Source organism: Pezoporus wallicus, unplaced genomic scaffold (genome assembly GCF_028554395.1).
Source record: "Pezoporus wallicus isolate ANWC-B61680 ecotype Strahan unplaced genomic scaffold, APGP_CSIRO_Pwel_v1 contig_161, whole genome shotgun sequence".
Classification (NCBI taxonomy): domain Eukaryota; kingdom Metazoa; phylum Chordata; class Aves; order Psittaciformes; family Psittacidae; genus Pezoporus; species Pezoporus wallicus.
In genome coordinates, this window is record NW_026642654.1 from 869,202 (window position 1) to 941,290 (window position 72,089).

Below are 72,089 nucleotides of genomic sequence, written 5' to 3' on the forward strand. Positions count from 1 at the left end.
TAACTCTTCCATTCTATCCTCCTTTTAATTCTCTCAGTTTTGTTAATTGAGCACTACCCATTCCCAACATTTATATTCATAATTTCTGTCTGAAAGTGGTGGTTTTTTTTTTTTTTGAAATCTATGTAAAAAATGTTCCAGCAATTCTTGAGAATATCAAAACTCAAATCAATGCCACAAACCCATAAAAAGAATAACTAAAAAAGTCTGTCTTTTATGAACAGCTCTCATTAAAACAGCTTGAAGAGGAGGAGGAAGAGCCAAATACTTTTTTTGGTATAAATGGGGAAATATCAATAGGAAAAATGGGAATTGTGGTCATTTTCAGGTGCAGGAAATTTGGCACATAACTTGTACCAGAAAGAGCGTCTTTTGAGAGGAAGTGCTTTGGTAAATATTGGCTGCGTTTTGACCAGAAAGTGAATCTTTGACAAGTTAGCTCTGTTTGCATGGAGTAGATTTCCTTTATGTAGCTATGAGATGTCACTCAGTGAACTGTGTAGAGAGTAAGAAACATTTTGGAAACTTGTGGATGTTAAACTAAAGTTTTGCTTTCACAAAGCTCATAAAGTAAGCAAGGCTTTGATACCCAGAACATCCAACATTACTAAAATGCACCTCTGAAAAGAATGAATGGCTCTCAGTGGGTCACATTTTAGACTTTCTTTCAGAGTTAAATTACTGTACAGATTTTGCACATACTCGAAACTAAGAACAGAAATTTAGCTTAAATCTTAATTTAATGTTTTTCGTTTATACTAATAGATATAAATTACCATAACTTTAGCTTGGAACCTACCTTAACCCCAAACAGTACTTCTGAGGCAAGATCCCTGTGAAATCTCAGCTTTCTTTTGCCTGATGTTTCATTATGCAAGGTCATAGTCTATTTTGCTCACCACCACTAGTAGGCTTTTCTACTTCTGCTACCTTTTTCTGCTTTACATTTTGGCATTTATTGACATCTGGGTTCAATTTGACTGAATACGTAATTGTAAATACAGTGGAAATAATCAGGTCCTCTTTTTGAAAGAAATGTAAGCAAGCAAGCCAAGTGGTTTGATTTTTGCCCTAGATACATTCTCACTTACTTTAGAAGAGCTGTTCCTGTCTTCGTGCTTCTATCATTGGGAAAATTGTACGGGTTGTCTGTAGAAGGAAAGGGGCGGAGTTAATTCTGAAAGTAGACTGTAGGCTTTACTAGTCACCTGTCAGCTAAGGACTAGCACAGTAAAGAAGATTTGGAAAAGAAGCTGAGCAGTGCCTCTAAGAAACCTGTTGTGCTATGAATTCTGAACATTATTGACAGTGAAATACTTTACAACTTTAACCCTTCAAAAGCTAGGCGCACGTCTTTTAAGCTAGTTACAGAGATGCAATCTGTAGGCAATGGAGAAATAAGTACCAGTCCTTTTGGATGGTGATGCATCCTAGCTTTTAGGGGATTGTGGTGATGGTGGCGATATAGGACAAACTGTCCTCTGAAGATGCTTTTGTCATTCCATGGGATTTGGAGAGATCTTCATGCATTGTTGCAGGCACCTAACTCTTAAACTCTTAAAGTCAGGATAGAGAAATCCAAGAGCAATTAATCTATGTCAGCAATAGTCAGTTGTAACATATTGCTTGAATTAAGCATTTTATTAAATGATCCTTTTTCAGTGACAATAATAGTAGAACTTGGCTATGCCACTTAACAGAATGTTCCTGGGATGGGAGAGGTGAGGAGTGAGGAAGCTGTATGTGCTTCACATACCTAGAGGAGATTTCTGTGAATACTGAGTCTCAGAGAAATTTTCTTCTTGTTTCTGTCTCATACCAGGTGGAAACTGATGGGGTCTGGATTGTCTTGTTAGTGCAATTCATTGTATACCTAAAAGGATCTTATTTGGCAAAGTCTTATGTTGTGATATTCTTGGGTGTGGGTGGTAAACACCACTTAAAACTGTCCTGGGTTCAGCAGTAGCAGTCATTTTTCCCCTTCTTGGTAGCTGGTGCAGTGCAGTGTTTTGACTTTCAGCTCGGGAACAGAGCTGATAACAATGATGTTTTGGTTTGGCCAAGGGCTTTGTGAGCCTCATGCTCTGCCAGGGGGGAGGGGAAGCCAGGAGGAAGCAGAGACACGACACCTGACCCAAACTGACCAAAGAGGTGTTCCATACCACAGCACGTCATGCTGAGGAGGTAACTGGGAGTTAGCCGGAAGGGCTGGGAGACTGCAGGGTTGGAGGAGGTATCGGTCGGTGCTTGGTCGGGCTGAGGGAGGGCAAGTTATCGGTCGGCTGGTGCTGAGGTGTTGTATTCTCTTCCCTTGTTATTTCCTTTATCATTATTATCATTGGTGGTAGCAGTAGTGATTCGTATTATACCTTAGTTACTAAACTGTTCTTATCTCAACCCGTGGGAGTTGCATTCTTTTCGATTCTCCTCTCTGTCCCTCCGAGAGCAGGGGGAGGGCAAGAAAGGGGGGGAAGTGAACGAACGAGTTACCTGACTGGGTTTAAACCACAACAGTTCTTTTTTGGCGCCCAACGTGGGCCTCGAAGGGTTGAGATAACGACAGATCTGACTGGATTGATAGTCACTTGTCACAATGCTGATTTATTGGCTCTCAAGGTTGTTCCTCTTGATCTCACAGTTTCAGTATATCGTATCTTACGTCCATCCGGTATTTGCTGTATTAGTGTTTTTCAAGTGTGGGGCTTGGGCTAAGGTTTTTATCCCATTGTACTTTATGGTAATGACTTGTAATACAATAGAATCATTGATCATGAAACTGATCTGGCTTATGTTCCCAGTGTGGTCACCACCTTTATACTTTGGGAGGTATATGATGGAGGTGCTTAGCAATTACACATCTTTTTTCTCCTCCTCAGGTGCTCAACCTGTGAAGGAGACATCCTTTTACCCTCCTAGTCGTCCCCCCAGACCATTTACATTTGAGAGTTTTGAATTTTTTGAATGGCCTTTTAATGCTGTTGAGACTTGTTTGCTGATGGTGATGGGAATCACCATGCTAACACGCATACAGAGTGTGTTTTGCCCACTACTGATTTCAAGAGTTAAGCAGATTCAGGTTTGGGTCTTGTCTGGGGTTAGACGACGATTCAGGGGGACCAAGAGGTTTTCCCCAAGGCTGGACAGTATTGAGTGGCAGGGTGTGTGGGACAGTATGGGCAAGTATCTAGTCCACTGGGCCCCTCCAGTGCTTTGGAAGCATTGGAGATGGAAGGCAGCTGTATGGAGTCCCCAGCAGCAAGCTGCAGAAACTGCTGAAGGGGACAGTGAATTATTTTAAGCCTGGTGGGCCCATGGCACTTCAGGCCATCAGAGCAGAGATGCAACACAGAGATGGACTCATGATCGAGGGGTGGACTTAGCAATGGACACTATTGCCCAGGTTATTCACAAGTGTGAACACTGCACACAGTCTCTCCTGCTCTGGAAGACTGTTACAAGAGATGGAGCCTGACATCATGGACCAGATGGACACAGCAGCTTTATAGGGACTGGTCCGTGCACTAAGATAAGAGTGCACCGAGATAAGAGTGATGGTATATTGAAAATGTGGGATCTGAGCATGACGTGAATGGTATGGAATAAGGGGTGGATTATGTCCTGGGTTCAGCAGTAGCAGTCATTTTTCCCCTTCTTGGTAGCTGGTGCAGTGCAGTGTTTTGACTTTCAGCTCGGGAACAGAGCTGATAGCGATGTTTTGGTTTGGCCAAGGACTTTGTGAGCCTCATGCTCTGCCAGGGGGGAGGGGAAGCCAGGAGGAAGCAGAGACACGACACCTGACCCAAACTGACCAAAGAGGTATTCCATATCACAGCACGTCATGCCCAGGATGTAACTGGGAGTTAGCCGGAAGGGCTGGGAGACTGCAGGGTTGGAGGAGGTATCGGTCGGTGCTTGGTCGGGCTGAGGGAGGGCAAGTTATCGGTCGGCTGGTGCTGAGGTGTTGTATTCTCTTCCCTTGTTATTTCCTTTATCATTATTATCATTGGTGGTAGCAGTAGTGATTTGTGTTATACCTTAGTTACTAAACTGTTCTTATCTCAACCCGTGGGAGTTGCATTCTTTTCGATTCTCCTCTCTGTCCCTCCGAGAGCAGGGGGAGGGCAAGAAAGGGGGGGAAGTGAACGAACGAGTTACCTGACTGGGTTTAAACCACGACAAAAACCACCTGTAATTTCGTCATAGCTATAAACCAGAGGTCACTTCATGGTGTATTATAAATCAGAGAATATTATATTTAAAAATCTGTTAGCTTTTATCTTTGTTCTTACATTCACTCACTTAACCAGTGCTGTATCAGTTGAGAACTATATTTTTGTTTCTAACCCCAGAAATAATATTTTCACCTGGCGTAAATATGTTTAATTCGGCACAAGGTTTTTCCTTGCATAGATTTTTTTGTAACTAATATTCACTTTCTTTTGTACACCAATGTACACCATGCTGTGTATGAAAGCAGAAAGCATTCTGAACTGGTAAGCACACACGTAAAAGAAAGGTGTGAAAAAGGAACCATTTCATGGCTCTGAAACCAGTGATCACAGTGTGTTGCATGAGACCACCCCACAAGAAGAAATTAGAAATGTTGAGAGCTGTTGAAGACCAAATTTTCAAAGCAGATTGGCACAAAGTTGTTTAGCACAGATGTTTCTGTAATTGTGATACACTGGGAAAATTCTCAGTGTTCCAACTTCAATGGCTCCCAGACTCACACTTCCACCTGTGTGTTGTGGTGGTCTACTCTTAACACACTGGACTGTAATGTGAACCATGTGGTAATGTGTCTGGCTCAAAAACCTGTTAAACCCTCTCCCTTCCACCAGTGTTCTCGTCACATCTTTAGGCTTGTTTCCTCATTTCTATTTTTATGTTTAAAGGATTTACAAAATGGAGACAATAAAGACATCAGGAAGCTCATGGGACTAGAGGTGCAGGAGGGAGCTAATTCAGGTACTTCCAATTTGGTGGAGATAAAAGTTGTTAGCTCCTCTGTGCAGTGCATGTAAGGGCCTTTGAAAAAACTGTGGTGGTGGTGCTTGTCGCAGCTGTCTGACCTACTGGTAGGGGAAAAAACATTATTTGATGAATTGTTTCTTCAGGTTAAGAAACTACTTTAAAAACAGTTTGTAATGCAAACACATTTTAACCCATCTATTTGTCTTGTGAGCTATTTACTCAGACCAACATTATCATGATACCTTCTAGCCCTCACTTACCACTTTGCATAAGTAGATCTCAGTGTGTTTTCCAAAGGGTGCTCATTATATACTTGCTGTCAGAGATTTGCTACTGAACTCATGATTGTGCATGTGTGTGTGTCTGTGAGAATAGATGACTCTCAACGTCATAAGAGCGGAAATGTGACAAATATTTTGCTAACATTTTTACATTTGCTAACATTTACGTTGCTAACATTTTGCTAACATGCAGTAGCCTGGGTGTTCCAGAAACGTGTCAAGAATTTTTATTAAAAAAAAAAAGTATGAAAAACATTGGTAGGTAACAGCATAATACACGTGAATTCAGCAAATACTGTATTGGAAAAACGGGCAAAAATGCTAAGTTTCCCTCAAAGTCCTGGTTAAAGCAAGACAAGTAAGTTGTATATTACTTAGGTTTATATTTATAATCTTACCTACTGCTTGCTATTCTGTTTAGGTACCTCAAAACTGATGATATCCACAGCTAGAGCTTTCTGAGATTTTTCTCACAGAATATTTTTGCATTGGGAAATTGCCTTGGATTTGGATTCACTAAAATCAATTTGTTTTACAGAAGGAAGCAATTTTTAGTGACATAATAAAATACAGAAATATTTTGATAAGCTCAAACCTATTCATTTTATTTTCCAAGTGAGTAATTTTATTTTATTAAATGTTCCTTAAATTTTAATTTATTTTGAATATTAAAGTTGTGTTAAAATTATTCTTTGGAAGACACACCTCAGTACTCTAGAAAATAATTTCCAAGGGAACTTAATTTCATAGGAAGCTAATTTTAAGGATCTTTCTTTCTGTCTCTCTAGAAGAAAGTAAATCTTGTTTCTGACTACCTTTGGTTACAATATTCATGCTATTGATATTTGATAAGTGATGGAGTTAGATAGGGACTTGGAGCTATTCAAGCATTTGGGGTTTTTAATGCTATCCCCCAAAAGACAAAACTGCCCATTACTAAAATAATTTTACCATGGAAAAGTTCTTATACTGATAATAAATGTTTCAGTACAAGTGTTTTCCTATAGGTTAAACAAAATCTACTATCTCATCAGGTTCCTATAAGCCATTTAGAATTTGGGACTGTTGTTTCTATGGATATGAAAACAGAGCTGAATTAAACATTGAAGTGAAGCTCCCAAAGACTGAAGCAACCCACTTTTCCTAGCTGTCAGTAATATTAAAATAAGACTGAGGCAGAGACGGAAACCATACTGTTTCTGTTCCGGAGAAGCACGACTGCCTCTCTGGATGCTTCACATATCCCACAGAAAATGGTTGAGCCTTTGTCAGCCCTCCTGGTCCTCAATGACCTTGGGCTAACGCTTCGCCGTGAGGTCACCAAACAATAGATTGATCATCCTGAAAGGGTGAGTTTCTCAAGGGTTACACAAACAATCTGCAATCATTAAAACTAACTATAGAAAAAGTCTAATCCTTCCTTTTTTAAAGTAGTTGAGTCTGAGTTTGGGATTGGAAAAATGGACAAATTTACTGAATAAACTCCTCAATAAATGTTGGGTTTTTTGTTTGTTTTTTTTTTTACTTCTAGTTAGCAGACTTTGCAGATGACAACAAAAGTAGAGATGGTTGTGAATACCTTCTGTTTGTAGCTATTGAAGTTATGTTTTACTTCACATTCAAATTAGAACTGCTTCAAATTAACACTGCAGAATAAAGAAAAAGTGAGTGCTTCTACAAATACTATACTAAAATTGTTTTAGTCTAATCTTATTGCATCTGAGTCATAGCTGAAGGAATGTCCTCACCTGCACCATGAAACAGAATGAAATGTTTTCTAGTCAGGAAGGTGAAGATTAAATGCAACTGAAACAGTACTGATTTAAATGACATTTTTCTAAAAGAAATCCCTTTCCACTGAAGTTCAGTTTTTAATTGTCCGGAATGTGAGAGCTTTGACTAGCTTTGCAAGTGTTCAGACAGAAACTGGTATCACATTTATAGAGACACAGAATTTCTATTAAAAAAGAAGCTTCTAGAAATAATGGTCTGAATTGTTTTAATTTAGAAAAAAAAAGTACTTATATTTTACTTGGAAATTTTCTACTTGGACAAAAAAATAAAAATAAACAGATTAAAACTTAAACATGCTGGCAAGAATAATACTCTACATTTTTAAAGAGAACTGAGAGTGCACCTAAAATCATAATACTACAGTAGAAATTACTCCTTTTTTTTTCTTTTTGAAAGCATTGCATTAAAAATATCTCCCAAAAAACTAATATAGCTTTTACCTTTATTTGTTTTTTATTTTAATTTATTTTCATAATTCCAAATCTAAGGTAGGTGTGAAGAACTTTCAGAAGATTGTTCTTGTGTAGTGGACATACCCAGTGTAATAAACTGCAGCTGAGTTTCCAGGATACTAGTCTTTTGCATTGTATTAAGTAGTCAGATGCAAATCCTGGGTAATGCTAGACAATTATGGGGGACCATGTGGCTTAAAAGGCTTCTGGAACAGCCAGCTATCTATAAAAAAACCACTATAACAGTATATAAAATACTACCTTTTTGTAGCTGGTAATTCTGATCTGCTGAAAATTTTAATTAATGCAATTAAACAAGTTTCGTAGTGTCTATCTCAAGTGCTCCAGCTCCTTATAATCGAAGATACAACTCATAACTTTAGAGAGGCTTGTGTTTATGCCAAGGATTGAAAAGGTTCAGTGTCAAAATTATGAGGGGAAAATAAAAAGATGCCTCGTTTTCTGTAGTGTTGCACTCCAAGATGTGTCATATTTTCTTGGGGTTACTTATTCTCTTTTATTAGGAAAAGAAGATGAATTTAGATTAAGTTACAATTACAGACAAACACTGTTTTGTTACTTTTTCGCTTGCAGTCCATCTTTCACTGCAGGTTATGAAGATACAATGTATGTAACAATGGATTAGCTCTTCACCATTCTGGACTTGATTCATTACTGCTTTGTGTCACACAGACTAAAGCTAATACAGAATTTAAGTTTCTGGCTGACTTTTAATATATGTTATATCCATTTAAAAGGCAAAATAAACTCTAAAATTTCTGTGAAATAGTATTTCTCCCAAGAGGCAATGGGCCTATTGCAGCACTTGAGTGCTTAGGTTAGAATTTATATAGAATCATAGAATAGTTAGGGTTGGAAAGGACCTTAAGACCATCTCGTTCCAAACCCCCTGACATGGGCAGGGACACCTCACACTAAACCATGCCACCCAAGGCTCTGTCCAACCTGGCCTTGAACACCGCCAGGGATGGAGCATTCACAACTTCCTTGGGCAACCCATTCCAGTGCCTCACCACCCTTACAGTAAAGAACTTCTTCCTTATACCCAATCTAAACTTCCTCTGTTTAAGTTTTAACCCATTACCCCTTTGTCCTATCACTACAATCTCTAGTGAAGAGTCCCTCTCCAGCATCCTTACAGGCCCCCTTCAGATCCTGGAAGGCTACTATGAGGTCTCCACACAGCCTTGTCATGTCTTGAAAAAGACTCTTGGGAACTTGAATAAACAGTTTTGAAGAAAATACTCTGCTTTAATGATGTTTGTGTTTTCTTTGTAAACTGCAGTGGAACCTGGTAACCTGTGGAAGACATTTGGAACTCCACTGTTATCATCTATAGCTGAGAGGTAGTAGGTTACCACTGAACTCAACATTCAGCTTGGGACTGATGCTTTCATATGCAATTTGAAACTCATAAAAAGCATAAAAGTTCCTTCCTTCCTTCATCCTAAATTACAACCGGTCTGATGGTGGAAACTGTTTGCTAAAGGAGTATTTAAAGAGAAACACAAACATTTTTTGGCCAACTTTTTCAGCAAAACTTTGTTGGAGAAGAGCTGAGCTATCCTGTCCTCTCAGATCTTGAGGAAAACAATTAGAAACTTGATACATTAGGACTGAGGGGAAATAACATCAAAACTTTGTTTCTGAGAAGAACTTTTATATCAATTTGTGTGTAGCTGAATAAAAATATGGCAAGCAGAGCTGGTAGACAGCTGGGTTAATGGTAGGTAAGCACTTGCAGCCTGGTGACGTTTGTGAAAATAACAATCTTTTTCATTTTTAGACTACCCATTTAGGCAGCCAAGTTTTTCAAGCAAGTGATATCCCTGCAGAGTGAGATCCTTTCATATGGTAAACTAATATGTCTTCCTAGCATAAGCCTTTTTCCTTGTTCGTGTATGTCACTTTCTTGCTGCCTTATTTACTTCTTTTGCTTTTTCTTCTGAGCTATTTTTCCTAATGGTGACTGACAGATGTTGTGGAATGAATGTGGATGACACCAGTTATGGAGCCAAGTCAAGAAAAATGCAGTCCCATTTTTAATGCAAGTTTATAAGCCAATTCTACAGAGAAAAAAAGGGGAAAAAAAAAGACTGGGCCCAAAACCCTTGGCTTTATGCTTTCTCCAGCTCCTGCAGTTTAACTTATTTTCACTCTCTGTCTCTTTCAATCCTTATAAAAGGATACTCACCTCAGACCTGACCTGCAGCAGCTCTTCCTGCTGCCAGCTTGCAGTAAAATTTATTGCCTTGTTTTATCAGATGACATGAAACAATGCCAACAATTTCTCCAGTGCTATCTATATGTGATCAAACAGCACCAAGCAAAGATATGGTGTTTTCTCTTGAATATTTTTAAGCTGTAAAGTCTACTGGAAGCATACTTGTTTGACAAGAAGTAAATAACAGATCTTTAAGCCGGAAACTTGTCAAAAAGAATACTTGACAAGCCAACATTGAAAAAAGCTGGAAGAAGGAATCTTATTTTATACTGCAGAACTTTGCAGTATCATCTGATTTAGAGGTCAGCCCCCTAAAGTTATTTATTGTTCAAAAGGTGGTTTTAATAATTTTGAAAAAGTGTGGCTTCTTTCCAACTATGCCTTCCTTCTCCATAAGCACCAGTAATCAGGATTAAAGAACTTTAAATAACAACAAACCAAGCTTTGTATTTGTGTCTAGAGTCAACTTGCACTGCTGCAGGAAAAAGTTGATTTTTCTTTTGTTACAGTGCATTTAAAAATAGTTTTAAAAATCATCTTACAGTATTTACAAATGCCCCAAATGATTTTCCAAGCTCTCTCTTTCACAGTGCTTTACACCTAAAATCTCTGATCACTCATTCCTTAAACCTGAGGGCATGCCAACATTTGCAGTGGAGTGAAGCAAATACGCCTATGCTTATGGAAATGGAAGTCAGTAAAGTCTCTCTGCGGATCAGCATCCTGCTGATACATTGACAGGAAACCAAAAACAGGACAGACATTTTCATGCCTTGCTGTGACCAAGTCTCTTTGAAGTTGTTTGAGACCTTTTTCTTTCAGTGCAGCTCTGCATAAATGCTGTGTTATGCACTGCAAACCAGCATCTCCACCAGTATGTGTGAAAGTCTTTTGCCTCTACAAAAGTGATCATCTATTTCACTTTTACAGTCTTTATTATTGTGGCTTTTGAAAAACTCACACATTTTGCCGCATTTACATCAACACAACTTCCCTTTCAGTCAGATAATGCTATTAGTCAATTTTACAAATGAGGAACTGAGGCATAGAAAGTACCTTTCTTTATACCTCTGGTCACAGAGAAAGTCCAAGGCAGGTGTAGTCACCTTATGTAACTTGAAACATTTAACTCAAACCATTGCAGTTACCCATTTCCTTCCACTGATGTAGTGAATGGTAATGCTAAATGATTTCAGTAATATCCCAAGCTAAGTTAAATGCTTTAAACACCTTGCTCCATCTTCAGATTAGCATGTCTTTTCTTTGCTTCTGCTGGGTTATAAAGATGTGTCAGCATACAGATCAAATCCCATACTTGTTCGAAACTTGAGTAAACCTTGAGTTGCCCTATTGCAGTGCTTAGCTGGAGGTTGTGTAAACTCAGTGTGTACTTGTCAAACATTGAAAGAATCTTCGTGTCTTGTGTACTGTTTTGCTGTACATTAGTCGTTATACACGATATAATCTAGGTTTTTGATGATGACAAATATTATAAATGAAAAAAATGAAAGATAAGAGGGATTACAGGCTAGCTTTTGCACTCCAGGTTAATGGGAGCTTGCATGTATAGAGAAAACTTTGGCACTGCTACAGCCAATGGGAATTTTGCTGTTGGCTTCACTGGGTCCAGATTTTCACCCACAGACTTTCTATGCAGTATATTCTCATTTTTCAGAAGTCTACATTGCCTATTTTTAATTTGGTGGTAGAATGTATGCTCAGAAAATAAGTGCAAATCACAGTGTAGTCATCTAGAAGTATTATTCTTCATTTTCATAACTTCATCTGTCATGTTTATTTTTAACTAAGTTCTTTTTCGTTTCTTATTTTTTTTTATTTTCTATAGTGGCTTCAGTAACTTCTGCAGTTTTATAAACTTACCTTCTTTCAGTAAACTATTTGGAAGCAACCATATTTTTATAATCAAAATTTTACTTGCTCCTTCCCACAAACATGCTGGCAGCTAAGTAGAAGCTAAACTATCAAGCAATATTTATTTAATTGTGATTTTCTGCAGTTATTTAAAGTGGTTATTAGGTTATTTAAACCTAATGATACTGAACAGAGTATGCACTGTACAAATTACATCGAAGTTGAATGACTACTATATCAGTATTTTTGTTCTGTTTCAATGTTTGGTGATTTTTTTATGGGGAAGATATAGATATTTGCATGGAAGAAGCCCAACATCGTAATTATAGTCTACCTGGAAATGTCTGTCTTAATAAAATAACTGAATGGAATACGACTTTAGACATTATGCCTTTAATATTGCTATGAACATCATTCTTACCTGTTCAGTCCTTTTACATTCAAAAATATGCTGTGGGCAAGAATGTCTTTATAAGCTCAAAAAGTGGGTCTGGAATTCATTTCATACCCAACTAATGCAGAAAGTGCTTGGAAAGTGTGTCTTGCAAGGAGAGTTAATGTCTATTCTGTGCTGACTGTGTGGGGAGAGCACCCTCTGTAGTGTTAATCCTCATCCATGTAAGCGGGACTGCTCTAAACTTTGGATCTGATCCCCATGCTGCACCAGCCAACAGAACTGAGCTGGCACATGGGAGTGGAAATAACTGGGGCCAGGTACAGAACTCTAGGCCATTGGTGCAGGAGGAGCAGTGACTGCATCACAGCTGAGTCATGGTCTAGTGAGCTGCCTCTGATTTGCCTGCTGCAATCATGCCCTGTTCCTATGGTAAAGCCATGGCTGGTTTCTAAATTAGTTGGTGATGTTCACTGTAGTTTTCCAGGGCATGCCACATGGCCCTCATGAAAAGGAAAAACAGGAAACTTGCTATTAACAGATTAGTTAGCTGAACCTCTTTAGTATTAGCTGCAGTGAAAAAATGCTGGCTGTGGATGCAGAAACCACTGCTACTAGAATATGGAAATTGTTCTGGCTTAATGAAAACAGGTGATTTGACTTGCATTTGTAAAACTTTGTTGCAGAGCTCTTTTAAAGAAGGGGGGACTGGGGAGGCGAGAGGAATTTTAATTTTTTTTTTATCCTGGCTTTTTATAGGAACTGTGTTGTTAATGATTTTGTGAATGCTTGCCTCCATGTGAAGGAAGATGGATGTGTGAAGAGTCACCCAAGTTCCAGGGAGAAACTGAGCAAGACAGATTAGTCCCACCTCAGCCTGACACCTGGGGCACGTCCTTATCTAAGGGGGTAAATGGATCAGAATGTTTCTGCCTGTTTATTTATTCTCCTTCTGTTTGGAGACTTTCCCTGATTAATTACTTTCTAGTAATTGCTGCTGTTAACTAATGTCAAACCTAATTAACCTGGAGTCCCTTCATCCAGTACCTCCACCATCCTTTTATAAAGACGAGAAGGTCATCAGCAAGGAGGTACTGAGGATGACCACACTTTACCCATTCGTTTATTTGCTTTGGGCCTTGTTTGCTATTCCTGCTGCAATGCCTGGCGACAGCTTTCTAGAATTCCCATCAAGTCTAATTGGCCTGCTGAAGCAGCAGTGAACACAAGATTTAAGAAATGTTTTCTTTAAAAACTTCTGGTCCTACAGACACTTTGAGATCAAGTTTCACTCTGCTGAAATCAGACACACAATTCCCTGTGATTTTCATGAGAAATACTGCTAGAAAGTATTAAAAGAGAAACATGTCTCTGTTGTTTAGAGGGACTGATGGCCAGGGGTGTTGAAGAGTGGGTGGTGGTAACTTAGCAAGGCATCTACAGAATCTTTAAAGGATGCCAAAATTAACACATACAAGGTATTCAGTATCAAAGTTTTCAATATTTGGCTCCATAAACACAATACCGGTTGCAAAAACAAAGCTAAGGATTTCATGCTGATTACTTAAATAAAAACTGTTTAATTATGAACATTTGGGAAATGAAGTTATGAAGGACTGACCAATATTGCTATGGCTTCCTAGTGTTTATACCAGACTGTGAACACTGTGCCAGCACCTCACTGTGTAGTGCATTGTATATCCAGCTACAGTAAACAGTTATAAGGCTCAGCATGGATCAGTCACATAGCTCAATGCAGAAGGAGGTTTATCTCATCTCTGAGGCCTATTTTTTTTTTAGCTTCGTAAGGTGTGGACTTTCCAGTCCAATAAAAGCTACCAGCATTGTCTATGGAGGTGGCTGATCAAACAGGTCAAATTCCTGTCTTCTTTTCTTGATTTTATTTGCTTTTAGGCATTTTTATGCAACAACACTAGAAGATTTGTTTCAGAAATAGGAATAAGTCATTTAGGAAATACTGGATAACACTTCAGAGTTGGCCACAAAGATCAGATTTGTCTGCCTGTTTGTCTATGATTACTACTGTAAATATGCATCTTTTGGGAATTTCTTCCTGTGTCTCTGACTTTTCCTCCTCTTCTGTCCACCCTTCTGATTGGCTGCAACCAATTTTTCTGACTCAATTGCTTTATCTCACCATTTGAAGCTTTGGAAATATAAATGAAAGTTATAGAATGACTATAGGGATAGAATAATGAGTTGTATGTTCTCAGAAAGACGTTTTATGGTCACATGTTTGACACTATAATATGTAGTGGAGCACATACCCTGTCAATCACCACCTATCAGCTGGTGAGTTCTTGGTATGACTGCTGTGGTGATGTGCTCACTTTAGGCTCTCGTGCCCATCCACCCAGCTCCAGAACATATATATCTTACTCTCTGTATTCATCTGGCATCAATTCAACAGGTGTATACCACTTGTTGAGGCTTTTCATTCACAAATAGGGATAGTAGGAAACCTCCCATAACTTCTGCATTGAGCACTCTGTCCTGCCCTGTTGCATGGGAAGAAGAGCTGTTTGTGAAGTAAATCCTTCACTGCTCCAGTTTAGAGTCCAGTATTACAAGGTAAACCAGCTTAAATTTCAATTTTCCTTAGAAGTTTAGATTGCAGTTCAATTGTTTCACAAGAAACTTAATATTTGTACTGAGGAGCACACAAAGGTGAAGATAATAGGCATCTAGAATTTTAAGTCTTTTAGGCATCCCATATAGGTTATTCCCAACCAAGAATCCAAGTTGTAACTTTAATCATCTGATTAAATCAGTGGATTGTAGTGACTTTCTAGGCTGAAGGTGATGTGCTTCAGCATGATACTCCTTGTGTTACCAGTACTCACATCTCACATTTTTGAACTTTTCATTTTTTGACATTGTAACTCTTCTGTTATGAAAATTCTAAAACATGTCACTCTTACTGGCTATGTGTTTACTAGTAAAGTAAACAGCGCCAGATAGAGTTTCCAGCACAGAAATTAACTCATCTATCATCCTGGATTGCTAGTGTGGTGCCTGATGTATAACATCCCTGATATTTTGCCCTGGACAATTTTGCATTTCCCTAAACAGCTCCTCCACACTCTGGGAGTTTGCACATACCAGGTACTGCTCTCAGTAACTGGGTTGGGCACAGCCACCCCACTTTATAAGACAGGATTCCTCAGTAATACAGAAGGAGGTTTTCCTTTGTATTGAGAATCATGGCTAGAGAGTGTCTTGAGTTCACCACCTTTTTCTTCTCTCAGAAGTGTATTAGCAGTCATTAAAAGATAATGATGTTAACGTTGATTTTTAAACAGCTAGCATTTGTATTGTGCTCTGCTTCAATTCTCCTATGAAGACAGAGTTGTCAGAAGCTGCAAAACTGAAGAAAAAAGGTATTCCTAACATATCTATGTGATGCACATCGCCACCACTACCACCAACAGCAAACCTTCTCAGTATAATGACTGAACTTTCTAGATTTTCTGTGAACAGTAAAGGAGAGAAAATTGCTGCTACCATCTGAAGCAAGAAAGGAAGGTTTGTTCCTTATTCTGTTATTCTGTTATTATTAATTTCCCTCAATCATATGAAATTGTTTAATATTAACAAAAATGTAGGTGCAAATTTCCATGGTTTTCACTTATATGATCCTAAGGCCTTAAGAATATTTATTGTCTTGAGGAAGGACAGTGTCTTGTATAACATTGTTCTATTACTCTCTTACCTACCCTGTGCATGTGCTAACATGAACATGTGGAAAATTGCAGAATTCCTTCAACTTTGATGCCCACAGAAGAATGAAGTCAAAGTAAATAAATTTTAACTAAAAGATTCCTTTCCTCTCTTCTCTCTTCTCCCCTCCCTGTAGTACTAGAAAGGGAAATATGGGAGAAGGTTTAGTCAGGTACCGTCTGTCTAAGGATCTCAACTTCTGGAGCTCTGAAACTGCCTCTATGATGGCAAGTTAAAGAGTACCTGGAAACATTCCCAGATGCTGAAACTCAGCTGTGCACTGTTAAATTGTTAGCATTGCCCCTAGCATGGCTTTGACTCACTCCAGCTAACCCCCTTCCCAAGCATTCCTGGACAATATGCAGGAGTTAGTATGGGTGGGGTACCAATCCCAGGAGGCAGTCTGGGTGGTAGTTACAATTTAAGCTAGGAGACCTTAATTATACAGATGTAGCCAAATGATGCCACTTGGCTAGTAGAGAGTTCTTGGCACTGTTTAATTGACTAGTACAGGTGTTACCTGAAACTTCAAAGATCTGTTCACATGTAGAGTCAGTTGTGCCACAGACTAGACTCTGTTTTTCTGGAAAGATTTCTAGCTGGTCTATTGCAAGTGCATTTGAGATTGTTATTCTTAAAACATGTTAACCTATATTCTGTTGTATATGAGTGTTTCACAGATAACTCTAGCCTACCTGAATATACACGATGCATAAACAAGGCAGGCTGATGAACAGATCTGGAATGAGGCGACATCTCCAGGGCCACACACAAATACTCGCATGCACACACCCACACTTAAATCCCTTTTCATTTTGATTCTACCTATGTTTGTTTTTCTTGTTGCTGTTGTTTTTTCCCAACATAATGCAAGTGAGATCCAAGCCTGAATCCCTTGTACTCACATTGAGTGTACAATTTAAGAGGCCTAAAACATAATAAACAAAAGCAATGGTTAAGGGCATTTTCCAGCTCTATTTTACATCTTCAATAACAATGTGCAAATGAAATGGCTTGTTACTGGAATTCCCTCGTAAGTTTCCTCTTGCAAAAGCTGCAGCTTCTGTGAAAATATGACTCAACTACAGATATCAGTGCTAAGTTTAAGTGCTCAGATTTTACACTGATGTAGCTGAGAACTGAAATTCTGTAATTATTCACCCTTTTGCTTTTATGAATATCTTTTCTATGCTTAAAAGTGACAAGAGTCAGATACAGGTATATATATTTTTTTGTTTGTTTCCCAGCAGCAGTTATACTGACAAACCCCTCATTTTTCCTTAACAGCTTAATTTAAGATGAAAAAAAATGAAAAAAAAAATCTTTAAGGGGGCTTACTAGTATGTTTCTACCAATTACTCTATGTTAAGAAAACTCTTAATGTATAGGCAAGAGCTGATGTTTATGCATACTGAGTAAAGACAAAATCTCCTTGTTAAAGACCAGCAGCTTACTCGACTCAATCACAAAATGTGTGTGATGGGATTTGCCAGAATAGTTTAACATTAAAAATTCTGAACAATGTGTTTTGTTTTAATGAAGGCAGAATATAGGCAAAGCCTTTGTAAGAGTCTTTGTATTTCTTATGTGCCTTAGGCAGTTGCCTTATTGAAAACAAGTTACGTTTGGGTTATCAGTTGTAGACAAAAATGTCTACTTTTTTTTCCTATTTTTTTTCTTTCTTTCTAGAAGGTGTATGTTTTTCTACTTCACATGACAGATCCACCTCCACATCTTCTGGCAGTTTAGGTCTTCAGAAGAGTTTTCATCACCAAAGAGGAAGACGTGTTAATACTAGTATGTTTGGCACAGGATTTCTGTTTTAGGGTAGAAAAGCTCAACTGATTGCATTGATTTAGCTACTGTAGTTAGAAATACTACAGTATAATATTGGAATCACTGTATAATGCATGCTTTTGTCACTCCTAAGATGTGATTAACTTGCTTAGGATAAGCATAACTTACGAATTCGCTCCTAACACGTGAGACAAGCCTTCCCAGAGAGATGTAAATACACCAGATGAAGTCAGTTTTATAAAAGAAAGCAAAAAAGGAGATGGGAAAAGGGAGAATTAAAGCAACAGATTTATAATGAAGAGTAATCTATAAAAATCTTGGGAACTCACAGTTCAGCAGAATTGTGACTTGTATCCTTGGGTGTTCCTTTGACAGATGCACAGTTGAGCAGAAAAATGGGTAAAAAAGTGGGGATACATTGAGTGTCTAAATCTTGCATGTTGTTTTTTTCTTCTTTTATTGGATTTCTATTCAATAGGCTCCTAGCTCAAATGTAACATAAGGATGATGATGTGTAGGGTTTGTTTTTCAGCCCTAAAACCCCTAAGAAATAAGATTGGTCAGTGGCAACAGTTGGTCTGCAGTTATCTGGAGTTGATAACATGCTCTGTCTTACAGTACTATTTCACCAATGATTTCACTTCTAATCCTGTTCATAGAGAATTGTGCCTCAAATGTCATATAGCCAAATCAAGCTATAAATAAGATGCACATGACTTAACAGTGAGTTCAGTTAATAATTAAAAAAAAAAAAGGCAAATATCATCAATTCTCCATCACTGGGACTCTTTCCATCAGTACTGTGTGCCCACAAGATACAGGCTAACAAGTGGGAGGTGTCCCTGCCCATGGCAGGGGGGTTGGAACTAGATGATCTTAAAGTCCTTTCCAATCCTAGCTATTCTATGATTCTATGATTCTAACAGAAGCCATCAAAAGATAACATAGGGTGAAAACTCCATGCAACCTTAAGCATTCTAACTTTCCCATGGTATTTGTCAAGATGTGCTTCATCATAGAATCATAGAATAGTTAGGGTCGGAAAGGACCTTAATAGAACCTAGTTCCAAACCCACTGCCATGGGCAGGAACACCATGCACTAAACCATGTCACCCAAGGCTCTGTCCAACCTGGCCTCAAACACCACCAGGGATGGAGCACTCACAACTTCCTTGTGCAACTCAGTCCAGTACCTCACCACTCTCACAGTAAAGAACTTCTTCCTTATATCCAATCTAAACTTCCCCTGTTTAAGTTTTAACCCATTACCCCTTGTCCTACCACTACAGTACCTAATGAAGGGTCCCTCTCCAGCATCCCTATAGCTCCCCTTCATATACTGGAAGGCTGCTATGAGGTCTCCATGCAGCCTTCTCTTCTCCAGGCTGAAGAACCCCAGCTTTCTCAACCTGTCTTTGTATGGGAGGTGCTCGAGTCCCCTGATCGTTCTCGTGGCCCTCTTCTGGACTTGTTCCAACAGCTCCATGTCCTTCTTATGTTGAGGACACCAGAAGTGTACACAGTACTCCAAGTGAGGTCTCATGAGAGCACAGTAGAAGGACAGGATCACCTCCTTTGACCTCCTGGAAGTGTAATAGGGAAACAGAAATCATCAGCTTTATTTGACATTTACATTTACATGGATGAATTCATGTCTTATAGGGCTGGAGAACAGCATATATCGAGTGCATACTGAAATGATGCAGCTGAACTTTGTTGATCTCTGTCATCCAATATTATTAAATGCTCTACAGTTCTCAGGGTAAAGGAAACCAAGAAAGTCAGTAACATATTTATTAAAACACCAAACAAGGAATTCTTAAAATATTTGTCATCACATAACAACATATGTTATTAGCCCTTTGGCACTGTGTGACATGAACAGAATTTCCTCCTGTTTTGGACTGAATTTTACACTTGCTCATATTTCTAAAGTTGTCTTATCAATTGTTTAAAACAGAATTTGGATACTTCTGCTCTCAGAAAAGGGAACCTCAGTTGAATTCTCTTTCTTTTCTTTACATTTAATCTATTCTTTTGCCTTCCTCCATACTTATCTTTTACAGCTCTTTGAACAGTTCACAACAGGTTTATGATACTTGTACTGTTACTTCAGTGAGGAATTTCAACAGCTGCTTCAATATCTCTAAGGTGCTGGTTTTAGGACATGCAAGCAAGGATTTACTTTAATAGAATCCCTTGCATCATCATGATTTAACCCCACCTGGCAACTAAACACCACAAAGCTACTCACACACCAGTACAATCATGTAAAAGAAACAAAACTAAATGAAATTCTGGTCTTATTCTTGTCAGTAGTAATTTTGCCATTGCTTTCAAAAATTTATTCGTTATTTGATCTATAGTCCACCCAGTTTTAGGATGAGATACTGCCTGCATTTGTGTGAATCTGTGAATTTGACAGGCAGTCCATTTATAGGCAATTGTAAGCAATTGCTTAACACTTTCCCTGTATGTCCCATACAGGACATACAGGACATACAAGAAGCAAATATACCAAATCAGTTCTTCTTAACACATGCAGAATTGTTCTGTATGTCTCCTTGGTAGATTTTTCTCTGGGTTGTCAATTTCCTTCACTATCAATTTATTAGTAAAAGATAGGCATCTTTATCCAATGGTTCCAGCCAACTGCAAGTGAAGCCTGAAATATCTAAATAAAACATCACTCTTTTTTACTGGTATCTCAGCCAGCATCTCCTCTTGCTCAGCTTTCTCCTGCCAGTTACAAAAGACCAAAAAAAAAATCCATGTAAGACAAATTCCCACCCTATTCTTAGTATGAACTGGTATTTCTAGATCGTCTTAGATGTTACGTTCCCTGAACTATGCAATAATCTGTACAAATGCATCTCCCATGCAGTTTATTTCTTGGCTCCAATTTGTGTGTCAGTAGTAAAGGAAAGTTTCACTGTTAAATACACTTGCCATCTGCACTGTACTGTAAATCAGAGATCCCATTGTTAAAAATATCTCCTGCAAAGATCCCTTTAAATACACTTGATGTCATATTTTTAAACCCCTGACTTCTTTTCGATATGTCCAGATCCCTTCTCTGATGGCATTTCCAAATGTCCCCACTTATCTCTTTCTTATAGATCTAAGAAAGAAATAATGTTGGACATTAACTGGGCTCGAGAGGTGTTTTAAAATTTAGCATCTTTTCCCCTAAAAGACAATGTATGGTGATTCCAACTACTTCATCCATCTTTCTCTTCCCCCTGGGTGGCTGGGAAGGACCATCCCATCTTGGCTCTGACCCTCCACTCTGGCTACTGTTGATATTGCTGCTGACTCTCTGTTGTCATGATTGATGTCTTGCTGACAGGCACATAAATCATGTCTTTTCGTAATGGTTAATGCTGGTATTTGCATGTATTAGGCATGTTTTTGCTTTAAAACACTTAGAACCATGTGTGCTGCATTCATTCTGCTACCTCAGGGTTTTAGGGGGAGGGGGAGTTTGCTGTGTATAGATATTTTTGTTTAGACAGTGGGGAGAGCAGAGACAATTGTTAAAAACCCACCCAGATGAAAAGGGATGAACTTTGCAGCTGCAGCGCAGTTCAGACTACAAGACCCTACAGGGTATATTGCCTGGCCAGCAGCATATCAGTAGCTGCAAACAAAGATGTATCATCTGCTGTATCACTGAATTTTGAGCTGTGTGCTAGGTTTTGATTAAAAAAGAAAGATGTTCCTTAACTCCAAAGGCTTTTAATGTTTTACACAGCCTTTTGTGGGTGTCTGACCTTCTACAGATGATTTTTGAAGAAGGCACAATTCAGATTTCATCCATGTTACCAGTTTTATCTCTTTCCCCCCTACTGGCCTGAAACAAACAAGAAACTGTTCTTATTATTTCATAATATAATTTTCAATCATGGATCCCATGCTTCTGCCCTCTCCAAAAGTTCTCTGAAGGGAACAATTTGTCCCAGAATTTGGCAGCCTGGAGAGCCTGCAGTTTATACGAATCCTCCTGATGGGAATGAAGTTTTGGCAACTGATGGAATTACAGAAGTATGTTAAAGTCAAAACTGAAGAAAATCCAGGCTCAAACCTTCAAATCTGCAGAGAGATTGTCCCTTTGGGGATCTCCAGTTCTTGGATAGCCCAGGTCATGGAGGCAGGCAGCAGCCCTCCCTGCACAGTTATAGAAAAGAAAATTAATGACATGAATCATTTTCTCCTCTGTAGACAAGGCTGTTTTCTTTGAAAAATGATAACTGGAAAGCAGATTTCCTACCTAACATTATCCATTTGTGATGGTAATAATTACTTTTACTTTTTATTATTAAATTGTGAACACTGTCTCTGGCATAGTTTTGGCCCAGGCCAACTTGCACTGTTCCAAATGATATGCTGTATAGCTTGCAGCTTACCATAGGTCAGGTAGATATCATTTTTACATGATCGCTTTGCATAATGTAGTTTTTAAGTTCCCTTTAGACAACATTAAGGAATCTGTATATGCTTTTATGTTTCCAGCAACCACCTTAGTATTAAAAGGAAAAAGTATTGTAATGCAGTAAAACATTGCAAAATGGACCCAGCATGGTCTGTGAGCATCTTCCAAACAAACTTTACATCAGAAGGCATGACACAAGTCTAGAAGAGGCACATGCTTTTAAAAAAATGGAAAATAGTTTTGTGGACATTTAGATTCTATAGAGGGAATTTCATTTTTCTAAGCCATTTTGTAAACATACGCATCACTTTATGGTAATTTTCCATTAAGTAATGGGCCTTGCCTGAGCATACATATTGAAGCAAACCTGTCGTTTACTTCAGAGGGGATTTTGCTTGATCTAAGAGAAATGCTCAAGTATTATGTAGTTAAAAATAGCATTGAATTTAGAAAATGCTAGCTTTTGAAATAATATGAAGGGCCATCCTCTAAAGAAATCTTTTGCAAGCCAAAATGGCACATGAACCACATACTCCAAAGGCCAAGAGTATGTACTTGTGGTCAGGCTCATTTAGACTAAATTCATTGCTGTTTTCCAGAAGTTCTTCAGGTGTGAGACACCAACTCAAAGACTGAGGTCTGAGACCTTTGGTTTACAAGAGCAACATATTCAGCTGCAGAAAGGGATGTCTTCTTACCTTCTCCTGTCTGTTTTCAGGGGTCTTACAGACTACCAGGAGTGCTTTGCTAGGGAGCATGACAGTTTTCATATTATGGGACTACTAAGGAACAGGAGAGAATCTTGAGCAGCTGAGATGAAAAAGTGGGGAAAATTACAGTGTGAATTCTTTGGCAACAAAGAGATTATTGGAGGAAACCTGAAGGTTGTTTCAAAAAAAAAGGAATAGAGAAAGGGAGTTAGAAAATTAAGACATTACAAAATGCACGTAATCATATTTGTCTTACAAATTATGCAGTTGTTTTAGTTGCAATAGTAAAAGGTGAGCTAAGGAGATGACTGTCTTTTTTTTTTTTTTACTCTACAAATCCTGACTGTCTCTTTTCTTACAAGTTTAAAAAAAATCCCAAGAAGTAAAGTTTCTTTATGTACTCCTCTGACCAACTGTGACATGGTAAAGTTTAGACACTGGTCCTCCATCAGGATGAGAATTCCTGGCACTTTTTAAAAAAAATCTGGGGATTTGAAAAAAAACACACCTTATTATTTGTTAATATTTTAAATTGATATCTCCCTCCCTGAAAGCATTTGGATACTTGTCTTTAGATAAAACATTCCTTCAGAGGTGTGGAATATTTTAAGATACCTCAGAAACATTCTTCCCTGGATTCGCCAATAGCATAAGGATTCAGCAGATGGCAGGATGTGGCCACTTCAAGACAGCCAAGAATCTGGGCCTCCACCCTCCTTTCTGAGCATGTGTAACCAAGCTGTCTGTCTGTCAGGCAGTGGGAGAGAGCCCAGTGTGGGAACTGCATGTACTATTGGAAAGCTTTTTAATGAGTATCACAGTCATAATTAAGAAATTATCTTTATGTGTTCAAACAGAGGCCCCACTTATGCGCTGTATGAAACTCTTACTTGCATCTCTGGAAACCATAGAATATTTCTTTGGATTGGCTAGGAACCCACAATTTAGCACATGCATTATGTAAGTATGAAAGGGTACTTTTTATGATCCATTAAGAAGTACATGCACCCATCGCCAACAAGCACACCATCTAATCAATCTTGCATTCCATTATTCTGTTTCATACTATTTTTGATGGGAAAATTCCACTGGGTGGGCCATCGTCCCTTTTATAAATTAAGGAATAAAATAAACAAACAAATAAGCCACTCACAACCCATATTGCTTCTAAGGCTCAGAAGGTTCTCATATATTAAATGACTGCATCCCAGAGTAACATCTATTTTGTATTTGAGTTCAAGTGATTTCTGTGAAAATTAATGGCAGTTGTGCACATTTGGGAAAGGAAGGATAGATGCCGAAATACAGAACTATTGCCTGTTTGTAATGGATTTGGAAGGCTTGCAACCCAGCTTTCTATCAGGGGAGAAATCAGTGATACAGAACAACTTAGAATCATTTATTTATACTGTGCATAACAGTCACTGAATATAAGTGGTCATAGACTACATGCAGGCAAAACCTTTTTTAGAAGTCTTAACCCAAGACTCCCTTTCCACTTCTCAGGAAATAATTCTCATCAAGGATTGAATCTAATCAAAGAGCGTAAGATAGGCTGAATTCTCTGGTTGTTTGCAAAAGCTCCCCCATAAACCTGAATCACCAAAAACTAACAGTACAGCATTCCTTGAAAGTGCATGTATTCCTCATAGACTAAGAAAAGGAATGTGTAAGATTATATTTAACATGACCACCTGGTGACTCCTATCATAACAAAAGAAAGTATTTTAAAAAGTGCTCAAGAGTCTCTGACTTTAGTGAAAGTAAGTTTTATGTACCAGAAAGAATTAAAACCCCAAGTCCACACATAAATAGGATTCAAAAAGTGGCTAGCATACAGCCCCCAATGCTGTTGGCATGTATATTTTCTAGGAACCGAGGTGGGGTTCATCTGAACAAATCCAGTCATCTGCACTGCAGGCATCTGTATCTAAGCTCACTGCCAACTCTCCTTTTCTTCCGTGGAGAGAAAGAGTCACTTCTAAGGTGACAGTAATGTCACCCTGAAGTAGCTACCTGAAATAGGTCTGACAAGACTTTACTGACAATAACAAGATCTGGTGAAGGTGACTGGTTGAGGCACTGATTTCTACATTGCAGAGGTCTACATTTGTGTGAGATGAATCCTACTGCTTTTGTTTTGGTGGTTTTCATGTAGATAACTAGCCCAGTTCTGACAGTAATGAGTGGCTCATCACCTAGTTTGTGCTTGGACTCAAGTAAGCTCTAAAAGCAAGGTGTCTCTATTAAATCCTATAGGACATACAATACCGAAGGCCTCTCAGAGCACAAACATGCTCCAGCAAGTGAAGGATTTTGACAAAATGTTCCTATGCCTTTTTTCTTCCAAAACCCCAGGCAAGGGCTCCCACTGTGTATGCCACCATGACCTTGTTCTCTGGCAGAGGGAGGGTTTGGTTCCCCTTAACCCTGTGGGTTTCTGGAATGGCATCTCCCACCTTCTCCAGGAGCATCCTAACCCTGTTCACAGGAGAAAGGGGGAGAATTGGCTCTGTCTCTTTTGCTGGAGAGCTTCTATCAGGCCAAAAGAATAAAATATTTATTGAGCCAGGAAGAGAGAGCAGGTGGGACTTTGACATTTGACATAAGACATAAGGGTGTAGGATAAGGTGGAATTAAGTGAACCGAGTTGCAGGCAATTCTCTGAGAACCACTTGGCATGAGGTAAATCTTGGATAAAATGTATGAAATGAAAAAACAAGAGAAGATATCTCTCACAGGAGGAAAAGTATTTCACTTGAGTAAACGAAATCAGAGGTGATATTGTAGTTTACCAGCACATGTCATTTTTAATATAATCTGCATCTGACTTGCTTTTTGTGCAGCATAATGCTACAGAAAGCAGTTGACTCTGAAAGTGTAAAACTGGACTAAATCAAAAACAAATAAACCCCAAACAGTTTAGACATTTAATCAACACTACATTTATACAACAAAGATAAGATTGCTGCGAACACAGCCTACATAGTTTTGAATTCTTTGTATGTGTCCTTTGAATTCAAGAGCAGGAAGTAGGATTCAAGTTTATTAAAGTTGATAAGGGAGGTGGAAGATTTTTCAGGAGTGTGTTTGAGCTTACTGACCTCTCCCAAACTTCCTTCAGTTAACTTTCCTGTGTGTCTCCAAATCCCAGAGGCTTTGGAGCTCAATTCTTAGACTGAAGTATTTAAGCAAATGTTTTAATCATTTTTCAATGCTTGTTCAAATACATGTATTGGTCAGCAGCAGTTCAAGGTTTAATAAAAACATACAAACATAAATTACTGTAAGTTTATCCTTAACATGTAGAATGAAGACATTTTCAGTAACACTTTAGACATTCTGCAGTTCATCCAATGTAAAAGGAATAGTTTAGGTGACATATGAATTATGAAAAAATTGGATTTCTCTGCTGGTTTGCACTGGAGATCTTAGTTCACTTTCTGTCAGGAAGAACATCATTCTCAGAATTGTCCCTTCATGTTAGGACTTATATTACTCCACACCTGGAGACTGCACAGCTCTGATTTTCATGGCAAAGGAGACTTTTATGTTCTTCCTGGACATTTAGCTCTTTCTTTGGAAAAAAATAAAAGTCCTGTCCATCTCAAAATTGAGTATCCAGAAACATTAGCAATCCAATTTTATGGTAAATTCCTATTCCTATTACATTAGTAGTCACATCAGTAAAACCCTCGTGACTGTTACATCAGTTTCAGGAAGCACTGAAGTGATGCACAGCAGTTTCTGAAAGGAATTTAGAAAGTATGCTGTATATGAATACAACTGCTTGTCTAACAATGTTATGACCCAAGTTTGAATATTTTCTGGACAGAAGGATAATCATCACAAAGTACACTGTGGGGACTTTAATGACTATCTCCCATCTACCTTCATCATACTAGTCACTTCATTAAGATCCTACTGCACACAGTGAATTAAATGGAAGTGATCTAAAAATGTGGGAGAAGTAGGTGCACTTCAGAAGCATGAAGCCTTATGTGAATTATTTATATTCCTTTGCTCTCTACTGGGGGGGTTAGAATCTCATGAGAGCATTCTTATGAGATGTCAATTTGAATAGATGTGGCTACTTTTGTAATATCTCAGAAATTTTACTTTCAGCTTGTTTTCTCTTACTTCTGGAACTCCAGGAAATATTATGGTTTGAATTTAGGGCTCTAGATAGAAGTTCAGAATAGTTTTTTCATCCAATTTGGCTTGCTCACTCAGACCGTTGTTAAATGGGGGCTTATTCATTTTGTGTTGGCTGGTGGCATTGGTAGTAACTAAATATTCCATTCTCCAATGTATATATTCCCAAACTAAAAGGCAGATGTGATTTTGATGTATCTTAAATTTGTACAGCTCTCATTATGTTGTCTCAGTAGATTAAACCCAGAACACTAGATTAAAATAAACCTCAAGTTTATACATGTGTGCAGAAGTTCAGGCTCAGTTTTACTCACTGTTGTTGATTTCATTTTTAAGTTACAACTTTAAAAATCCAATTTTTTTTTTTATTTCATGTGAATAAAAGCTACTGTGTTATAAATGCTTAAGTACATGTCATACCTTATTCAGATGTATCCCCTAAGTTGTTTATATTTACTCTGTAAAGTTTATTCCATACAGGTTGTTTATATTCACCTCTGTTAATGACAGAAAGCTTACCAATAAACCAATGACCTCTACTCTCAGATAGTTTAACTCAGCCATTTTTAAATGAAATTGCAATTTATAATTTCTCTGCCTTTATACTGGAACAAGATGGCTATATTTAGGCAAGAAAAATCATGTAATATTTCTTTTAATTTCCTTGGTAGTAGAGATGAAAATTATAGACTTTTTAATGGTATTGTATAACATTTAAACCAGCAGTCTGGGTAATTAGTCTTTTCCTTCACTTTTGGCTGTCTAGATCAGTTCTTTGATTCAGAGTTCATTAGCAAAGAACAAGATTGATTGTAATCTCCACTGTGCTAATTTTACATGAGTGTAATTCTAGTGGCATTGGTTACTTCTGATTTGCACTGATTACTGAGGAGCTGAACATCTCAGTCCTTGGTGTAAACAGATGTATCTTTAATGAGAGGATCATGGTCATGTACCTGTAAACAAAAAGAGAAATAAAATCTTATTCTGATCATTTCTAATCTCAGAGTTACTGTTTCCACTGTCAATTTAAATAAGTTTAGGTATAATTGCATAAATAATAAGCATGCATTCTAGATCCTTTGCCAGGAGAAGTATACTTAGCAAAAGGAAGGAATGTCCACCTGTAAAATTATTTGTCCTTATAAGCAGCAACAGGCATATGTTCTACATCATATTTGGGCCCAGTCTCTGTGGCCCATGACCAAAGTAAACACATTTTTCTGATGTAATTGTTGATTCTAGTTGAATTAGTGCAATGCAATCATAGCTGTGAGAAACATTTTACTTGGACCAGCTCTCAACCAGAGCTCAGAGAGGTTGTCTACCTGGCAAACCAGCAACAGTAGCTTGTTTTCACAAAGTTTTCCAAGTTTTGTACTCAGAGGAGCATATAAAAACATTTTAAAGCATGGGTTGTGGTCCTGCTCCAACTGACACTTCAGTAAATCAGAAGTAACTACAATGAAGTCAAAAGCAGCCCTCCCAGTACATATGAGAAGAGCTTTATGTTCCACTCCCTTGCTGTTTTCCACTCTGACGTACTTAGCACTCAGAGGAACCTACTCATATACTGTTTGGGGACACATACCACAGTTTTTTCTCCTTCCTTTACTTTCCAAGTGCAAGTGCTAGCCACCAGATGAATGTGTATAACTAATAAATACGACAGGTAAGCAACTAAAGTTGGGAGACACGGGAGTAAATACACAAAAATGGTGGCTGGCTGAAACTAGTTCCAAAATTCTGGTGCTGTTTTGTGCATATTTCCAGGTATGAAAGGGATTGAACACGAGTTTAATTTCAAATTTTGGTGAGCTTTAAATATGGAAGTTCCAATTTTGTTTCTTAAATTGTACATTTATTTTTTTTCCCCCAGGAAAAAAAAAAGCTTTATAATCTTTAAGGGACATCAAAAGTCAAATACAAGTTTTCCAGACCAGCATTCTTACCAGATTCCTGAAAATGTTGCACTTTGTGTTATTCTGAGTTATTTCTATTCATCTCTTCCTCATTATATATAGAGAGATCTATTGCCTGCTTACTCACAGACCTAAAGTTAATATGAGAAAACTTAGATTATTTCTTGCCAGCAATGGAAGGAAAGAACAAGAAAGAGAAATGGAAGGTGGGAAGGGACATGACAGAAAATAAGGGAACATTTGTAACTAGGTCATGGGAATATGATTTTGATATATTTTAACTTTGAATAAGCAAAGTGCAAGAACAAGAATGTTTAGTCACAGTTTTCAATGCTAGAAAAGTGTGATGGCCTGAAGACTGAACTAAGCATTTTGTCACAGAATATTTAATTGAACACTCCCACTGATACTCTGTGCACACATGAGGAGGAATAGATGTAGCATATCTCTATCCGATATTCCAGAGTGATTCAAAAAAAGTAATCCAGTTACCTAAGAGATAAATGGTATTTTTTAACTTCTTTTTTTTTTTTTTTTTTTTTTTTTTGCACATATAAAAATAACTGATGCTGAAAACTGTCTTTCTTCTGTTTCCTATAGTGTTGCACAGGTGGTTCATTCATTGAAAACACCTTCTGCTGTTCCAGTTAAGATTATTGTACAAACAAACAATGGAAACCTCTGCCTTGGCAACTGAAAAGAAAGATTCAAGCCATTGAATTTGCAAGGTTTCTTCAGCTTTACTCAATCTCTTCGATCAAATCCATCTGTGAATCAAAGAGAATTAGCCATAAGCCATTTTAAACAAACGTTGTACATCTGGAAAGAGATTATTTAAGCACAAATGTACAATAGAAATCTGATAATCACAAAATGATAATCTCTCTCCATTCTTAAATGCTTTGCTTGTATTGTATGTTTTCTTTTTAGGACTGTTCCATCTATATACTTCTGTGAAATAAACTCATTTAACATCTGAAAAGAAATCTGGTTCTGGAGTTTAGCTGGATTGAGCAACCTGTTAGTTCTCATGCTATGAGCCATCCTGATGTTCTCTAGTGGAGATTTGTCATTATAGAATCATAGAATAGTAAGGGTTGGAAAGGACCTTAAGATCATCTAGTTCCAAACCCCCTGCCGTGGGCAGGGACACCTCACACTAAACTGTGCTACCCAAGGCTCTGTCCAACCTGGCCTTGAACACTGCCAGGGATGGAGCATTCACAACTTCCTTGGGCAACCCATTCCAGTGCCTCACCACCCTTACAGTAAAGAACTTCTTCCTTATATCCAATCAAATTTCTCCTGTTTCAGTTTTAACCCGTTACCTCTTGTCCTATCACTACAGTCCCTAGCAAAGAGTCCCTCCCCAGCATCCTTACAGGCCCCCTTCAAATACTGGAAGGCTGCTATGAGGTCTCCATGCACCCTCTCTTCTCCATGCTGAACAGCTCCAACTTTCTCAGCCTATCTTCATATAGACACATCGCCGATTTTACTGATCATGCAAGGCCAGAGATTGCTGCTGGGACACGATGCTAAATTCTTTCGACAGAGTGATCCAGTCCTGTTTAAACTCTTCCTGACATCTCCTGAGAAACTGAGAAAATGTGCTCAAAACTAGAAGTAACCGAAGCCAATGGAGGAAGGAAGGGGAATGAATTTTGTAAGCAATTGCATTGAATAGTAAAAAAAAATACAAACACATGAGGAAAAATAAAAATCTTGAGTTCCTTGCTGAGTCAGGTGAGTGAGACAAGAAATAACAAGTTTACACAAGGCTGTCCCTTGTAAATCCTGGAGTCTCCTACCTTTCTGCAGGGTCTACCCAGGCAACCTAGGCAACTGCTTTAGGGTTGCCTAAACCTAGGACTAACTGCCTGTGTGCATAACTGATCATCCCCTCTAACGACTTTTGATTTTGTTACTGGTTCTAACCACATTTTATGTATCTTTCAGACATGAAGTTCCATCATGAACTGTGAAAACAGATATCTAGGTAAAGGTGAGAGGCTTCCTATTGAAGGAAAAGATGTGGTACAAGCTCAACTATACACCAGAGAGAAGCTCAATTTGATATATGCTCTTAATTAGTCACTGGAGAATACAGAATTCTATCCTCTGAGAACTATGTGGTAATTAAATTTTTTTTTTCTCACTTTGAAATATTCACAACATCTCTATCCCATGTAGATTCTCTTAACATTCATCAAGAATGAACTCATGCTGCAATTTGGTATCTTTCATCTAAAAATGTCAGCCAACCATGAAACAAACCTGTCAGAGAACAGGCTTCATTTTTTTTTTGACACTTATGAAATGACCTCTCTTAAGTAATTCAACCACGCTTTGTTTTAAAAAGGAAAAAAGTATTTTCCAGTAGAAAAAAAAAAAAAAAGAAAAAAAAAGAAAGGAATTGTAGACAGAGAATGTTTGTAAATGAATAGATTGTCTGTTGAGGACAATCAAAAGGCAATAAAAAGGAAGCTATAACACATTGGTGGAAGTGTATTACTTACTGGGACTGACATTGGAAACAACTGTTTTCCTAGTTAAAAATGAGACTATTTCACCCTCTGCTATGCTGAGTTTAGCAGCTATAAGATGAACTTGCATTTGGGTGCCTCTAGTGGGAGGTCCTGTTTATGTGACTTGTGTACCCCTAGGAGAAATAAGACCTTAGCCTGGGAACTCTAGTTTACTAGGCCCAGAACTTTCAGACTAAAGTTCAGGACTTATTCTAGGTGAACTGGATGAGCTTACATGTTCAACATAGACCCATACTTTGCAACTTTTTTCACAGGTTTTGTCAGAGTTGCTTGACTTGATATTATTCATTCACAGTCAGAGCACTGAAATATTCAAAGACCTGACTTGACTTATTTGGGCAATGTTTCAAATAACCCAGTGACTGGTTTTGGTTTTTGGTGTTCATTTCTATAATGAAATCTCATGGATAAATATGATTACTGTCATGGCTTCTTGGATTAATTAAAGGGGATTAGCTTCTTTTCCACAATATTTCTTGATTTTGTAGCAAGTATTGAGGCTTGGCCTCCTAGAGTCATCTCTCTTCCTTTATGTATCTAACACATTTTATAATGCATCTGAATGCACAGATAGGTTGTTTTAAAATGCATTCACTCCAATGAACTTGAATTTTATTATGTATATACCAGGTGGGTAAGTGTTTTTAAGAAACTGCTTTTGCAGTTGTGTTTTTGTGATTGTTTTCCTCCCACATTTATGTTCCACATACAAATCTTTATTAATGGAGAGAGAAAAATGCAAAGACCTAAAGATCCTGCCATTCCTTAGTGCGCATTTTTGAGCTGTATCAGGGGTACACTGAACAGCCTTGTTTCAAGCCATGAACTTATGAACTGATGATTTTATGAAATACAACTCTTACTGTTATTATAATATAATCCTCATTCCTTTCATCACCCAATTTTTCTGCAAAGTCAGATCTTGCTTTATTTTCCTGCAGGGTGACATGGAAGTACGTGCCCACTTCCATCTGTCGTACACTGTGCAAGCATCAAATGATCAAGTAGGCAGTTACTAAATAGAAGCAGCTCCTGCTGACATCAGTGGCTAAATGCTTTTCTTTGGCAGTGGGTGCATGGTCTAGTCTTAGGATAACAATGTGTTTGGTCTTCTCATCCACTTCGTGACAGTTGGCTGTAAATCTGGTTTCAAGCTCTTTTCTTCCTATGTTGAAGAGTCAACTGGGCAGCCATTTGCAGTACTTTATATGAATCCAGATTAGAGGTTAGCTGCTGATAATTTATCATGGGCTTGTCTAATTAGTGCATTTCCATCAGCTATTCCTTTTGCTAATTTGGAGGTAAGCCACTAGTTTCCTGCAGAAAAATGTTGCAAAAACTGGTACCAAAACATAGCAGAGGCAGATAGAGCAATCAAACAGCTTAATTCATTTAGGTCCATTAAGGAAGTAGAACTTAGAGTAATTAAGTCTCTTCCCAGTTCTGCCAAGTTGATGGATAAAAACAGCCTAGAAACTCTCATAGGGCGGGCAGTCAGTCAGGGGGAAGAGAGGTGGTAGGTTATCACCAGATGGCGCTGGTACATGCGGCGTTTAAGAGCCGTGAACACTTCTCTGTTCTGCCTTGCCTCTGGACGAAGGCCGTTGTTTGAAAAGTTGTCAGGAGAAACATCAAAATTGCTTCTTTGATACAATTTCCACTGACGAGATCTTCTGAGATGCATTGTTTCCTGGACAGTTGGGTTTGGGTGGAAGTTTCAGGGAGCATGTTTTACTTGGGTGTTCATGGTAAAGGCCTGGTGTGGGAAACATCACCCTCTTCTGCTAGCAAAAGCACCCAATGGGTCAGCAGTGAGCAGCAAATCTTGACCTTGAGCCTTGAACCTGCCTGCTTGAACCTGCCTGTCTTGTTTGTCTTGCTGGTCTACTTACTTAAGAATTACATATAAAAGGTTCAAAATGCTGGCACTTTTGTGGCTGAATCAACTTTCTGGTTGGACTGTATTGTATTAATTGTGTAATTACATGGTGTTATGCATTAGTGTTTTTCCGTTGGTGGTATCCCCAAACACCTGATTATTACATGGGAGACACCTACTTCTGTGCATCGAAATAGCTCAATTTCAGGAAAAACAAAAACCAAAACAACCAAACAACAACTCTTTACTGCTTTTTGACTAGGTGCAGCTGTTAACTGTAACAGAATTCTGCCAGGACTTTAAAGTTAACATATTTTCCTTCTTTCTTTCCCATTCCCTAAGAGTCTGTGGGTTCTTTTCTGATCATGGTTGAGGAATCTGATTTGTGGTTCAGTATTAGTGTGCTGACAAAAAGTGCTACCTCTTGCATTATTAAAATAATTCCCTGCAGCCTCTAGGGATCCTTATATGTCTCCGATTCTTACAGAACCCAGTCTGATCCTGTTTTGCTTGTAAAATTTGATAGGGTCACTGTTCAAAGGCTTGTGGTAGGTGTACTGTCTGATTTTAACTCCTTGATGACCTCAGAGATGCTCCTGTGTATATAGACATACACATACCCATCTGGGCCTACATCCAGTAAGGTGCAGAGCAATGTGGCTCTGCTCCAGCAAAGCACTTAAGCAATTGCTGGAATTGGCTGGAGCCACTGGGCTCCAGTCAAGAGGGAGGTACTGCGACATGACCTGCATTGTGAATTGCATACAGATGTATGGCTAAAGCTGGTCTGAAAATGAGTATAGGTAATCCAAATATGGTGCTTCTTTTACATTTAAAGGGGGTAGTCACGAGGGCTAGCTTAGCCTAATAGAGTTACTCCCCAAGGCCCCATGGGGAAGCCCACCTTGCTCCTCCCACCGTAGAGGATGTGTCTAGAGAGATTAATATTGTGACAATAAAGTAAAGCTTTATGAATACTCTCAAAAATATCATACACACCATACTTTTCTGACTTGTTGCAGTTCTTGGGCTGTGGGTAATGTTTATGAAATGTTCTAAAGTATTCCAACATTTTGGAAAGTGTTACCTCTTTGCTTAATCCTCAGGGGGATGCTGTAGTTTCTGGAGCTATGTTTAGAGCTGAACCTTGCTTTCAATGCAGGTGATAAACATAGCTTTATCTTTGCAGGTTTTCAATTGTTCCTTCAGTTTACTGACTATGTTTCTGACATGTCCGTGTATATGATGTTGATTCTTTCAAGTGACAGCTCCAGCAAAAGTGACACAATTTTCCAAGTAGCTTTACGACTTTCAGCAGCTTTTACCTCAGCCAAAAACAATGAAATAGTTTGTGTCAAAGAAATGAAGACTAAGATAATAACATGGACAGTGAGTGTACAGCAAATGTGTAATCAGGATAATAAAACAGGTTAAAATGATGATACATGACCCTAAGATATTTTGTAGTATAAATCCATGCAAGAGTGAGTCAGAGCATGTCCTTTTAGGTTTTCTTTGCATTCTTGATTTTAAGGCTACTTTCTTCAAAGTGTGCTTAACTTTGTATTGTGCAGAATTAAACTGGAAGTTAATCCTTTCAGGCAGTGGCACTCATAAACCTATAGCATGAAGAGCAGAATAGGAGAAGACAACATCACAGGCGATAGAGCCAAAGATGATTGGTAGCAACTGGTTCCCTAGTAGTTCAGAAGTGATACATGAATGTGTTGTTGTAAATGAAGGATTTCAAAGCAAAGGGATAAGTTATGGTGATTGCAAGCACCTCTTTTTTCTGTGCATGGATTTTGATCAGTTGTTGTCATTGTGGCTTGTTCTTTTCAAGACAGCTTTCCAGTGCTTTACCTGCTCAGTTCCTTCAACATATAATGTGTATTCCTCCCATCAGATAACTCCGGCATCTCGGCATTGTTGCAAATAAATAGCAATTTTATTTGGGAATCCTTGTCCCTTCCAGTATGATTATCTGGTGGTCTTTGTCCTATCTGATTCAGTCTCATGTTAGCAAGTTCAGACGGCAGCTTTAAATGTGCTTCCTCCTGCCTGAGCCCAATTCTAAGCAAAATAAAAAAAAAAGCAGGTAATTAAAATACTGTTTTTTTTTTTGTTTCTGTGTGAAGTATTAAATCACTGCCTTTTGACTGTTGAAACATCAAAACTTATTTTAGTTTTGATCTCGCAACCAAAACACAATTTGAAAAAAGTCGAATGATACGCAAGAAGAAACCAGCATAGCTCTGACAACAAACTGATTTTTTCTATATATTTTCTCTTCTATGCATGATAATAACATCTAATTTTCTGTCAGAAAAAATAGATCCTAGAGAAGCATCTGTGTCATTTGGAACACACAGATGTGAAATCTGCTCTTTACCCAGAGGGAATGTTTTGACTGACCATTGCAGGAAGGGAACTGTTTCCTAGGGGAAAGAAGTCCAATGGTATGAAGTTCATGCCCTCCAATACATCTGCTGATCCACACATGCAAAAAAAATCTGGGAAAGAATATCCTTGAAACACCTTTTGTGACTGATCAGTTCACATGGTGGTGTTGAAGATAGGTGCAAAAGGATGAGGTCCATTCTCCAGCTTACATATGTCATTGTCTTTTCAAGTAAAGCATCAGTATAGAGTGGGACAGTACCGTTTTAATTCATAACCAAGGCCTGCACATTAAGCCTCCAAAAGATAGAGATTTTTTTGTTTCTTTGTAAAAAGGGGCAAAGCTGAAAACACATGCTGAGGCTGTGTAGACTCTGAGCTGGAGTAACTCCTGAAGGATGCTAGGCCTAGTGGGAATTAAAAGCCAGACCTGCTTCCCAACCTCAAGCTTCCTCTCCCAGGCATGCAGCAAATGTGCTATTCGCTCCCTGGCCCTTCGCACAATGTGCTGACCTTCCCCTCAAGTAAGTCAGCCCAGCATGAGAGCAACATATGGAGCCTTTTGGGCCTTCCTCTGTCCAAAAGCTTGCATCATTTTTAGGCAGTATAGGACCCCAAGTGACTGACCTTCCTCCTCTTGAAAAAAGTATCAAGACTCTTCTTGACTTCTGTGGAAAGGGGAGTGGGCATTGAGTTTGCCTCTGGGAAAACAGAAAATAAAAAAGGCAAGTTATATGCATCCCTGAGAGTCCGTAATACAGGCATTACTCACACAAATACAATGTTTAGACTACCTTAAATGTGTATTAGTAGGAACATGTATGGCAATATTTCAGTTTCTCTGCAAATAGAGCTTCTGTATGTGCAAAGTAGCTGGTGATGTTACAGTGACACAGGGCGGTGAATAGCAATCCCTGTAGTGGGAGAAAAGTAGAGAGTACAGAAGGGTTAAGTCAAAGCATTTCACAACAAGTCCTTTATTTTGCAAAGGATCCTGATATAGTAGACTGTGACATTAAGCTTTCACTCTTGGCATCTCAGAATTTCCACCAGATCATGAACATGATAATTTATGAGTATTTTAGCTGCACTGTCTTGGGAGACAGTTTACTGTGCATTTCTGTGGAAGGCAAAATGCAAGTGTTTGAATGGATAGGAATAAAAGGTGTGTTTTCTAATTTCTGCAGTACTGCTTCAAGCACAATGCACTGAAGATTGATTTCAAATACTTCAGTTCTCTCAGCTTTGCTTGTGGAGAAATATAGATCTTGGTGACCGTCCCCATCCCACTCCCCCCAAAAAGACATGATAATCTGGATCCACTTTTGTAAAAAAAAAAACAAGCAACCCAAACAAAAAAATATGCAAAATCCTACACGGAACCGGAAGTAAATCCACTTGTAAGTAAATACTCCATCATCCCTATATTAGTCAAGTGTTAATTGTAATAATAGATTTGTCACATAATCAGTCCAAATATCTTTTTTTCCCTAAAAGCTCCATGGAAGACTGTGCAAACCCTATTTAACACTGACAGGAGCTGCTAAAGCAAAAACCCCTTCTTTGTTTTGATCATTCCAAAATAGTGTTCATGCAAAGGTTATTGACCAGAACCAAACTTAAGGCAAAACATATTAATTCCCATGTTTATATATTGTTCTACGGGCTTCTACACATCAGGCTGCGTAATGATGGGACTGACCTCTAAGTGTGGGAGTGCAAATAGGTACAACAGATCACTGTCTTTCTGTGAGAGAACCTTCTCCTGGAAACAGACAAGCCAGGCAGTGTGCATTTTAATTAAAATCACATCCTGGGCATTTAAGTTTTCAAAAATTATTAGTATGACAGAGATTACCTTTTCTTGTGACTACTATTATTACTGTCAGATTGCCTGCTTCAAGTGGGGGGCTGAAGGTTACATATGGGATAAGGGAATGTAAAGTTAGTTGGAAGGGTTAGTACACAGGGCCATAGTCTTGGAATGCTCTTTGTTGGCTAGCAGTCTCTTGCTGTCTTGTCTACCGCTGTGCAAAAGACCCCTTAGGACATCATGTATATTCTTCAGTAGTGACTGCAGTGCTGTAAACTGCAGGTGACTGGTCAAATCCAATTTCTCTTCCTGAACAGTGCACATGCTATCACTGCTGCATATTCCTTGTCAAGGCAAACAGGGAAACAACTATATGGATTATTATTGGCAATTTCTTTCAAATTTCTGCTTGGTATTTTTTGGATTTCTTTAAATAATTTTTCCCTATTTGCATTCCTGCACTTGTAATTGAAACTAATGGAGAATCAGAGAATCATAGAATCATAGACTCATAGAATAGTTAGGGTTGGAAAGGACCTTAAGACCATCTAGTTCCAACCTGCCTGCCATGGGCAGGGACACCTCATACTGACCCATGTCACCCAAGGTTCCACCCAACCTGGCCTTGAACACAGCCAGGGATGGAGCATTCACAACTTCCTTGGGCAACCCATTCCAGTGCCTCACCACCCTTACAGTAAAGAACTTCTTCCTTATATCCAATATCTAAACTTCCCCTGTTTAAGTTTTAACCTGTTACTCCTTGTCCTATCACTACAGTCCCTAGCAAAGAGTCCCTCTCCAGCATCCCTATAGGCCCCCTTCAAATACTGGAAGGCTGCTGTGAGGTCTCCATGCACCCTCTCTTTCCAGGCTGAACAGCCCCAACTTTCTCAGCCTGTCTTCATACGGGAGGTGCTCCAGTCCCCTGATTATCCTCATGCCCCTCCCTGTACTTGTTCCAACAGTTCCATGTCCTTTCTATGTTGAGGACACCAAAACTGCACACAATATGGTGGAATAAGATGACATTTGGGTGTGTAAATAGTCTTACAAATAAAAAGATGAGCTGCATAGCTTAGTGAAAGACCACACTTTCTCTTTTATGTAGCAAACTTAGGACTCACAAAGAGGCTTTCTAGAAACATCTTAATTTTTTTCCTAGTCACACTGACATTCCTATGATTCATCTATGTGTATTTTACAAATAAAGCTGTGCCACAAAAGAATAAAATGACCTACCCAAGGCTGTACAAAAACTTGTGGTGCAGTCAGCAGCTGACTCGTACTCCTAAATCTCTGTTTCATTCTATTGTATTATTCTTTGGCACCTAACTAATGATTGTGTCTTGAAAAATCTTCCTTTCTGGAAACAAGTTTTGCTCAGCTCTAAGGAGCACAGCCACTTTAAAAGCAGAGGGGAAAAGAACATGTGTTTGGGGGAAAGTATAAAAAAGGCACAAGAAAAACAAATTCTTTCATAGTTTAAAATTCCACTTTGAAGTGCATTTTGGTGGTTATCAGATAAATCCCTAAGAAAAGAATTGGAATGTCACTATATATGTGCTTGAAGCAGTTCTCTCTTTAATGGGTCTTTTGGAACTTGCCTAAGTTGCCATGAGAAGCCCGTTTTTATCATGCTGTACTGTAAATATTTTAGTACTGAAACTGACTTTTAATAAAATTAACTACAAGTTCAAAATGCTTAATGGACTCCATGGCAGTACAATTAAGAAGAATGTCATTTTGTCTCTTTAATGTGCCCCCAAACATTCTTGCAATGAATTAGAATGTTGATTGTTATTTTTCAGCTCAGGACTTCGCAGGTGTGTAATGTGACTCCTGATTGCAGGACAGCAGATTACATTCTCCTATAAAACCATTTCTAAGGGACTTGGCACAAAAACTGTTATTGCATGTCTGCAGGTGTTTAGTAATTGGATTAATGCAGAGCAGAAAGAATGTCTGACACCCCAGTATGGGGAACTGCTGAGGAAAGACACATTCATTTCTGAGAGTAACCTGGAATGCACGATGACAGCCTGTTCACACACATAGAGCCAGATCTAAGCCTGCAAGTTTAAAATTAACTGCTGTGAGCAATCACCTTCCAGAGAAAAGTTTATCCAAACCTAAATACAATAACAGGAGCTCTGTAAGTAAGGAGGTAGGGAGCTTTGGGCTATGTTTTGATCCTAGTCCAAAAGCAACTTGCATAACCTTAGCAAAAGTCCTTATATCATGCATATCACGGATCCCTAAAATCCTAGGTGTCTAATAAAAATGTCCTTGATAAACATATAGACCCTCAAAATTCTGTAAAGGTATAGAGAATATAATATAATCTCAGATCATGGGCTTTCATGGTAAATTGATGTTCTTTTAAATATCTCGATCATGAATTGGAAAGGCTTTTGTAATGGCCAGGGACCAAAGACATAAATCTTTTTATACTGATGAAAATATTAAACTAAAAGAAGTCCATTTGAGCTAGTAAATACTTGAAACAAATTTCTAAAAGGGTCTCAGCTTAGACCCTGTCAGTGTTCAGAAGAACACTTGCATGTAAACTTTGGGTTCACTAAATTTCGATGTATGGCTGACAGGTTGTCCTTGAAAATTCACTTGAGTGTGGGTACTGTTTTAGAAATCATCTTTTGCACATATGGCTTATAGATTAACTGTAACAGCAGCAGGATTTAGGGATAAAACCAATTCTTTGTGCTATCTTGTGCTGGGAAAACAGGACCCCTGAGAAACAGTTCGCTGCTGCTAGGGTGTCTGTGAGGATGTAAGTGATGTAGGTCCATTGAGGGCACTTCAGAAAGTATTTTTTTATCTGCAGGGTATTATTCTCCAGATCTACGCTGTGAGGAAAAAAAGGGTATTGAGGTGACTGAACAGTCAGTCATCTGTCGAGTTCCTCTGGAAGCAGCACTAACTAGACGCAGGCAGCAGAGACCAGTGTCCTGTAACCAGACTGTTGGCTAATTAGGAAAGCCACCATGTTTGGATAATGTTCATGACTTACACTTGTTGCCGTTTACACAGTGCATTAATTTCAAGGTGAAGTAAACTTTTTTTTCAAGATGAAGTACATTACACCACATTGCCTATGGAAAAGATAAGTTTTCCTTTGGGAATCTAATCAAAATACCCCTGCCTTTTAGGAATAACAGTTGAATATTTTCCCAGAATCTTAAAAGCTTTGTCCTTTGCAGTGAATGACTTTTCACTGCGGATCAGGAGTTTGATGACCATGGAGCAAATGGCAGCCTCATGGAGATCATTGAGAACTTTGCACTGCCTTCCAGATGCAGCAGTCACAAGTCAGTCCCACTGCAGTTAAAGCTGTTGAACGACTTTTGTTATAGCTTTGTCTTTTACATGCATTCAACTTTCTCCAGGTTTGACCTCTATCAGAAGGCTTATTGTTGAGGACATGGACAATAGATTGACAGTATGTATAAGAAAGCTCATATTGCACAGATACATACATAAGCACAATCTACTGTTTTAAAAGATCTTCAGGATGAAAGTTTCAACTTCTCTGAAGGATGGAGAATGTCATATTACCATTCCCTTCACAGAGGTATCTCTGCCTCAGTTTATAACTTTTCCATGAGTCAGGCCCTAGTGTGGAGGCTCCGTTTCTTGGGGGTGGGGGGGTGGGGGTGGGAATGCTTCATTTCAGATGTTTGACTTTGGAGCTTTAACACTCCTTGATCATCAGCTTTTATGATTTTTTTTTTTTTTTTTTCCAGAGCTTGAAAATTAAAAGAAGTTTATAGTGAATCCACAAGCATTCCTGTGGCACAGGATGGGCTGAATGATGCTGACCCTGTAGGATGGAAGCAGGTTGTTCTAACAGGCAAATTAATATTGCTTGAATGACTCAGGAAATAATAAAAGCAACCAGTTCTGCATCTAACCATCCCTTTCCCCAGAAAGGTGGTGGAGTTTCCATCTAACCTTCTCTAGCTTTACTCCTCAAAGTTGGATTGGTCCCTGAAAAACAACTTTGAACAATTTCTGAAAAAGTCTCTGAAGCCCAGTGTTCCCTGTAGATGAAGGAATGGCTGTGTGCTAACAAAGCATCACAACAGTGGAAACTAAAAGGAAATAAAGGATAAGTTTGCAGATGTTTGACCTGCTTTTATACTCAGTATGAACTCACTCACATTTGTATACTCAGTATGAATTCACTCATGGTCTATTGTTGAAAACAGGAAAAATAACTTATCTGGACCTTTGGTTGGGCTAAATACATAGTGCTACTTTTGTATGTAAGTCTGAAAGTTAGAGTTCAGATAAAACCAGTTGCTTCAACTCCCTTTATTGTCAGTGGAGACAGTGATTTATGCCACTTTTCTAGAACACCTGGCTCAGGAGTTGCCTTCTAGATGTGTAAGCAAGGGTTATTAACTTTGTGCATTTACTGAAGAGAATTACAGACATTTTTACTCAGGAAAACCAGCATTTCCTTACCCTTACCAGAGAAGCTTGCTAGTTCTTTCTTTTTAATATTAGTATTAAAATAGAAAGACCGCAGTAGAAGATCTTAGTAACACAGCAGACAGTTTTAACCATTGTCCAATTCCATATACAATTGTTTTTTTCACATAGTACTCAGAAAGGATGATTGTAAATTGGGATGTTTTAAAAAACAATTTTTTCCACAAGTAGAAGAAATGTATACCTCACCCAAAGGGTAGATGTCATGATTATTGTTTAACTGCATACAGGCTTTTTAGAAAGAAACATGGGCAAAATGGATTTTCTTCTTCAAGTATTAAGTATTGTGCCCTATTTTTTTAAAGGGTTGTTAACTGTGCTAAGGAGCATAAGTTTGTGGTTTTCTAAAAGAATTTTGAAATTCCTACCATGTCATAGTTTGCTTCAGTTCCTTTCTCTTATTTTTGTTTTTTAAAAAATGAAGAAAATCAAGAGACATGCCAACTAGAGGCAGAGATGTGTTCAGACCTGTAACATTACAGGTTCAGGAAAACTTCAGAGTTGAAACTGGTAGGATCTGGTTACATTTCATCAGAGAGGATAAATTTATGGCTGTAACCCATAACCTTTGGTCAGTCTCTGTTTCTTCCCATTGGTTAAGAGATACACTTGTGCTACTCATCTGTCATGCAGTCACACTGAATAAAAATTTCTTTGTTTTTGTTTCATTTACTAGCTACTTACATCTTCAGCAAAGATAGGAGCTATCCAAATTTTCTGTGTGCCTATCTACAGAAGACAAATCAAACTTTAAAAAATTATATCCACATGCAAAGGACAGAGATTGCTGGGGCTGCTGTAAAAACTGAAAAGTGGAATAGCTGTTACTCACATAGCAACTGAATTGACAAACTATTCTGTTATTATTAACACCATATCTGTGTAGCCACAACATAGAGCTCTGGGGTTACATTTTTATCAGTAAATAAAATGGATCAGATCTATCCTCTGTCTCTGTGGCCTATGACATGAGGATGCTCATGAGCAGACAGCTGAACTCTTTTGCTTTTCAAAACTGTGTGATTGCCTCCAAATAGGCTGTTGTTTCTTGGGTTAGCTAAGACCTGAAAACTGTGTCCAGGCATAGTCTGGAAGAGTATTATTTTGGATCCAATCAGTGCCAAGAAGTCTGCTAGTAATTTAATGTCATGACCTGGCCCTTTTTAGTACTCTAATATAGAAGTAGTAAAAAATGCCAGGTGCTGTACAGAACTAGAAACCACCAAAATGCCAGTCAGACCTTGATATAAGTAACAATATTGAGAGGACAGTTATACATAAACCTGGATTCTGCAAAGATGCACATAATTTTCCTTCTGTGTTGCAGAATGGAATGAAAAGGCACTAAGTTTCTTCTAAAACTTGGGAACACATGTATGCTTTTACTGTTACGCTTATAAAGTCTGGGAGGAGGAATTTCTGTCACTCAAAAATGTTCCTTTTCTCAAACAAAGGTAGTATATGAACAATATACTGCAAGTTTGTAATGAAAATCCATCTTCACAAAACCAAAAGGATATGAAGCATTCTTGTCTCCCCAGATTATGAGGGTTTCACATTTCAACCTGAAGGAATAGTTCTGTTTCCCACCCAAACATAATTTTTGGAGAACTCCTCGAAACCTGATACCTGAACGCTGCTCTTTATGGGAGCTTTTCTGAGTTTCCATAGCAGTCTACACCTGAGGGTACACTGAAATACATGGCTGTTCATAGCTGGAACAGTGAAGCTACATATATGTGTCTTGTATGCCTTCATTATAGGGGACACTTGCATATTACCTCACTTCTGGTTTTAACACATAATCACTGTACTGAATTCTGGTGGTGTGTTCAGGTCCAGCTGCTTTTATGGTGAAGGAACTAAAATTCAGGTTCTTATTTCACCTTATCAAGAAACCTCTGGATCCCATCCTCATTTTAGAGTGAGGGTAAATCTGGGCACAAGCAGATAGTGGTGGGAAGACACCCAAGAAGAGTCAAGTGCCTCAATTTGTTGTGGAATCATGTGTGCCTTAGGTGGCTTGAGGACAAAGTCCCTCTTGATTTTGCCTGCAAATGAATGCAGCCAAGAGAAGGACTCAGTAACTTGTCTACAATTTATTTTTTATTGCTGGCTAAGCTGGTCTAGCCCCAGAGATATTGGTGCTTAGTACCTGGAGACATCCTCTTCAGATTTAATTTCAGGAAGTGATTGCAATGAAAAAAAATCTGGGTGCTGGGCTTCTGAAGGAAAAAAGAAATTAGGCTGTGGGCTTCTGAAGTTACATTAGAAAAATAGAGGATTTGCTACTGAAATTATTCATTCCAGTCCTCCCCTGGTCAGAGGGATCTTATTAGTAGCTGATAATACTCATCAGAGGTGACATTAAAACTTCCTTATACTCTCAGATGTGTGGTCTGCTATCCTGATAACCAGAGGCAACCTGATGTTAAAAGTACAGCCACGCTGCCAAGCAGTGCTTAAAAAAATGCAGGGTGCAGCTGGTATTGAATAAGGCTCTCCCACGTTTCTGCATAACACAGGCTGCAGCCCAAGATGAAGCCACTAGAAAACCTCAGCACAGGCAAGACACACAAGACTGTATAGCCAATGATAACAGGAAAGTTTAACACTAGATCAACACAAGTGTAATTAGCTGTTTCAAGTGGAGACATTATTCTTCATTTCCTGCCGTCAGCTTACTTCTCTGAACTGTTAAACAATAGCTGTATTTCATGAACAAAGGGTTGGGCTTCAGAGGCTGGTGAAATGGTTCCCCTGTGGGACTGGATCCAAAGGCAGATGGATTCACTGGGAGTGTCACTGGATTGCTTCAGGTGGGCCAAGACAGCCTGACAGACACAGAAATTGTGGAGAAAGGTAGCTTATTTGACAAACAAAAAGCAAGAATTTTAATCCAGCTGATTTCAGTCCTTTTGACTCAGGTAGGCTTTATACCCACCATACTAAAACACAATCAAAAGATCCCCTTCTTTTCTTCTGTTGAGCCCCAAACTTTTAATACAAGGAAAGATTTTCACTTTGTTTTCCCTACCAGTTTCTGCACACAACTCTTCCCTTTTCTTCTCATTCTGACAGTCTTCTTCATCCATTTCCCAGCTTTCAGTCATGCTTTTTCAATCTTTTTTTTTTTCTTTCAGTGTTGTCTCTGCTGCCTACTAGTAACTTCCAGATGCATGAAATTTTCTTTCCATAGATCCAGACTTCTCCAAGTTCCAGTGGGATTTGCCCTCAGCAAAAATCACTAGCCTATAGAGGGAGGCTGGCCACTATATGAGTCAAATTCCTGGGTTACAGGTAATGAGAAGCAGCTAGATCCAGGGAAAAGCTGCCCTCTTACTTTTGGTGACAGCCTATCCTGCAAGTTTTAGCAACGTCTGAACTCCGTATTCCATAGGGAGTCTAATGAGAATGTTGTCTTCCACCAACTTCATACACACCCTGCATGTTCAGTAGGGCCTGGCATCATCTGTGGGGGAAAAAAAAAAAGCATTTAGAAATTTCCAGTTGAAAAATGTATAGAATGATATAAATCATTAAATCTTTTGTATACTACGTGTGCAGACTATAGTTATGTGCCTGACATGGTAAACTTTTGGTGATTTTTCCAAACTTTCTACCATTTTTAATGGCAGACTGCAAAAAAAATAGTTTGCATGCTCCAAACACAAGTTTTCTGCCTGCTTACATGCTGATAACAATTCTGACTATCTGCTATGCAAACAACAAGACATGTAAAAGGGACTGCATGTAATTGGAAGACGTGATGTGTAAAATTACTTCTTTCACTGTCACTCTGCCTTTATTTTTTTCTTGAATCTGTTATTGAAAAAAAAACCGAACCCAACCAAACCAAAGAAAAAAAAACAGCACACAGAGAAACAAATATGTACGCGGTACATCAGAACCTGGAAATCTTCCAAACCGCAGTCTAACAATGGGCAAAACTATCAGATAAGATTCAATAGAAAACCTACAATGTGATGATGGGCTGATTTTAGAGACAAGACACAAGACATGTACTTCTGGTAGGATTCCTAGATAACAAATTCAGTTCCTGCATCTGCTACAGGACTCCAATGTTACCTTAAATAAATAATTTATTATTTCTGCTCCTTGGTTTCCCTATTCTGAAAAATAAAAGAACCCTACCATCTTCTTTCTCCCACAATGAACCTTACACCTAACAAGGGTCTATTGTCTCATAAATAAAACTAAGTTAATGCATTTAGATAGTATATATGCAGCAATGAAGCATTCTTCTGCAAAGTGGTTTTGGTCTTGGTTATATAAAGCTATGAGTCATTCCTTTCTTTTATCAGACATTTTTACTTGACTTTTACAAAGAACACAAAAAGCAAAAGGAAAGGTTTCATGGATGATGTGAACTGAGATAGATAGGATAGAAAGATTTGGAATAAGCTGTGGAAGATACATTAATGCTTGAGAGTGTGTATAAAGACTTTCTCTGCAATCTCCAATCTTTAAGTAACATTAAACTGTCTGCATTAGGTCTTTTTCAGCTGTGTCACTCTACACAACAGATGTTGATCCTGTGAAACTTTCAAGTGAAAACATTCCATGATTCATAGAAAATTTATGATTGAAAGATGGTATAAAGACGAGAAACCACCCGCCATTGTGAGCCACTATGAACATGTGTGCAAAGTTATTGCAAAAGTCACTGTGCGTTCTACACCCAGAAAAGGGAGAAAATGTTCCCTTGGCTGACTAAAATGTATAAATTAAGTAAAGATGGCCTTCTCCTACTGTTTGAGTCTTTCATATCAGTTTACAAGCAGTAAAATCATAAAAGCTCAGCAATAAGTACAACATTACTTCTACTCACTGTCAATTTCAAGAAATCAGAGTATATAATTTGTAGAGTAATCTTTTGAATTCCCATCTTAACATTAAAAAAGAAATGTGGTATCACTTCATGTACCTGTCTGTGACTTTTCAGACTGTAAACAACTCACAGTGCATAGTTCGATTTGTCTGTCTGAAACCATGAGCCAGACATTTGTATTAACAAAGGGTTTGTTTAGAACTGCTGTTTTTTTTTTTTTTTCTAATGAATGCTAGAATTCTTCCTCCTCCTGAGGGCATATAGAAAAGGCAGTTGAAATGCTGGAATTTTCACAGTGTTGCTACTTTGTTCTTCATTCAGAAAAAAAGAAATGCCATGTGAGTAAAGTAACTGTCAAACTGAAGAAAAGTGCAAAATTCTGAATATTCATTTCACGGCACAAGAAAATTTAAAAAGATATACTGTAAGTTAAAAAAACAGAATTGAAATGTATCTATCTTGCAAATTTTATTTCAACCTGGTGCTGGCCTTCCATCTCAGGATTCCAGAGGAAGCATGGGCTGCCCATCTTTACTGGAGGTCTCCTGCACATCACAGATGTGTTTCTGGGCTGGGAACAGTGCAGGTCGGCAGAAGAGGAAGAGGAGGTGGGCAGGATCTCCAAGCGGGCAGATGACAGCAGTGGTGGCCAGCAGAGCCAGGGAGGCAGGAGGGGTAGGGACAAAACCACACCCAGAGATCAGGGAAAGAATGGTACTGGTGGGGCAGCCCCAAACAGACGGTGAAGAGCACCTTGGATATGGGGACAGGCTGATGTTAGGTGTTCATGGCAGTTCATGGGCTCTCAGAGGGGCAGCCCAGGCCAGGAGCTGGGATTTGGCCCTGTCTGGAGAGAGGCCAGAGGATTTGTATGTCCCTGCACAGGGACAGGTCTCAGGACAGGGTAGGCTGGCTGCAGTCGAGCTGTGCTGAGCTTGGTCCAGCTGTGCTGCAATTGTTCAGTGCTTGAGTGACTGTCACCTCCCTCTGTTCAGCTCAGCTCGAGGAGGGCCACATTCCCCCGCTGTCATTGTCCCTGTATCACAAATATTGCCAGAACTGAGTCCACTCTTGGGCCAGCATCATTTCTGAGAGCAGCACAGGAATTGCCTTGGGAGGATAAGGAAACACCCCGATACAAAAGAAAACGTAGGAGGAAAGCAATGCAGTAGCATGGCCAGCAAGGGACCCTGCCAGGCACCACTGGGAAGGAGCAAGAGGACACAAAGGGATATGCATGGTCCTTCTCTTTCTGGCCAGTGAGAGTGGACACTGCCACAGAGAGAGGGACCCCCACAGGGGCAATCAGATCAGGTGTCTGAGAGCCTTAGCATCTACTATGGGCAGTGGGAGTGCAGAGAAGGTGGTTTTGGCTTTATTTTTCACTATCCTACTCTCTTATTAGATTGGCAAAAAGTTAAATAACTCTTTCCCAAGTCAAGTTGTGTTTTGCTTCTGAGAGTAATTGCTGAGTGATCTCTGTGTCCTTATTTCCACCCAGGTTCTTTTTAATTAATTTCATTTCTCACCAATCCTGTTGAGGCAGAGGGGCGAGAGAATGGCTTGGTGGGCACCTGGAAATCACCACACCTGGGGAGGAGCAATGGCTCCTGCTTGCTTCTCATCCTTCCTTGTATGGGCACATCAAGCAGAAGCTCTGTTGGCAGCTTCTGTGCAGAGAACTGTGATGGCCCTCCAGGTTCCTGAGGAAGGGGACCTGGGACTGGTCTTACACTTCAGGCTTCTAGAGACAGCACAGGCTGCCCAACTTCCCCTGCACATGACAGCTGCATTTCTGGACTGGGAGCTGCATGGGTGCTTCAAGGCAGCAAGTGTCAGGGAGAAAATGAGGTTTGGTATCCCCATGGAACACAGAAGATGGAAGCCCCGGTGTCTGTTCTGTCTGCACTATGTAGATAAATGCCTCTGTGGGCATCACATCTCCTTCTTGCTGTGGGATGGTGTGGGCCCATCTCCTCCAAAATCCCTGCCTCTCCCTTTAAAGGAGAGTGTCATGGAGATGACCTGAAAGATGGGAGGATGGCAGAATCATAGCTCAGAGCTTTGGTTTCACTGGCAGCTCTTTTAGCTTGAGGCAGATGAGGCTGTGCTGAAAGCCCTCACTTGTGGTTAGAGCAGATCCTGACATGAAGAAAAGGTCAAGGAGGAGGTGAACAGGATCCTTTAGTAAGCAGAAAAGAGCAGTTTTGGCAGAAGGGTGTGGAAGCAAAAAGCTTTCGTAAGTCTCACTGGATCTCTGGGTGACTGCTAATTCATTTATTTTCTGAGATAAATGGAAATTATTTACTGCACCTGAAGTTAACCATCCACAGAATATACATCTAGTTTGAACTAGTAATCTTTTCAGTCAGTGCTGAAAGGCACATTCAAATGCAAAGCAGCAAACTGTTCATAATAGGGTAGGAACATTCACTTATTGTGTGCTGTAGTAATAAACAAGGGTGAAAACCAGATGAACTCCTTACTCTTCAGATTTTCTTGTAACAAACTTGCTGTACCCATTTTGGGGTTCATACATTTCATATTCTTATAAAGAACGTCCTGGACTAGATGGAACAAGGCCTTTCAGACTCTGCTTCTTTTTTATTGTGTTTGGTATGATACTTTTTAAATGGCAGTTGATGTTATGCCCTTGAATGAAAAGAAAACCAAACTACAGATCTTGCCTGGAACAGATATTAGGAATGCTAAAATGTTGTAAGACCTTGGCAGGGTCCTACATTAGAGGAAGAAGATTATCTCTGAGGTAAGGAATTATCATGATATTCTCTTCTGTTCTACTGATAAGTTTCTTAAGTGAGAGACTGGTCAAGGACATTTTTATTCTGTTTAATGACATCTTGTAATAATTCTGTATGGTTTTTGATACAGCTGCATTGTGAAAATACGCTTGTTGATCAGTTAAGGTAATGGATCTTTCATTTTTTATAATTGGATACTCTAGAAGGATTTTCTCAGGTATTCTTGTCAGGCATTTTTGAGATAGTGCAGAATTTGCTTGATCATGTTCCAAGACAGTTGTTAAAAGAATGCCTGCCTTTTCTCGGTCATGCTATCCTGAGAGTTGTGAACTTCTCTCTTCAGTCTGGGATGGTTCCAAAATAATTTAAACTGGGCTACAATCATTCTTTTGTTAGAGAAGATGTCTTCAGCCATGGATGTTTTGCTTAATAGCCAACCAGTTCGTAACTTACACATTTCAGTTAGCAAGATGGAAAAAGTTTAAAGTTCAGTCTAGATTATATACGTTATAGTACATATCTGGTAGAGCTAGACTTTATGATTGTCCCTTGTTGTTAATAGTGTAACTTTTTTGCATGGAGCTCTATTCTTTTTGGTAATTTACTTTTTGACAGCAATTTGGCAAATAACATAAATACCCGATTACTCTTATGCATAGAATTTTTGTAATAGATGTCATTGGGCTTGCCCCTGTATGTAAAGCAAGATAATATTAGTGTCTTCTTAGTGGAAGGCTAGTACTAATTCTGAATGGAAAATGAAGTCTTAGTAATTCAGTTGCAATAAATTATCAACATGATTGCCAGGAAATGAGTAACTAAAAAATATAGGTGAAACATTCCAACAGAAAACCCTTATGCATCTAATAAGTCTTATCCATTTTTCATGAAAATCGGTGACACTGAGATTCACAAATATTTCATTGATTTACTGGGTGGTACATAGGGAGAAAAAGGCTCTTTCAGAGAGTTACTCACCAGTAGGTGAGTCATATTTTGGAAATGCCCTTTTTTTTCCCCGTTGTTTCATGAAGAAACAAAGTTCCCTAATGGAGCATAGACTTTTGCTTTTAGGTGTTAAAATTCTAAAATTTTGCTTTTAGGTGTTAAAATTCTAAAAATTAGGCGTTAAAAGTCTTGAAGGCCTTCTCTGGTTATGAACTCTAAATGAAATAACTGAGGGCTATGAAGGCCAACCTTTTGAAGACCAGCGTCGAAGCTAGGGTTATATTTAGCGTCTTTGCTTGATAAGGCGCAGTGGTCTGCAAGCCTTTTCTAGTTTCTTGGGCAATGGCACAGGGTTGCAAGGTCTCACTTTTTTTTTCTTTTTTTAATGAGGTTATGATAATCTTTGGTTGTTTCTTTCTTTCTTTGGTGTGAGTTATTTTCATGAATATAACATGTGAATATGCTAGAATTCATTTGAAAAAAGCTTTTCTAGTCCTCAGGGTAACATAAAAGAAGCTATAAAATAATAACCACATATAGTGAAGTTGTGATATTTAATTTTTCTGAAGAGTTGTGGAGCCTGAATTATTATAGCCTGATCACAGTTCAAATCATCTGAGAAATGCTCCCATTCTTAAGATAAACACATATTTTCGTAAAACAATCTATCTTCTACCAGTGAATTTTGATTCCTGAAATATTTATCAAGGAAAAGTTTAGCTAAGTGTCAGAAAAATAGCTTGTTTTTTTGTAGAGGGCTCCAAGACATTGTCTTTCCAATATTCTTTATGCCAACAGTGAAGGAATATAAAGCTTTGTGTGGACTTGCTGTCAGAGACTGTGAACTGCCTTCCAGTTCTTTCAGTATCAGTTGGTAATGAAAAATAAAACCATACGAAAGATTAAACCAGCATGTTCATATATTATTATTTCAGATATCACACCGGTCTTTCTAGTGATGTGAGAAACCAAAATTTTCAAAACTTCCTCAAATCATAAAAATATTTTAAAATACTATAAAACAATTTTAAAACTTGCAAAATGGGTTATATTTATTCACTGTTTTAAAGGAAATTAGTTTGGCAGGGAGAAGGAAAAAGGAAGAAATAGCAGTATGAACACAAAACACTTCATTTTAAAAGGTGGGTTCCCCTAATATGGATTACTTGCTTTTGTAAGCCTGACTAAAAACTTGATATGGTGAAATTGTAAACATCTGGAATCATCAAAATCAGTAGGAAATTATTTTAACACAGAGTTTGGGATTAAATTTCTCAAATTTAGACATCTACAAAGTAGACATCTAAGTCTGAACTAGTTTTCTAAGCCCTATGTAATCAATAAAGAAAAACAAGCTCTTGCGAAGAACAATTCATTGCCATTGTGAAACACATCTGAAATGGTCCAGATGAATTACTCCCAGAAAATGTTTATTTTTCTCTGTTTTTCTCTGCAAAGAGAGACATGATTGACTACCTTGAATGTAAACATCTGTAATGTAGTCTACAGCTAGGCAAGACACCTTCATTATTTTCAGGACTGTAATAACATGTACGCTGTCTACTTCAAATTTGGGTACAGAAATCAGATACATGGTTGAATTTCCTTAGGTTTAGCTTGGTTACCTCAAAATCTGTGCATGCATATGCACATATACATGTATCTACTTGTGTTGATATGCAGGATATATAGTCTCTATCAAGACTTATATCAGAAATACTCATCTTGATAGCTTCCTTCTGCAATGTTACATACAAAAACCACTCATGTTACTCAGACAGGATTTTCATATTAATGCTATGGAACTGAGCAAGAAAATTGACTGCACTGGGGGTGGAAAATTCCTTCATTTATTTTGTAAGCTTCAGCTTCAAATGAAAGCCACATACATAATATACAAGGTAAACTGAGGAACATTTAATCATTATAAACCACAAATCATAAAATAATAATAACTATTCTATGAAAAATAGAGTTAAGGTGTTGCTTAGCTGCTAGGTAGTGCTTGACAAAAGATAAAATATTTGAAATTTTAAAGTCTGTATGAAAATCTTTAACAAGCAGGTAAACAGTTAATTTGCATTTCGTATAAAGTCTCTGGTGAAGTGGTGAAGTTATTGCTAAATGTCATAGTGCTTGCACCACAAAGATAAAGCTTGGGGTATGTCACATGGTATAGATGGAAAATAGTTCTGACAGCCATTTGTAACTCAGAGCATCTATTTACAAACCTGTGTATCAAGCTCTGAATCAGTTCTCTTAACAGAAGCCAATGTAATCCTTACCAGTTGCTTCTTCCAACATGCCAGTCTTTTGTGACAGTATTCTTGGGCTTCAGACAAAAACCCTAATTTGTTTAAAACTTTTTTTTTTTCTTTCTTTCTGTTGCACTCAATCAGACAAATGTCAACTGGGTATCAAATTGCCTTCATGTCTCCTTCATCACACACAGGGCATGATTCAATTTAAGGTGCATTTAGATGTCAGGAAGTAGGTGTATTCAAGCATGCTATTATCTGAGATCACATTAGAGCCAGTGAAGAGCTAAAGCTCAATTCATTTGCTTAAACCTAAGCGAATACTTTAGATGTCCTAAAATATCTTAAGACAGGGCTAGAAGCTGTGACAAAAGTTCCCTCTGGGGAGCTGAACTCTCTTAGTCCAGCAGCTGGAGGCCTAGGCAGGACACTAAGGCAAATCAGTGGACACCAAATGCCTATTTGTAGGCAAGTGAACTTGAGCCCTTGTGGTTTGGAATGACATTCACAAACCTAACCTATAGACTATCTGTTATTTACCACTATTCACATGGTTCAGCTGGAGGTAGCGATGGAGGAATTGGTCTGGCACAGAACTGTAGCCCAGGTGCTGAAATCAATTAACCAGGAGCTGTGGGTATGGCCCAAAGGTTACAAAGGTTAAGAAAATTATTTTCCCTAACCATTTTGTACTTTGGATCAGGCCATCTGTGCATGAAATAGCTTCCAGGATCAGATCTATCATGACTTTAATATTCACTGCAAATTTAATGAAACTTCTTCGGCAGTATAAAATTAGCTGTAAAATATAGATTTTAAATCAGCATTCGGTCCTTGCAGCGTTTTATGCATATGATCCACTTACGAACTTTCATTAAGGAAGCTGCATTAAAGTCATGAGGCACAGTTTTTATAAGCTTTGTTTCCTTCAAATCTTATAAAAATAAATTTAAGTAGCTTACATATCCCTAAATAAGCTATAACAATAGAGTATGGTACAGTTCAGCTAATTTAGTAGGCTAGAAAAAGTTTTCTTGCTGGTTTTAAAAATGTTAGCTTTGCTGGATATATCATTACCACCAAGTTGGTACTGACTTGTGGAGGCTATAAAACAAATAAAGTCATTAAAAATAATTTGAACAAAAGGAGTAACTTGATATCATAATGTCATCCACATTTGGTTAAAATGACTTATTTTAAAGCTCCCTTTCATCTTACTAAACAGATTTCCAAAGTTAAAAAAAAACGTGATTAATAAATTATCCCCCATAAATCTTATGATAACTATGATAGTCTTTGGAGAATTATGAAGCCACATCTGGAAAAAGTATTTTACTGCCTGTAAAACAGCATGCCATGAATTTTACTAGTTCATATTAGTAAGTAAAATACGGTACATAATTTTTGCATTCATCATTGTGAGAGCAAAACACATAATTTTCTTCTCCCCAAATCCCTTAGATTCATTTCATGAAGAATGTTTCTTGTAAAGTTTATAAGAAGCTTGTTTTCTTTTATTTATAGAGATATTTCTCCCTTATTTTAGCTGTAATTTACAAGATGAACTAGAGAGTACCTACCATTAGAACAGAAGTAAACAGTAAGAGTAATAGGGTTCATTTGTTATTATTATTGCACCAATCTTAAAATGGACAAGGCCAAGCCATTGAATAAATGCCAGTGGACCAATCAAGAGAGAAAGCAAAGAAGTTCATTTTCGGCTACATAATTCAACAATAGCTATTACGTTATCCTTTTTCATTAATGACATTTTAAAATATATAGATTACAGTCACAAGTCATTCAAGATGAGTTGCTGTAATATTTCTGGAATTAAAAACTTGATTAAACTTAAGTATTTCTTAAATAAAATGAGCAATGTTCTTGGAGAGCCAAGTATGTCCGAGGGAAATATAAACCCTTTTTTATTTCCAAGCAGATGTTTGCAATAAGAAATGGATGGTGAGTGAGAGGGAAGAACACCATTAAGCTAAGGTAACCCCTAAAGATTTTTATATAGTTCTGCAATCATAAGCTTCATCAGTGTTAAATAACACAATAGTGCTTGTAATGTAACTGTTTTTATTTATATGTAGATCCTTGAATATGCTTTACCTCAAGTAATATAATTTGCTTAATGACCATAAAAATGCTATATTTTAATGTAAATAAAAGATATATAATTTTTGTAGTCTGAAAAGGTTCTTTCTGTACAGATACAAGAAATCAGGAAAATAACATCTGTAATATTTTGTTTTTAGAATAGGAATAAATAAAAATCCCAAAGAAAAGCTTGCTAAGGAAATGTATGTGGACTAGATTCTGATAGTTTTCTTTATTGCAACACTCTCATAATATAGCCATTTTAGAATTATTTGTGTAACATCTTGCTCAGACTGATAACATGGATGATATTCTGGCCATAAAATTGGTATTGCAGTAAATCTAGCTCTGCTTTGGATTGCAATGGCTGTTATCCTGTAGTGCTCTTATGCTGGTTGTAGCTGATTGTTCACATATCCAAAGCTGAAATAGGCTCATACCTATTGAAGCTTGTCCCTTTTCTGAAAACAAAGACTTTATTCTCTCTGACTTTCCACAAGCTTTCCTTTGCTAACCTCCTGTGATTTTGGCAGAGGTTTATGAGAAATGACAGGGTCTGTGCACAGCTATTGCGATGCTGCTGTAGAAAGGATTGGATAATGTCAAAATTGCACATCCCCAGACAGCCTAGTGAGTGAGTCAGTGTTTAGTTTAGTTAGGGAATGGACAAGGCAAGGTTTTAGTGGTGGTGGGGCTGCAGAAGAGGCCCCTGCAGTAGAGGCCAGAGACTTCCCTGTGCCAGTCACAGCCAGTTCCAGCCACGGCTCCTACAGACCCACTGCACCAAGGCTCTGCCAGCCTTGGGAGCTGGTGATGCTGCTCTTAAAACACATTCAAGAAAGGGCAAATAACACTAGAATAAGATTGGAGGAGAGAACAAAAAAGAGTGAGAAACAAGAGAGCTGTACCAAGGTCAGAGAAGGAGAAGTAAAAGGCTCCAAGCATCAGAGCAGCTATTCTCTGTAGCCCATGGAGAGCCCATGATCTGCAGAGCAGGTTTATCCTAAAGAGCTGCAGCCCAACGAGAATATGTGCCAGAGCAGGTTTCTCTTGAAGAAATGTAGCCACTGAGAAGGACCCCTGCTGCTGTAGAGAAAAGAATGAGGAGAAAGGAGTAGCAGAGGGAAACTGTTACACATTGGGCTGCACCAAATGAAGCGTGACCAACAGGTTGGAGGAGGTGATCCTGCCCCTCTACTCTGCTCTCATGTGACCCTACTCGGAGTACTGCATGCAGTTCTGGTGTCCTCAACATAAGAAAGACATGGAGCTGTTGGAGCAAGTCCAGAGGAGGCCACAAAGATAATAAGGAGGCTCTATCACCTCCTGTATGAAGACAGGCTGAGAAAGTTGGGGCTGTTGAGCCTGGAGAAGAGAAGGCTGTGTGGAAACCTCATAGCAGCCTTCCAGTATCTTAAAGGGGCCTACAAGGATGATGGAGGGGACTCTTCAGGAACTGTAGTGATAGGACAAGGGGTAGCAGGTTCAAAATGAAATGGGAAGTTTAGATTGGATATAAGGAAGAAGTTCTTTCCTGTTAGGGTGGTGAGGCCCTAGAAGGGGTCGCCCAGGGAGGTTGTGAATGCTCCCTCCCTGGTGGTGTTCAAGACCAGGTTGGACAGAGCCTTGGTGACATGGGTTAGTGTGAGGTGTCCCTGCCCATGCCAGGGGGTTGGAAGTAGATGATCTTAAGGTCCTTTCCAACCCTAAGTGCTCTATGATTCTATGACCACAACCCCCATCCTTCCTGTGCTGCTGGGGGGTGTAAAGGAGCCTGGATTGATGGAATGAAGTTGAGCCTGGTAGAGGAGGGGCAAAGGTGTAGGTTTTAGTGTTTGTCTTTTTGATCCTAACTACCCAGTAAATTATTTTCTCCCATCCCCCCTGTGTTAAGCCTGTTTTTCCTGTGATGGTGATTGTTAAGCAATCTCCCTGTCTTTTTCTCAACCCACAAGCTTTCTCATCCAATTTCCTACCTGCTCTGTCCCAGTGAGGAGTGGTGATGAGAGAGACGAGTGAGCAGCTGGGTGGTTGTTTGGCTGTTAGGCAAGGTTAACTCACCACAGAATAGCAGAACACTCAAAACATTAGAAGCTATATACATAAATGGACAGGTAGAGTGCAAACCATACACGACAAATCCTTACATTTTAACACGGATGTACGTCTGTGCTAGCTTTATTTCTTAAAGCTTGATCTCACTTATTCCAAAGTGAATGTCACCCGTTCTGAAGGAAAATTACAAAATTTACATAAATTCATCAAACAATTTTCTGTATTAATTCCAGCATGTAAAAACATGAGGGTGAAAGGTTTTGCTGTATCAATAAGCCTTTCTACTTATCATCAAGGTGCAGGACATGCATAATCTCACTCTGCAAACTCTGGATGACATAAGAAAGAAAAATCAACTGTACAAACTAGCAGAAAACATTGGTGTCAAAAAGGCTCTAGAGACTATAGGGGACCACAAAATCTGTCCACTGTTCTTTGATGCTACCCCAATAAAGGCAACTGTCATTTGGGAGTGTGATAACCAGAGTGTAGCCTTTGAGACAGAGGAGATAATTATTCCAGTGTACTCAGCCACAGGGAATACTTCGATGGAGTACTTTGCCTAGTTTCAGCATCATATTTAAAGAAACATGTAGGCATATTGGGAAGAGTCCAAATGTGAGCAAAACCCAAGGTGAGCAAAACTAATTAAGAAAACATGAAACTGTGGATTTCAAAACATTTAGAGTAGCAAGGAGGGCGTGCAGCAAGCTCAATGCCCTGGACATTAGGATAGCAGATTTGGGCTATTTTAGGATCTTCTTGGTAGAGCAGCATGGAATAAAGCCCTGGAGAGGAGTCCAAGGGATATTTGAATAGTAACCATAAAAGCCAGCTAATATTCATAGAATCATAGAATAATTTGTGTTGGAAAGGACCTTAAGATCATCTAGTCCTAACCCCCCTGCCATGGGCAGGGACACCTCACGCTAAACCATGCCATCCAAGGCTTCTTTCAACCTGGCCTTGAACACTGACAGGAATGGAGCACTCACAACTTCCATGGGCAACCCATTCCAGTGCCTCACCACCCTTAAAATAAAGAACTTCTTCCTTATATCCAATCTAAACTTCCCCTGTTTAAGTTTTAACCCATTACTCTTTGTCCTATCACTACAGTCCCTAACAAAGAGTCCCTCTCCAGCATCCTTGTAGGCCCCCTTCAGATACTGGAAGGCTGCTATGAGGTCTCCATGCAGCCTTCTCTTCTCCAGGATGAACAGCCCTGACTTTCTCAGCCTGTCTTCATATGTGAGGTGCTCCAGTCCCCTGATCATCCTTGTGGCCCTTCTCTGGACTTGTTCCAACAGTTCCATGTCCTTTTTATGTTGAGGACACCAAAACAGCACACAATACTCCAAGCGACGTCTCACAAGAGCAGAGTAAAGGGGCAGGATCACCTCCTTTGACCTGCTGGTCACAATCCTTTTGATGCAGCCCAGGATATGGTTGGCTTTCTGGGCTGCGAGTGCACACTGAAGCCGGCTCATGTTCATTTTCTCATTAACCAGCAGCCCCAAGTCCTTCTCTGCAGGGCTGCTCTGAATCTCTTCTCTGCCCAACCTGTAGCTGTGCCTGGGATTGTTCTGACCCAGGTGTAGGACCTTGCACTTGTCATGGTTAAACTTCCTAAGGCTGGCATCAGCCCACCTCACAAGCCTGTCAAGGTCCATCTGAATGGCATTCCTTCCCTCCAGTATATCAACTGAATAACACAGCTTGGTGTCATTGGCAAACTTGCTGAAGGGGCACTGAATCCCACTGTCCATGTCACCTACAAAGATGTTGAACAAGACGGGTCCCAGCACTAATCCCTGAGGGACACCACTCGTTACTGGTCTCCAGCTGGACATTGAGCCATTGACCGCAACTCTTTGTGTGCGGCCATCCAGCCAGTTCTTTATCCCCTGAGTGGTCCACTTATCAAATTGATATCTCTCCAATTTAGAGACAAAAATGTCCTTTGGGACAGTGTCAAATGCTCTGCACAAGTCCAGGTAGATGATGTCAGCTGCTCCACCCCTGTCCATCAGTTCCATAGCCCCATCATAGAAGGCCACCAAATTGGTCAGGCAGGATTTCCCCTTAGTGAAGCCATGCTGGCTGTCACCAAGCCCCTTGTTGTTTTTCATGTGCCTTAGCATGCCTTCCAGGAGAATCTGCTCCAAGGAAAGAAGAATTGAAAAAAAAGAAACCTGCCACCTCATCGCTTAATGTCTGCTTTTCCTCAATGGAGAGCCTCAGGATGTATTCAAGGATCACCTAGTCCAAGCTCAGGGGCAATGTATACCAAAAATGATGAAACCAGGCAAAAACACTAGGAGGCTTGCATGGATGAACAATTTGTTCCTTGACAAACTCAAGTACAAACGGGAAGCCTACAAGGGATGGAAGCAAGGACAGATAGCCTAGAAGGAATGCAGAGAATTTGTCTGAGCAGCCATGGATCAGGTTAGGAGATCTAAGGCCCTGATGGAATTAAATCTGGCCAGGGGTGTCAAGGGCAATAAGAAAAGCTTCTGTAAGTACATCAGTGATTAAAAGAAGACTAGGTAAAGTGTGGATCCTCTCCAGAAGGAAATGGGAGACCTGGTCACCCAGGACATGGAGAAGGCTGAGCTTCTCAATGATTGCTTTGGTCTTCACCAGCAAGACCTCCATCCATAATGCCCAACTTGCAGTAGGGCCTGGGATAATGAAGAATCACATGCTGTAGGAGGTCATGTTCGAGATCATCTGAAGAACCTGAAGACACACAAGTCTATGGCAGCTGATGAGGTGGATCTGTGGTTCCTGAGGGAACTGGTGGATGAAGTGGCTAACTACTATCCATCATATTTGACTAGTTCTGGCAGTCTAGTGAAGTCCCCACTGACTAGAAGAGGGGAAAGAGGGAAAGATAACTCCCATTCTTGAAAAAGCAGAAAAAAGGAAGACCTGGGAAACTACAAGCTGGTCATGGAGCAGATCCTCCTAGAAACTATGCTAAGGCACATGGACAATAAGGAGGAGATTGGTGACAGCCAACATGGCTTCACTAAGGAGAAATTGTGCCTGACAAATTTGGTGGCCTTCTATGACTGGGTTACAGCTTTGGTGATTAAAGGAAGAGAGACTGACAGCATATACTTGGACTCATGCAAAGCATTTGACACTGTCCCACATGACATCTTTGTCCCTAAGCTGGAAAAACATGGATTTGACAAAGCACTTACTCAGTGAATATGGAACTGGCTGGATGGTCAGACTGAAAGGGCTGCTCTCAATGGCTCAATGTCTAAGTGGAGACCAGTGACCATTGTTCCTCAGAGGTTAGTGTTGGAACTGGTGCTGTTCAACCTCTGTTGGTGACATGGACAGTGGGATTGGGTGCATCCTCAGCAAATTTGTCAATGACATCAGGCTGTGTGGTATGGTTGAGATGCTGGAGGGAAGGGGTGTGTTGTGGTTTAAACCCAGTCAGGCAACTTGTTCACTCACTCCCAGTGAGTGGTGCCGGGCTGACAATAATCGAGGGCCCCCCCCCACCCCCCACCGGGGCTCTCCCCTTCCCCGCTCCCAGAGGAACAGGGAGGAGGATCGAAAGGGTGCAATTCCTACGGGTTGAGACAAGAACAGTCCAGCAACCAATGTACAACACAAATCACCACCGCTACTATCAACTACAACAATGATAAGAGAAAATAACAAGGGAAGAGAATACGATACCACCGGCCAAGAAACAAGTCCCACCCGGAAGCCTGTGTCCTTCTGGGTAACTCCCAGTTACATCCTGGGCATGACGTGCTGTGGTATGGAATACCTCTTTGGTCAGTTTGGGTCAGGTGTCCTGTCTGCTTCCTCCCGGCTTCCTCTCCTCCCTGGCAGAGCATGAGACTCACAAAGTCCTTGGCCAAACCAAAACATCGTTGTTATCAGCTCTGTTCCCAGGCTGAAAGTCAAAACACAGCACTGCACCAGCTACCAAGAAGGAGAAACATGACTGCTACTGCTGAACCCAGGACAGGGTGCTATCCAGAGGGACCTTGAGAAGCTGATGTGGGCCAATGCCAACCTCATGAAGCTCAACAAGGCCAAGTGCAAGATCCTGCATATGGGTTGGGGCAATCCCAAGCACAAGTACAGGCCTGGCAGAGAGTGGATGGAGAGCAGCCCTGAGAAGAAGGACTTGGTTGACAAGAAGCTAAACATGAGCCAGCCAAGAAAGCTAACTGTATGCTGTACTGCCTCAAAAGGAGCATAGGCAGCAGGTGGAGGAAGGGGATTCTTCCCCTCTACTCTGCCCTATTGACACCCCACCTGCAGTACTGTGTTCAGCGGTGGGGCCCCCAACATGAGAAGAAAGTGGACCTGTTATAGAAAATCCAGAGGTTGTCCACAAAGATGCTCACAGGGCTGGAGAAACTCTCCTGTGGAGACAGGCTGAGAGAACTGGGGTTGTTCAGCCTGGAAAAGAGAAGGGTCCAGGGACACCTTATAGCAGCATTCAAGTACTTAAAGGCGACTATAAGAAATCTGGAGGGGGACTTTTTACAAGGCTATGTAGGGATAGGACAAGGGCTAATGGCTTTAAGTAAAATATGGTAGATTTAGATTAAGCTATGAGGAAGAAATTCTTCCCCTTTAGGGTGGTAAGGTACTGGAACAGGTTGCCTCCAGGAGCTGTGGATGTCCCATCCCTGAAAGCATAAGGGAACCACAGATCAGAAATGCAGAACCGGCAAGGAAAAACCATCATGGAGTACACTAATATCCATTTCCACACATGTGCTCTGCTTCCTGGGTACAATCATGATGCTCGTGTTACTGAATAGCAGTAAAACCAGTGTTTCTGAACTGGAAGTAGTAGCACAACTTTGCTTGTAAATTGGTGTCTCAGAGACTGTTCTTTAGCTTAAGGTCAACTGACACAGTCTGACAATGTGCACAATATTAAAATTCTTTACTATTCAAAATATGTCAAGTCCATCTAAACTCCTTGTTCACTGTGGTCCTTGGCCTGAGTTAGTGCTGCAGTGCGCGGAGAGTTGTTTGACAGAGGGAGCGTTGGTTGGTCCAAGGTAAAAGGTCACCAATAAGCAGTCGAACATTTTCAGCAGTACTGAGAGTTGAGTTCCAGGTCTCAGCAATGTTCTCTGGGTTTGTTTAACTTCCCTGTATAAATAAGGCCAGAGCATCCTGGGTTAATAAGGAGTGGCAATTAAGACCGCAACTCTGTATCTTTGAAAGCATCTGTACAAATTTAGAGCACAATGTTCTGGATGCTGGAAGAAAAGGAGTTTGCTTATTTTTCCATCACTTTTCCATCTGAAAAGCAGAACCCTACATTGTAAATTACATGGCCAGGCTAGCTGCAATGAAGAGGGTACATATTTATCTCAAGCTTTAATATTGATGTAATTTCTGTTCTTCTATGAATGGGGACAAGAATATTCCAACTTATGTTTGTTCTTAAGGTAAATATGCAGCAGCCCATCATAGTCAGGTGCTATTGTCAAGTTTTCCATTAGAACTAAGGCACAGAGACTGTGAGATACCAGCACTTTAAATAAACATGGATTCATAAAAATATCTCTTGTTTTGACACCCACTATTAATATAGAGAGAACTTTCATGTCCCAGAAGATTTACAGGATTTAAGCCTTCTTGTTTGTTTGTTTGTTTCTTTTAAGCAATATCATTTAACATCTCAGCCCATCTTTTTTGGTGAAATTAGGATATTAGTATGTTCCTTATAAAAATATTAGGATATTATTATGTTCCTTATAAAAAAATAAGTGATTTCTTCTTATTTTATATGTATTTTGAAGTCAATCTCTATTCCTAGGCTGCAAAGACTTCTGAACTAAATACAACAAATAAAATGCTACTCGGTTTCTGCTGTTGTTCAACCACCCAAAAAAAAAAAAAAAAGCTCTAAGAGTCAGGAGACATGAGATTGAAAAATACTGAAGATACTGATCCTCTGGTTATTCTAAAAAATTTTCCTGTGTTTAACTTTCCCATCTCTTTGCACAAAAAATCATAACATATCTCTGAGCTTGTAAAACTCCTGGAACTCAGGAGACAGTTAGTGCCATTGATTTAATGGTGTGTGAGACTCAAAACCTGACATTTTTCTAGGATAGCAAGATGGTTAATTTAGGTTTTTTGTTCTCAGTTTCCACATTCTTATAAACACAAAAATGATTTGTTTAAACAGTATTGTTACAAAATACACTGTGAGCTCTTTCAAAGTGTATTTTTTTGGAGGAGCTGTGTGGGGCAGTAGCTTTTGTCAGAAATGCCTCTTTAATTTGGAATTTAAAGAACCAAGAACTAGAAAGATGACATATCCAAACCAGAGGTGGAACTGAGGGGAGAGTCACAGGTCAACACAGCTATGTTAATTTGGGGAGGAAAAAGTGCTCTTTTGTCACTTCCTTACCTAGAGCACCAGAGAGGTAAGTTTACCATTTTCTAAATTTACCATTAGTACAATGGAAATGTAAGAGAAACAAGTAATTGACACTGGTCAAAAACCAGGACCTCCAAAAGAATAAATATATTAAATGAAAGTCCATAATTCTAGGCAGTCACCTTGATACTGGAATTGTTTTTATAATCATAGAATGGTTAGGGTTGGAAAGGACCTTAAGATCATCTAGTTCCAGCCCACCTGCCATGGGCAGGGACACCTCATACTAAACCATGCCATCTAAAGCTTCATCCAACCTGGCCTTCAACCATCCCTGCCAGGGATGAAGCACTCGCAACTTACCGGGCAACCCATTCCAGTGCCTCACCACCCTAACAGGAAAGAATTTCTTCCTTTTATCCAATCTAAACTTCCCCTGTATAAGTCTGAGCCCGTTATCCCTTGTCCTATCACTACAGTCCCTAACAAAGAGTCCCCCTCCAGCATCCTTGTAGGCCCCCTTCAGATACTGGAAAGCTGTTATGAGGTCTCCACGCAGCCTTCTCTTCTCCAGGATGAACAGCCCCAACTTTCTAAGCCTGTCTTCATACAGGAGGTGATAGAGCCTCCTTATTATCCTTGTGGCCTCCCCTGGACTTGTTCCAACAGTTCCATGTCCTTTTTATGTTGAGGACACCAGAACTGCACACAATACTCCAAGCGAGGTCTCACGAGAGCAGAGGGGCAGGATCACCTCCTTTGACCTGCTGGTCACGATCCTTTTGATGCAGCCCAGGATGTGGTTGACTTTCTGGGCTGCAAGCGCACACCGAAGCTGGCTCATGGTAATTTTCTCATCAGCCAGCACCTCCAAGTCCTTCTCTGCAGGGCTGCTCTGAATCTCTTCTCTGCCCAACCTGTAGCTGTGCCTGGGATTGCTCTGACCCAGCTGTAGGACCTTGCACTTGGCATGGTTAAACTTCCTAAGGCTGGCATCAGCCCACCTCACAAGCCTGTCAAGGTCCATCTGGATGGCATTCCTTCCCTCCAGCATATCAACTGAATAACACAGCTTGGTGTCATTGGCAAACTTGCTGAAGGCGCACTGAATCCCACTGTCCATGTCACCTACAAAGATGTTGAACAAGACGGGTCCCAACACTGATCCCTGAGGGACACCACTCGTTACTGGTCTCCAGCTGGACATTGAGCCATCGACCACAACTCTTTGTATACAGCCATCCAGCCAGTTCTTAATCCACCGAATGGTCCACCTATCAAATTGATGTCTCTCTAATTTCGAGACAAGGATGTCGTGTGGGACAGTGTCATTCTCACCTCAGAAAGTGTTGGAAGATGTTTTTTTTTTTTCAATTATCTACAAATCTGGGCTAAAACACTGTGAAGGTATGTGTATAGATATGTACAGATTATTTATTCTGTTTTGAACTGCAGGAGAATAATTTTTGTGTGAGAACATGCGAGTCTCAGATCTTTCTGATTCCTTCAGTGCACCAAAACACCAGAACTTTCTAAGGGGAAGAAACATGGAACACATTGAATTCTGTTTTCATAGCAATCACGATTATGATATTTATTTAATGAGTAATGATTAGAATGCATATTTATATGTAAACAGTTAAAATAGGCACTAGGTAGATTTGCACAAAAATACTGAGCAAACTTGCAAGAAACAAATTGTATTTGCTTCTAAATGCCTTACTTGGGTTTTGCCTTTTGATTAAATGTTTCCAGCTGTTTTTTCCTTCTTAACACAAGAAAAATAATTTTCTCTCATTTACACATTTATTTTTTTTACTGTCAAGAAACTGGTGGTGAAAAGAAGCATATGAAAAAAAAGGGTGAGAATGCAGAAAAAAAGGAAGAAAAGTCTTAAAAAATGAAGGTGAATAATAACTCAAAGTAATAAAAGTAATTGAGAAAGTGCTAACAACCCAGCTCCAAAATGTGGTATGAACAAATGCCTTCTACATTGCCAGAGTTCGCACAAAGCGGAATATGGAGATGGCATTAGTTACTCTAAAAGGTGCCTTTCTGTAACTGTGGCCACAAGAAAGCTCCTGATGCTTGGCCAGCTGGACATCTCCTGTTTTGACACAGAGTTGAGTTTCACCCATGACCCAGGAGGAGAAATGGCTCCAAGTGCTTCTCTCTTTCTCCTCAGAGTACAAGTCATTTTCTCCAACCTTTTCAGAACTCAAAGGTAGAAGACTAATGGAATCCATTCTGATTCTTCTCCTTTTGATGAATGAACAATACTGGTTAGGCTGATTAGTAGTATGTTGACATGCAGCCTTAAATGTCATTCCCACTGGTGCTAACACCAACATATACATTGTACCCAAATGAAGCAGCACAGTTGAAAATACTAATAACGTTAGCTTTATTTACACTAAATGTAACAAATATTCCTTTGGTTGGAGGTTCTGTCTCATGTCTCTGTAAAACAGAGTAGTCAGAGTGATTCATTGAATAATAAGGTTTGCTCTTCTCTAGCCTCTGAGGAAATTGCATCCTTTCCTCTGAGGGGATAAGGAGGAAAGGTGTCAGTGATCTGTATGTTTGAAACCTCATTAAAGCCTTCATCTGAAACTGAATGAGGCAAAATTTCCAGCTGGCACAGTTTACAGCTGCCACCTTCCTGAGGTCAGAGATAGCATGAGTGCCTCAGTTTAATGTTACAAATCCTCCTCAGTTTAATGTTACAAAGTCAGTCAGATCCAGAGTTGGATTAGTCTTTGATTTTAATTTTTAATTGCTTTCCAGCTACATAAAAATTAAACCGAAGTCCATGAACATACACTAATTAACATCAGGGGTCTGGAATGAGGCTGTCACAGACCTGGATGACAGATTTAGAGAAAGTCCCAAAGTCTTCCTCTTAAAGACAGTTTTTCTACCAAGAAGGCTGCAACCATGTGGGCACCTTTCTTTATTCCTAAAGCCCACATTATCCCTGATGTCTGACCTCAATCAGGGATTTAATGCTACTAGAAGAATCAGAGGCTTCATGAATTTCAGCGAGAACCTTTCTGTTTGGGCTGGCATACCCTGCAGTAATAAGTAACAAATTAAAAATGTAAGATAAATCCACAGACTTCTACTGCAAAAACATTGGAAGAAGAATCAATTAATGCAGAAGGTCTAAATAAGCATAACACTGAAATAAGATTATAAAGTAATTCCTAAAGTTGCCTTTGCTGGTTTTCATACCAGCAAAAGGTAATATTTCCATTACATCAGTAATGTCTAATATAAAATAGAAAACAGCATGACAGCACTCCTGACAGCTGACATGTCAGGATTTGGACAGGAATTATCAGCACTGTAACCATGAGATACTGAAGCTGGAAGAGGTAAACTAAATCTCTCTCCTTTTTACAGCTGTGGAAAGTGTATTTCCTTGTCAGACACAGAGATGGATCTTCAAAGCTCAGTCATCCCATTGCCCTGAGACAACATATGAGAAGAAAAGATGAGATGCCAGGAGGGTTAGCATTTAATTTCCCTTAAAGTCTATATATTTAAGCACACTTATTCACGTTGATTATGCAAACTCTTGTCACAGGTGAAGCATTTTGCCCAGTTTCAAGAGTGCTGGTTATCTTAGTTAGGTAAATTGTGAAGGTGCTTCAGGTTCTGTGATGGCTGATCACTTATTTCCCTATTTATTTCCCAGTGTTGTCTCCTCTCCTTGTCTCGTATGTCATCTCCTCTTGCCCTGTCTCATCTGTTTTTCAGATAGTAATTCTGTAAAAAAAATTAATTCAACTCCATCTCTAGGATAGTTGATAAATCAGTGCTTACTTTCGTCCCCAGGGAAGAAAGGAATGTGTTTATCCTAATTCATCTTTTTTTTTAAAAAAACAAACAACAAACCAACAAAACTTGACTGTTTTGACCAACATCACAGTCCTAAATATCCAATTGCTTAGTTCCCTAACTTAGCTTTCACTTTGGATGTATACTGCATTTTGGATCAGTTTAAATGTTATTTGGAAATATAAATAACTGTCTGATGAGTCTGTGTGCAATCATGTCACATGAAAAATGCATGTCTCAGTAACAGAATGCTTTTATGAGAGAAATGCACATGAGATGAGAATGAAACTTGATTAGAATAAAACAAAACCTGACTTTTCCTCCAGTTTCAAAACCTTTTGTGTTTCTAATTTTTCCAGTTTTGTAGCTTTTTTCTTCTCTCTCTCTCCCCCTCTTTCTTCCCCTGCAATTCCTGGTTTTGGCTTCAAAACAGAAATAGCAGGATATCAAGGGACAAGGCTGTTCTCAAGATTTCCAGTCTTAACAGGAGCCAAGCTAGTTTTCCATTTTTCATGATCTCGCAATTTTTTAAAATTTGACGTTCAGTTTGATTAAGCATCTGAATAATTATTCCTTAAGAACCTTCTTATAGCAAACATTCTTCCCTCACCATCAGGCTGACTTTAGTATCCTTGATTCAGAAATTGTCTAATATCTGATTGGAGCTATAGGTAATATCAAAATTTATTTGTGTGAATAGGGCAACAAAGAATTAAAGAATCACTTTTTTTTTTTTTTTTGTGATCAGAGAATATCGGCAAAGAATGAGGCCACCAGAGGGCACCCATATGGTCTTGTGAAAATAATGTGATTCTAATGAAGTTGCAATAGAAGAATTAATAACAATTATTAAATGAGGTCAACAGATGTCAAACAAAGCATATTGACTACTTCCTGCCAAATTTTACACATGTCGAAAATTAACACAATGCCTCAATATTAAACAATCTTAAAACAAATTCTGAATCCCATACTCAGATTTTAGTTAGGAAATCTCTTGATTGCCAGATCTTGAAACACACTTCTAATCACTACCAGTTCTAGAAAGCTTCTATAGATGTTCTCCTGACTAAAGACTGACAGAATATTGACCAGCTACTGTATCATTCCACTTGCAGAGACATTTTCATGTCTACAACAGGAAGACAAATGGATTTTTAATTTTTGGCCTGAGACAAGGGATTATGATTTTGATAGGATGCTGACAGCACTTATTAAAAAAACCCAGCCAAACAAAAAACAACCAAAAGACCAGAAAGTAGAGAACTTGTTTTCCACATATCACACAGCTAAAAATAATTGGTTTTTACACTGTGTATTCCTTAAATTGTGGGTTTAACAGGACAGTAAAGGAAAGAAAGGTCAATGGGCTTGTGCCCAGAATGCCAGTTTTCAAAAATAATTTTGAGAAAAGCCTTAATTATCTCAATATCATGAAATCTGAAGACTTTTGAAGACTGCTTATTGCTAAGGAATTTCAGGAAGAACAGTATTTCAGGTTTGTTGGATTTCATTTTTTTGGAAGAGGACATCTTAGCAGGCCCATGAGACCTCTAGAAAGTGTAGCTATGCCAAGGACTATATATCTTTTGTGCTATATGTCTTACTAGGTGCTGTCTACCACCATATCCTGCTCTCAGACATATTAATATTTTGCAACATGATAAATAGTTTCATATTTCCACAGTTGCATACCCTGCATCCTGAGGGTGACACTCATTATTATCCTTTTGATTTTAGGGACAGTCACCATTGCTGTCAATATTCTTAGAAAACAGCCCCTAACGTTTGATTTTTGGGGGGGGGCGATAGTTTTATCATATATAATTAGTAGGTGACGAACTGTTAAGCTGAAAGCAACACTCAAACTCATTTTAGGTAAATTGTTTATGACCTGCTTATATTCTCTTTATTTTACAAATGAGTCCTAATCTTTGGGATATTTATGCAGCTTCTTTTGGGAGTCGGTGCTTTCAAACCTGAGTTGTGCTTTAAGGAAGGAGGTTTAACTTCAAGTCAGTAGAGCACCAGAGGCAGAAAGAAAACTTTGGGGTTTTCAAGAATGTCAAATAGTCCTCAGTGGTTAGACTAAAGGTAAGTAGCTTTGTAGAAGATTACAAGGAAACGCGCAATCAGAGGTAAAACATAAAGAATTCTCTCCTGTATAGGAAAAATTGTATGTTATTGCAGAAATTCTTACTGTCAATCAGCCAAGTCTGGTGCTGTGTCTTAAAAGTAATTAGTTTAACTGATGTGGAATCACTCTAACCCCAAGCCTTCAGTAATTGTTTAAAGATTTAAATTTTACAATTGATTTCTTAAGTCAGACTAGTAATCAGCCAGGTTTGGGGCTGAGCTGTGAAAGTTAACAGAACATTGTGTCAGAACTTTAAAATGTATTAAATTAAAGTCAAGGGACTGACAGTGAATATTTTTAAGCAGGATGCAAACTTTTCCCTGACAGTTTAACTGGAGAAGAAACTCCAGGCTCTATAGGAAAGATAGATACCTAATTTGAGACAAATTTCAGCTGGTACAGACATTTTCCCAGTAATATTAGAACAGATGTTAACTGTGATAAATCAAGAAAAACTATAAAGAAAGTTTGAATTTAACCCAAAGTTTTACATGAAAACATATATGCTTGAAGACACTGCACCTATGAACTCAAGAGCTTTCAGTTGACTTTAAATTGATAACATTGAAATAGCTTTTTTGAAATAAATGTGACGTCATTTATTTAGAGAGACCCAGAAGGATCTCATTTCTTGGATAGCAACACTAAGATGTAATTAACCACTGATAAATCCACAAGTTGTCTTGGCACTCATTTGAATGAGAAAGCAGGTCCACTGTAATAAACATCTTCCTGTACTTATAGACATAACCCTTCAACTGAACAGAAGTTGTACCAGTTAAATGAGTTTATTTCTAAATTTTTTCTGACTGTGCAGATTCAACATTAAAGACTGTGATAAACCTTTTGAGCTTCAAATGGTGGAATCCACTACTGCAAGAAGAGAAAACCTTGTGGTAGCACAATGCAACTACAACTTTCCTCCACCCAAACGGACCAAACCTGTGGTTCAAACTGCAACTCTCTTTCAACATGCTTAGGGCTGAGTGGGATCGGTCGATAGTCAGCAAAGGGAATATAGATGGTTAACTTCAGCTGAATATCTGTCTTAAACAGTTGAAATTGTATGAGAGGAACCTCAACCTTGCCTTACAGCACAGACTTTTGCCTGTGTACTGTAAAAAGAAATAAAAAATAAAAATACCTTAGTCAGATTTTTCCTGGAGCCTAGAAGATAGGGTGTGAAATCTGTTTTTCAATCTAAAGCAGTTTATATTTCTAAAAAATATATAAAATATTCTGTATTGAGATTGTATGAAGTTAGTTTTTATATGAAATGAAAAAAACCAAACACTGGAAGTTTCTTACAATGGTGTTCACATTCCCTGCTAAGCTCTATAGACCTTAAAACAGATGGTGAGGCCTTTCACAGTTAGATATGCCACACATCAAGATGCGGAAAATGTTTTAATTTTCAACAGACAGAGCTGACGACAAAGAAATAAACTACTGTAACAGTTGCTTTATAGGTTTGATGTTCTGAAGAAGCACAAGAACTACCAGATTTAACAAAATTGAGAATTGTTTCACTACTGTGACCTTTCATCTGAGATGATAAAGAATTGATTCAAAAGAGACAAAAAAGTGGAATCAGGGGAAAGAAAATAAAAGAAAATAAAAAGGAAATTAAAAACCTTCTCCTCAACCTTTTCACGCTTTCCGAACCAAACTACAACCAAATATTTCTGAAATCCTGGAACAAGTAGAGAGAAAGTTTTTATTTCGACAATTATAATTGCCATCAAAGTCTGAAACTAACACTGCAAAAATGATTTTTCTGGCCAGTACCTGAAAGGTAAGTGCCAGAAATCTCACATGAATTGCTGGTTTTCAGGAGACTGCCAGTTCAAACTGGAGATTTGATAGGTTCAGATAATTTCAATAAACAGTCAGAATTCTGGATGATTGAACCAAACTTGCACTCTGAACCTTTCCATTTAACTGTCTGAATAGAAAATCACATTTATAATTTATAGATAATGGCATTATCTGGGGAGTAGATTACTCAAGGAAGAATATTTAGTCAGCAGCTTCTGATATTTATCTACCAGTACATTAACTTTTCTCCTCCTTACACCCTCGGTATTTTGTAAAATGACAGGTTTTGTGAGACATTTTCATATTTGAAATTTATTTTCAGGAAACTGGAAATAAAAACAAAGACTTTAGTGATCTGTGAAAACACAATCAATTTATTTATTAACCATACTGACAATGACTGTCTTTTCCCCCATGCACATCACCTGCAATCTAACATACAATACTATTTGATTTACCCCAATAGTACTTTCTTTTTCCTTTCAGTCAATGGAAATCTCTGAAACGAAGAGCCCAGGTAGGTTTCTGATGCATAAAATAACATAGGTTTTCTGGACACTCAGAGCTTATGTTAATCTACCAACTTCCGTTATAGCATAACTTCAGTTCAGATTTGTTTAAACAAGTTTCCACCTGCACAACAATCCCTTTTACTGCCACTCTAACACACTCTTCCCCAAGGAGCCCTGTATTATAAATCACCAAAGTGCACATGCTGCTGCTGCCAGCGTGAGAGGGGTCTGGCACAATGAATCTGAGGAGTAATGAGGGACATGAAATAGCCCACACACATTAGGAAAGAAGAAACCAGAACACAGTCTTAGAGTGTAGAAAGGAGTGTATCAAAAGGTTTTAAATGCAGCATATTAGATTCAGATATGTATCTTTAACGTGCTAGCTGTGACCATGAGGAGAGCAATCAGTCCCAGAACAAATACACACCATCAGATAGCCTAGCACGCGTGTGCACATACACCTGTGCCTTATAAA